This window comes from Staurois parvus, unplaced genomic scaffold (genome assembly GCF_062004578.1).
Source record: "Staurois parvus isolate SC_StPar_1 unplaced genomic scaffold, SC_StPar_1.0 ptg000018l, whole genome shotgun sequence".
NCBI lineage: Eukaryota > Metazoa > Chordata > Amphibia > Anura > Ranidae > Staurois > Staurois parvus.
The window spans coordinates 10,108,973-10,181,061 of NW_028317814.1; the positions used below are offsets into that span (position 1 = coordinate 10,108,973).

At 45.5% G+C, this 72,089-nt stretch overlaps 1 protein-coding gene and 1 pseudogene across 1 annotated transcript; both read right to left on the reverse strand.

Moving 5' to 3' along the window:
* Positions 1–27,007: 27,007 nt before the first annotated feature.
* Positions 27,008–27,904, reverse strand: LOC149473059 (uncharacterized; annotated as a pseudogene).
* Positions 27,905–27,966: 62 nt separating this feature from the next.
* Positions 27,967–32,301, reverse strand: LOC149473060 (uncharacterized). Its single transcript, XM_089683585.1, has 3 exons — positions 30,516–32,301; positions 28,982–30,400; positions 27,967–28,934 (listed from the first exon to the last, which is right to left on the reverse strand). The coding sequence occupies exons 1-3, from the start codon at positions 32,299–32,301 to the stop codon at positions 28,054–28,056; spliced, it is 4,086 nt and encodes a 1,361-aa protein (XP_089539711.1). The 3' UTR covers positions 27,967–28,053.
* Between the last annotated feature and the right edge of the window lie 39,788 nt (positions 32,302–72,089).

The following is a 72,089-nucleotide window of genomic DNA, read 5'->3' on the forward strand; positions in this document are numbered from 1 at the left end:
CCACCAGAACTTACTAAGGTATTAAAAAGTGATCCAATTAAGATTTATAAAATGATTTTGGCTAACCTAATGGCGAAGGGAGTATACTGTGGAGTATTTAGCCCCAAAGAAGCACAATCTATCATTCCAGAAAATCTTATTCTACCTACCTTTTACCATCTTCCTAAGCCTCGTAAAGGCTTGAACCCTCTTTTGGGTCGTCCCATAGTCACTGGCATAGGTTCATTGAATGAGAGGATCGGCCAGTGGCTAGGTGGACAATTACAGCCCTTAGTCAGCAGGTTGCCGGGTTTTCTAAGAGACACTAATCATCTATTACAGCTTATGCAGGATGTAACTTGGGAAGAGGAGTTCATGTCGCTTACAAGCGATGTGGCAAGCTTGTATTCCTCTATCCTACATGATTTGGCATGAACAGCAGTAATGTTCTATTTGAAGAATTATACTGATCTGTCCCATGAACATTGTAATTTAATTGTGGAAGTATTAGAATATTTATTACAGCATAATTATTTTGTTTTTGACAATGTATGCTATCTACAGAGGTGTGGGGCTGTGATGGGGGCAAAGTTTTTGCCCTTACTCACCAATCTGTTCATGGGTTGGTGGGAGCAGTTCCACAACTTTGGGGACAGCAATCTGTTTAGAGGCCAGATTAAAGCTTAATATATGTACATTAATGAGCTGCTACTGATTTGCAATGGCAAAGATCTGCAACAAGACACATTTCTGGAATATTTGAATAAGACCAGTTGTAATTTTTCCTTCACCGGAAAATCTCAGAAATATGCTATAGAATTTCTGGATGTATGCCCGGTTGAAGAGAAACAGAGAGTAGGTCCTAAACTTTATAGGAAGCTTCTTGCTGGCAATAGTCTCTTGCTTGCACAGTCGAGCCATCCTCGAAAAGGGATACCTGTGGGACAGTTCTTGCGGTTACGCCGTATATGTAGTAACACATTACATTTTAAACGTGAATCACAATTACTGTTCCAACAGTTTATGGAGTGGGGATACCCTAAGTGGGCCCTTCATAGAGCCTATTTAATTGTTAAATAAAAAGATAGATCAGATATGATTAAAGTGACCAGGAAGAAACAATTGGATAAATTTAGTCAGCCCTCTCTAGTTCTGTCTTTAGTTTAGAATTCAGGCAGGTGAGCAATATTATTAATAGATATACCTGTTCTGAAATTTTGAAAAAGGGTATCAATATTATTCCTAGAAGGGAACCCTCTTTAGGCAAAACTGTTTCTCCTAGTTTTTTTAATCCCATGCCAACTCAATCGTATACTTGGCTCCATTTCAAATGTAACTTTAGATGTGGAGCCTCAGATTGTTTTTCTTGTTCACACATAGTTATGGGGAATGGTTCTTCTTCCACTTGTAATGGAAAGACATTCCAAATTAAAAATGTCTTAAATTTTAATACCAAACGTGATCTATTTGATCACTTGTAACATTTGTAATACACAACATGTGGGACAGACAAGCAGGAGATTAAAAGACAGGTTCCGTGAACACCATGTGAGGAATAATTGGTCTACTAATGTGTCCAAACACTTTAATTCCTCACATGAAGGTGATTTCACAGTGACTGGTGTTCAACTAATAGAAAGAGTTAAAACCCCTTTTATGGGGGGTGATGCTTTCCGTCTTCTATGCAAAAGAGAAGTGTTCTGTATTTTTTATTTACAGACTCGCATCCCTCAGGGGTTAAACACTGAATGGGATGTTGCCCACTTCTATGAGTAGCTATTTTTGGCCAGTTCACTTCTTTATTTACACTAGATGTATTGAAAGTGATTTTTGTTTTATTTGTCATCTGACTATGCATATTTTCTGTTTAGAACAAAAGTGTGTATGCAGTATATTTCTGTCTTTTGGGTACGGTTTTGTCTGAAAGGTTTTCTTTTTTCCCCTTTTTTTCTTTGTATTCTTACTGATGTCTTTTTTCATTGTTTTAATCACTTTCATGTTATTTATTCTGGTTTTTGGAAAGGAGTTAAACTTTAATTGCAATCAGCTGTGATTCACTATTTAAAGTGGAGTTCCACTCACCCTGTTAAAAAATAAAAGTCAGCATCTACAAAAACTGTAGCTGCTGACTTTTAAAAAAACAGCCACTTACCTGTCCCTTGGTCCCACGATGTGTCCCCTAAACCCGTTTCACCGGCCGTCCTGTATTCCAGGAGGCAGGCATCTTTAGTATAGGCACCCAGCTGTGGTAGCTTGCGGTTTCACAGCTGGGTCCCCACAGTGCATGTGCGAGTAGTGCTGCGCTTCATGAATGGTCCTGTAGTCTTTTGGGACCTGTTACGTGTCCCTAAAGATTACAGGGAGGGAAGGAGGGAGGGAGGACACCTTCCGGAAGTGGGAGTGGGTACCTATCAAATTCAGGTACCAGCTCCCCTCCCGCCCCCCCCCAAAGGTACCAATCCTTAATGGGGAGTGGGGGAGCAGTCCTTAAAGCGGAACTTCCCCTTTTGGGTGAAGCTCCGCTTTAAGCTGTTCTTTGACAGGTGAAACCTAGTAATGACTAAGAACGCGTTTGTGTGAAACGCGTTTACTGTTCTCCTGTCCAGTCTTGGAGCTGTCATGGTTTTACCACATTGTTTGTAAAGATTCCAGTAAAGGATTTTACATCTGTTACACCGTCGACAATGTGGCCAACCTTCTACCTTTGGTACCACGGATCGGGCCGGCACCGATGTGTGTATGGAGGGGACATGTGATCCAGCATTCACCTGAAGCGGGCTGTTCTTTTTTCTGGAGATAAACTTTGTTCCGAGGATAACCTTTTCATTAAGGTGTTAGGTCACCTCAAAAAAAATACTGGGTAGTCAAGGGGCTAAAGTAGTGTAAAACATATTGTCCAGTAGAACAATGGAGCTCGTGTTATCTTTCACTCCCAATGTACCTAACCATCTGTGCATTGTGATGCGCTCCATTGTTAAGACCTTTATTTGTAAAGAAAACATAAACTTACTGTAGGTTACAGAGAGTTTGGTGGCTACATGACCATGTTGGTACATCCAGTTCTGTAAGAATACAATGTTGCAAAAATGTGTGTGTATCGCACCCCCTAAAGAGCCACTAATGAACTTAGTCCTATTCCCTCAGTTAATTCACACATAGCCAGGCATGCAGCATTTTCTTCACTCCAATACTAGTTTGAAGCAACAGTCTAGGGGTGTCTTTTTGGGGATTAATTGGGACAATTAACTTGGATGGGGTGAGGGGAGTATAGGATACCCCAAAACATGCAAATGTAACACTCCTTACATTCTGGTTGAACTGTACAAAAATGTCCCACAGAGTCTCTAATGCTAACAGTGACTATAGCTTCTCTCAGAGACCAAAATATACACACAGTCACTGACTTTCCAGCACTGGGGTCATCTACTCACACATAAATAGGCTGAAGATGCACCACACAGAACTGCATGTGAATTGCACAGGAATGCACAACTCGTTCCTGTGTGATTCATGTGGGGACATGGTGTGAGCCAGCCTATAGGGAGATGAAGGCTCCCACTACCATAGGGCAGCTGGAAACTTTTCCCCCAACTGTCTCCTGGTTCTCTCCATTGAGCTTCTCCGGACCTAACTTGATTACAGGACTTCAGCTTGCGAATAAGGCTTAGCTGAGACCTCAATGTCAGATCACCTGCACAGGGGTCTCTTCTAGCAGGACTGGACCCAGGAACACCACCCTGCTGCCTCAGGCCTTGGACTATTTATGGGCTCCCCAACCACTCACTGGGCACACCTCTCCAGGGATGGGCTGGAGCCCCATAAACATTCAGGCTGCTTACTCTGTTCTGTCCTCCACTATATTTCTAGTATACAGGGGGAAGCAATCAGAGCAGCAGCCTGTGAGTAGCCCTAAACAATCAACCCCTGCTCCACTGATTACAGAGGAGCTAACTAAATTTACCTAGCAACCTACACTATACTAGGAGGATGCTATAACAGTTACTCTAAGTATGTTATGAGAGAGAAGAGAGGGGCGCCAGACTAAGTGCCGTATTAATCGTGGCAAATTGCAAGATAAACAATTGGCAACTCACTAGAAGTATAAATATTATGAGCATGTCACCCATGACGTGGTCCAAAAAGAATCCTGGGAGCCGGTAGAGGACAAGGGGAGTCCTGGCGTCTGACAGTTAACTGGAACAGATCTCCTGGAGCGGCCCTGGGGAAACCAGCTTGGAACGCAAATGGCGCCGGGGCGGACATGATGTCAAACGTTGGAGTGTGGTGACGTAAATGGGTGGTAATGCGTTTCGAAGCAAAGCTTCTTCCTCAGACTCCTGGGGGTTTATTTACTAAAGCTGGAGAGTCCAAAATCAGACTCCCTTCTGCATAGAAACCAATCAGCTTCCAGGTTTCATTGCCAAAGCTTCATTGAACAAGCTGAGGTTAGAAGCTGATTGGTTTCTATGCAGAAGGGAGTCTGATTTTGGACTCTCCAGCTTTAGTAAATAAACCCCCTGGTGTCTGAGGTCTGAGGAAAAAGCTGTGCTTCAAAATGCGTTACCACCCATTTATATCACCACGCTCCAATGTCTGACGTCACATCTGCCCCAGTGCAATTTGCATTCCAAGCTGGTTTCCCCATGGTGGCAGGCAGCTCCAGGAGATCTGTTCCAGCTACCATTCAGAAGCCAGGACTCCCCTTGTCCTCCACCGACTCCCAGGATTCTTTTTGGACCACGTCATGGGTGACATGCTCATAATGTTCATACTTCTAGTGAGTTGCCAATTGTTTATCTTGCAATAAATTGCCACGATTAATGCTGCACTTAGTCTGGCGCCCCTCTCTTCTCCCTCCTTGCTTACAGAGTCCAGCTTTACTCTGAGGGTGCTGCCACTGAAGCTGCCTTTTGGGAACACTTACAGCCTGTTCCCCCCTTTCTCCCCTCCCTCTTTCCCTTACCAGTTGGACTTTAATGATGAACTTTTTAGATTGATAGACTTTCTAGTAAGATCCATTATACCCTTCCAGCACCAAATATTTGCTCATTGTCTAAGTATGTTCTGATGCAGAATAAAGAAGGCAAGTGGGATCTTACAATTTGTAAATTTGTATGATATACAGTGGGGCAAAAAAATATTTAGTCAGCCACCAATTGTGCAAGTTCTCCCACTTAAAAAGATGAGAGTTGGCCTGTAATTGGCATCATAGGTAGACCTCAACTATGAGAGACAAAATGAGAAAAAAAATCCAGACAATCACATTGGCTGATTTGGAAAGAATTTATTTGCAAATTATGGTGGAAATTAAGTATTTGGTCAATATCAAAAGTTCATCTCAATACTTTGTTATATATCCTTTGTTGGCAATGACAGAGGTCAGACGTTTCCTGTAAGTCTTCACAAGGTTGGCACACACTGTTGCTGGTATGTTGGCCCATTCCTCCATGCAGATCTCCTCTAGAGCAGTGATGTTTTGGGGCTGTAGCTGGGCAACACGGACTTTCAACTCCCTCCAAAGGTTTTCTATGGGGTTGAGATCTGGAGACTGGCTAGGCCACTCCAGGACCTTGAAATGCTTCTTACGAAGCCACTCCTTCGTTGCCCGGGCGGTATGTTTGGGATCATTGTCATGTTGGAAGACCCAGCCACGTTTCATCTTCAATGCCCTTGCTGATGGAAGGAGGTTTGCACTCAAAATCTCACGATACATGGCCCCATTCATTCTGTCCTGTACTTGGATCAGTCATCCTGGTCCCTTTGCGGAGAAACAGCCCCAAAGCATGATGTTGCCACCCCCATGCTTCACAGTAGGTATGGTGTTCTTTGGATGCAACTCAGCATTCTCTCTCCTCCAAACACGACGAGTTGTGTTTCTACCAAACAGTTCTATTTTGGTTTCATCTGACCATATGACATTCTCCCAATCCTCTTCTGGATCATCCAAATGCTCTCTAGCAAACTTCAGATGGGCCCGGACATGTACTGGCTTAAGCAGGGGGACACGTCTGGCACTGCAGGATCTGAGTCCCTGGTGGCGTAGTGTGTTACTGATGTTACTGATGGTAGCCTTTGTTACCTTGGTCCCAGCTCTCTGCAGGTCATTCACTAGGTCCCCCCCGTGTGGTCCTGGGATTTTTGCTCACCGTTCTTGTGATCATTTTGACCCCACGGGCTGAGATCTTGCGTGGAGCCCCAGATCGAGGGAGATTATCAGTGGTCTTGTATGTCTTCATTTTCTAATTATTGCTCCCACAGTTGATTTGTTCACACAAAGCTGTTTGCCTATTGAAAATTCAGTCTTCCCAGCCTGGTGCAGGTCTACAATTTTGTTTCTGGTGTCCTTCGACAGCTCTTTGGTCGTCACCATAGTGGAGTTTGGAGTGTGACTGTTTGAGGTTGTGGACAGGTGTCTTTTATACTGATAACAAGTTCAAACAGGTGCCATTGATACAGGTAATGAGTGCAGGACAGAGGAGCCTCTTAAAAAAGAAGGTACAGGTCTGTGAGAGCCAGAAATCTTGCTTGTTTGTAGGTGACCAAATACTTATTTTCCACCATAATTTGCAAATAAATTCTTTCCAAATCAGCCAATGTGATTGTCTGGATTTTTTTTCTCATTTTGTCTCTCATAGTTGAGGTCTACCTATGATGCCAATTACAGGCCTCTCTCATCTTTTTAAGTGGGAGAACTTGCACAATTGGTGGTTGACTAAATCATTTTTTGCCCCACTGTATGTTTCTGATGCAGGTTCTTAAAAAATTCTTTGTGGTTAATTGGCAAATAAATAAGCTGCAATAATATGATGCACATTATAAGACCACATATTAAGTGTGGGCTAAGCACTACAACACAAGGACAGTTCGGAATGGGCTTTCAATGACCTTGTTAAAAATATTCTTGTTGTTGAGGCTAATAAAAATGTTTTATTTGTAGCAAACCTAGAAAACATGAAACAACTTAAGTTTCTAAATGTGCTCCTGTGAAGGAAAGACCATTGAGAAGTCCATAGAAATGTTTAGCACTAATTAAGTGTAATTGATGTGCTTGGTTGAAAATCCCCTTTTAAAGGTGAACCACACTAATAAAGAAGAAAGTCACAGATTAGTCCCTCTTGAAGCCACTTAATGAATGCAGGCCTCTCATTATGAGCAGACCACGTGTGTGTTTTGTGAATGTCTTCGGCAAGGAAGAAGTTATTTCCACGTCTTACACACTGACAGTTTGTGCGGCCGATGGCTCACAATGAGAGTCTTTGGATATTCACGAAGGATGTCTCTCTTCATTGCAACTTGTGAGAAAATCCTTGCTGAATGGTCTGCAGTGTTTGTATGGCTGCCGGCTGCCCTAGCCTGGGCACTGAGCTGAGGAATTTATGGAAAACTACAGTAAGGTTCTCTGAGTCATAGCCATTGACGTTCCCTGTGTGTGTTTAACTGTTTTCTGCCATTTTCACACAAGATGAATAAAAAAGATGTAGAGCTGGGAAAGTTTTCCAAGTGACTGAACACCGACTGCCTCTGACACCAACTACCTGGCATGTTCTTAGCATACAAAGACAGGCCTGTGGAGCCACCCAAACCACTCCACACGTTTTTATGGATGTTAGGGCCATAAAATTAAAGCAGAGCTTGTCTGTAATTGAGCAATCACTGGATGTTCTGGGGGACATTCATCAATTTTGTTTCACAGCAAGACTGTGCTAAACAGAAATTATGTGACAGATTTAACATAGAGATTACAGCTTGATTCATAAATTCCTTCCTCTGCTGATCTAAAGTAGACAGGAAAATCTGCTGTTGATCATTTCTTAATGTACACGTATTGGGATTTTTTCTTAGCAGAATACATTTTGCCCTACATGTATGACGAAATTTGATTTAAATTTTTTTTTTTATTGGACCCGTTTAACCATTTGCCGCCCAGCCTATAGCCGTTTGGCGGCCGCAAAAATGCATTACCTTTCCGGGGTGTACGCCATTTGGCGTCTTCCCGCACATGCACAGTTCGCGCGGTTGCAGAGCCGCGCAGCGGCACGATCTGTCACCGGCTGTATATACCTCGGACACGGCTGATGACAGATCTGAGTACCGGCCCCTGTTGCCGGTACCATGTGACCTGCTGTGACTAATCACAGCAGGTCACATGACAGTTGTATACAATGGATGGCTTCATTCATGCCATCCATTGTATACTAGTGTCTAGCTGTGAATGGTCACAGCTAATCACATGCACATGTCATGTGGTAAGCTGTGGCCAAATCACAGCTAAGCACAAAAGAAAAAAAAAAACAAAAAAAAAAAACCTGAATGATTCGATTTCATTCAGGTAAATGCTTGCTTATAGCAAAGTAAAAATTGTGTAAAAAAATAAAATAAATACTGATCACTTCCCCAAAGTAGTACAATGTTACTATGGTAACATTGTACTACTTTGGTCATAGTAAAATATGAAAAACAAAATCTTAAAATTTTTTTTAAAAAAATGTAATAAAAATTAATAATAAAAAAAAAAAATATATATATTTTTTTTCATACTGTCACCAGTCAGTGTCCCTGTTCACCGCCATGCCAGTTATATGATGATGCTGCACTGCACTGGTGACAGTATGTAAAAAAAAAATAGTGAAAATAATTTTTTTAATTTTTTACTTTTCTGAAAAATGATGACAAAAAAAATACAACTTAAAAAAACTCGCTATGCCTCTTATGAAGTACATCAGACTGTCTACTTTACAAAAAGGGGTCATTTGGGGGATATCTGTACTGTTCTGACATTCTTGGACCTCAAGAAATTAGATTGGCTGTCAGTACTTCAGGATTGATCAATATTCAGATATATCCCATAGTTTGTGAACTCTATAACTTTCCTACAAACTAAAAAATACATCCTAATTTGGGTTATTTTCACCAAAGACATGTAGCAGAATACATCTTGGCCTAAATTTATGAAGAACAATTATTTATTTGTAAACTTTTATAACAGAAACAAAGAAAAACTTGTTTTTATTTCAAAATTTTTGATCTTTTTTTGTTAATTTAGCAAAAAATAAAAACCCCGGCGGTGATTAAATATCACCAAAAGAAAGCTCTAGTTGTGTGAAGAAAATGCTAAAATTTTAGTTTGGGTACAGTGTTGTATGACCGTGCAATTGTCATTCAAAGTGTGAGAGCGCTGAAACGTGAAAACTGGCCTGGGCGTAAAATTGCCCGGTATTGAATTGGTTAATAGCAAAAAGTCAAAAATATAGTTTTTTTTCTCAAAATTGTTGGTTTTTTTGTTTATAGCGCAAAAAATAAAAAACGCATAGGCGATCAAATACCACAGAAAGAAAGCTCTATTTGTGGGAAAAAATGGATGTAAATTTAATTTGGGTGCAGCGTTGCATAACTGCGCAATTGTCAAAGTAAAACAGCACCATAACAAAAAATGACCTGGTCAGGAAAGGGGAGTAAATCCTCTGGAGGGCAAGGGTATTCTCACCTTTGTGGTCAAGATTGAGAGACCCCCACTATATGTCTGTTATGTGTTCTTAGTTACACAAGATACCGAAGAAATAATTTAAAATATATTACTTACCTGTCTAGCTGTTTCTTTGGAGCAGAAATATGCATAGTACTCTATGGACAGTTTCTATTACTTAGAATAGATAATTAAATAACTGTGATGATAGGAAGGTACCACATCCTATAGTATCAATATATGCCAAAAAAAAGGGGAAGACAGATTTGAAAACACCATAAAAACAAACCCACAAATGTAATTAAATGACCATTTATTATATTTATACATTAAAAAGACCAATTAAAATGCTCTTCTGTAGAAAATATTCAAAGACAATATAGATACATAATCACAATATTACAGTATAGATCCTCCATTGCCGATCTTCCCATATATACAGCCTACAACCTTAGTGACATGCACAATATCTGTATCCCCATGGTAGTATAGACTGGCTACATGCAATGCTGGCACCTGTCAGCTTGACTGCAGAAAATGTGGCCCCTTTGCTGGGGTCTGGATACGATCCCCCAGACCTACCCTATGTGCTCCCTACCATACTGTCAGGAGGCCTAGGCTGTCTAAGGTGTGATTGATACCAATCCCTTATTGTGTTCATTCAGGAAAGAAAGGGGCTGGTATATGTGACATATTTACCAGACCCTTCTCCTACTCTCTGTCCCGTAGAATCCTATTGTGTGCTTGCAGCTGCAAGTGGAAAGGAGAGGAGGAAAGCCAGCAGCACTGCGGGGACACTCGGGGGGACCTGGGCAGCATGGGGAAATGTATGGCGCACAGGGAGGGTTATGGGTGCAGCAGGGGGGCAATTACTGGAACCAATCCCCTGTATGGCTCTCTCTGCAGCAGCTGAAAGCCAGATTTCAGCTGCTGCAGAGATAGCCATACAGGAGATCTGTTCCAGTAATTCCCCCCATCGTGGCAATAACCCGCCCTGCCCACACCTGATTCACCCAGCTGCCTGGGCTCCCCTGCTGGCCTGGGCCCCATACAGGACGACTGGTGGTACCCCCTTATCCATGGCCCTGCTGGTAAATCCGGGACAGCTAACATCTATGCCTTACTCTAATCTTTGGTGACAATGGTTAACCAGGGCAAACTTATCTCCTCAGCAAAGACACAGAAAGGAATAAAGGTTTGCATATATGGAAGGAGTGCCATATCAAAAGATATTCATTGATTTTATTGAATTAATTTATTGATATTGTGTTAAAAGACAGCCAACGTGTTTCAGGGGCAAAGGAACTACTTCTTCATCAGGGATTCACTTAAAAATGAGAACCTTGAGTGGACTCAGAGTAAAGGCTTTCCTGTTTGAATCTGTGCAGGAAAGCTGATTGTTGGATTAGGATTCCTGACCAGCAGTATTCTATTTAAAATGAAAATTTTGAAGATTTTCATAAATAACATCAATATCCCTACAAGGGCAAATGATAATGAAGAAGTTGGGGTCCAGGGTAATAATGGGAAGGGAGGAGTCAACAGGAGTCTTGCTTCTTGAGTATGGTCAATTGCTGAACTACAGTATGTTCAGGTGTACGCTAGGCTATGGACAGAATTTGAGTTTGGGCTGCTAGTAAACTTTAGACGTCATCAGACTTTTAAAATAAGGACCAACATGTCCACAGCAAGGGAAAAAAGTCCATTCTGTTATGATCTGCAGCTATTGGACTCTCTATGTAGATCAGATGGTTTATGAATGTAGCCCAGGATGTCAGAGATAGAAGTAAGACGATTTCTAGTACCTGAAGAAAGTAGGGCAGTCAGCCACTAAAGTTGGAAGGAGCCTGGGAGCATATTATGCTAAGATTTGTTTTTCTTTTAAGCTGAAAAATAGACAGAGTAGTGCTCCCTACACCTGCTGACTGTGGAGTGACCCATTCATACTGCCTGGCTCCAGCTTGTAAATGTCCATTTACAATAGCCACCAGTGTTAAGGGGTATAAATCGGGATGCATTATAGATGACCCATCTCTGATCATCAGTGTTAAGGGGTGTAAATAGGGATGCATTATAGATGACCCATCTCTGACCATCAGTGTTAAGGTGTACAAATAGGGATGCATTATAGATGACCCATCTCTGACCATCAGTGTTAAGGGGTGTAAATAGGGATGCATTATAGATGACCCATCTCTGACCATCAGTGTTAAGGGGTGTAAATAGGGATGTATTTTTATATCACCTGTCACTAATAAAAACCTTATGAAAACTTTGCTGTGCTGCCCTATGCATCTGGTCTGTACACCTGTTCAATTGCTTGGTAGCACAAATTGCTAATCAGCCAATCACATGGCAGCAACTCTAGATGTATTTAGGCATCTAGACGTGGTGAAGATGACTTGCTCAAGTTCAAACTGACCTTCAGAATGGGGAAGAAAGGGGATTTAATTGACTTTGAATGTGGCATGGTTGTTTGTGCCAGACAGGCTGGTCTGAGTATTTCAAAAACTGCTGATCTACTGGGATTTTCACACACAACCATCTCTAGGGTTTACAGAGAATGATCTGAAAAAGAGAAAATATCCAGTGAGTGACAGCTGTGTGGACAAGAATTGCCTTGTTAATGTCAGAGGTCAGAGGAGAATGGGCAGACTGGTTGCTGTAACATTCAGATGGTAAGGTCTGAATTTGGTATAAACAACATGAAAGCATGGATCCATCCTGCCTGGTATCAACGGTTCAGGCTGGTGGTATAATGATGTGGGGGATATTTTCTTGGCACTGGCAAGGTGTACCTAATAAAGTGGCCGGTGATGTAAAGCAGACAATGTACTGCCTCCAAAAGCACATCACAGCTCTAGATTTGGCACCATTTTCTGTTTAAATTAATCAGTCTGCAACACAAGTTAGAATCAAATCTTTTAATTGTGGACCATCATAAACCCCCAGCCTACAGACATCTTTAATTTCATATCCTAGATTGTAAGCTCGAAAGAGTAGGGTCCTCTTACCCCTCGTACGTTGTTTGTTATTGTTGTACTGTGCCATGTATTGTCCCCCCCCTATTGTACAGCGCTGAGCAAACCCTTTGGCGCTATATAAACTCGATGTAGTAATAATAATAATAATAATAATTACAACAACCTTTAAATTGAACAAACATTTCACTTCAAAAGAGCTTTAATTAAAGCTGAACTCCAGGTTAGGCAAATATTGTCTAAATACGAGAGTTGTGCATTCTTAGTTGAATCTTGGTGTAATTGTGTAGAAACTTTCTGTAATAAAGACCAGTCGCTGTTGCTCTAGCTCCTTGTGCAGGGTGACTGGTCTTGTACCATATACGTGATTAGAGGTTGAAGTAATGAGAAGGCTCCCTTACAGCTTTGGTTCAAACACCCATGGAACGATGACAGTAACTGAAAGGGCCCAAAGTAGCAAGGAGCTGAAACTCCAGTCTACACGCAATTACTTCTGGTAGAAGGTGCTCTTGTAGACCACTTAGGAGACCACTGGGGAACCAGATGAAGATACTTTAGAGGAGCAGACTGCTAAAGCAAATGACAAACACCAGGGTGGAGGCAGCACATGAGGTGACCAGTAACTGAGAACACAGGCTGGTAACAGTCAGGACAGAAGGCTGAAGAGTGGTAAGGAAGCAAGCCAAGGTCAGCCATTGATAATCAGCAGGATCATGGTTAGGAAGCAAGCCCTGGTCAGTAATTGATAGTCAGCAAAACCATGGTCAGGAAGCAAGCCAAGGTCAGCACTGGATAATCAGCAGGATCCTGATCAGGAAACAAGCCAAGGTCATCAATGGGTACTCAAAAGGATTGTGGTTAATAAGCAAGATGAGGTCAGTAATGAGTAGAGAGATGAGCCAACGTCAGAATCAAACCAAGTCACAACAGGAGGTCACAGAATAGATGAATCCAGATACAAGCCAGGTCAGCAATGGAAAATGAAGAACAAATATATAATCAGGTTACTGGGAATAGCTGAAGGTCATTCAGCAACCCTTTGCTTCAGTGTTCTTTTTTAAATAGGCTGACTGGCAGCAAGTTTGAAATCAGGCATGCATGTGCAGACATTTGCTCAACTTGCCATTGCTGCGAGAACATATCGCTGTTTGAGCAACTTGCCATTGTTTGTGTTCTGTAGTTTTCTGCAGGCAGCCTGTAATGGATGGGGTCTGCTAAATCCCTCCCGCAACTCTACTGTCTGCATGGGCTATGTACAGCAGAGTGATGATGTCACCAATATTTTCAGGGTAATATATTAATTCGCAAGGGCATTTGGTACTTACCACTTGGATTTATATCCTTTATGGTTATTAAAGAATATATTATAATTAAAGTTTTGTGCCTGGAGATCACCCGTTTAACAGGTTAAATAATAAATACATAACTTCTGTGGGTCTTTTTTTAACTCACCTAACCCTGCCATCCTTGTCCACTGCCAACATCGCTAATGGGTATGCTGATTGGTTATCCACCACTATAGTCTGTGCCAAGACTACCAATGATGCTTTGAAGAGCCATCTCTCTTCGCAGTCCTAGGAAGGGGGTTGGAGGGCAAAGGGTGGGTATGCATGAAGTTCATCTTTATTATCTCAAAAGCTTGACATTTTTGGAAATTATGTTAAAATGTGGCCTGATATGCCCTATACATATTATCCGTGAATACATTTTACACTTATTGGCCATGATATTCTATTTTAAACAACAGTGCGCATATTTATATTTGTTGGCTCATCCAGGGTATAGGAAAACACACATACAGTAACAATATAGACGCTGTAACAAACCACTTTACAAGATTTTATTTTTACAGTTGTGCTTGGGACAACAGCTGGGCCTCTCTGTACTAGTGAATTGACTACTGTATTAAAAAGGATTACAGAAAAGCAGCAATTTATATACATGTAACCCAACACTTTTTAAGCCCCTAATTTTAAATGTTACCATAAACAATGGAGTAAACATTTTGTGGTTTGGATACAAATTTTAAGCATTGCAGTCATAGTTCACTGAGAGTTGAGAGTACATTGGCCCACAAAATGGTGAAAAAAGAGATCCTGGGCCATTCTACCTACATTTTGTGGCTCCATGCATGCATGAAACCTAGCACAGACATCATCAGTGAGCCAGCACAGAGAACCAGGTAAGAAAAGCTTGCCACTGTTAACAACCAAAAAAAAAATGGTGACATGGGATTAGATGCACAGATGAGATAGAGTGATGGGTATCTAGCAAGGTATTGTGATTGATTTAGTTAATATACCTGTTTCCCTATTTACATTTAAATAGCATTAGCTGTCTGGTAGGAAGGGGGGGAGGCGGGGGTCTGCTTTAAAGCTAAACTCCAGGAAGATATAAAAGACGAAAATGAATGCAATATTAAAAGAGGAGTATGGCTAAAGGCTATTTGGCCATACTTATATTCTTGCCTGCTGTCAGCTAACATGGCAGAGATGCTCCAGTCTCTTGATGGATCCTGACCATATTGTCAGGTTCCACCCAGCTGCCCGATTGATAGCAGGCTCTGACTCTTAGCGTGTGGCTGAGATCCAAAGCCAGCTGTGCCTGCCTCCTCTCCAGCGTGATGCTCCAGTGAGTGCTGGAGGGGCAGAGGAGAGCAATGACTGATAGTCGCTGTTCTCTGCTCAGAGGAGACCAAGAACGGAGGAATCATTGGTGATGTGATCACTCATTTCTTGGTTTTAGAGCTGATGTTGTAGCGTATCGGTATTTATGTTTTTTTTTTATTCCTATACGTCTCCTTTATTACATCATTAAATGTACAGTATTTTTTCATACTTGCTGTGTAAGTTCCCTAATTTGACTTGTCTGCCTCTTGCAGCTCCCTATAAAGTAGCACTCAAGCCAATAAAGTGTGCCTTATGCAGGCAAGCATCATGCTAATAAAAGGAGAGAGTAGAGTGACAAGGAGGAGATCTCCACTTAACCTGCCACTTCTCTTTTCACTGTCTAATCACAAGCTGGAGGAGGGACAAGACCTGTAAGTGTTATTTACCTGCTGTATATAAAAATCATGTTTTCTGCACTGTCAGATAGGGCTGTATTGTGTGGCAGAGCCATATATATCTCAGAAATGGATGGAGAGAAATACAACTCATTTGGTTGGTAAAACAGCCCCCTTAGTAGGGCTCATTTACACTTGCTTCGACTTTAACAAACATTAAAGCGCCTACCACTTCAGCATGCTTTTTTTATGTTTCTGTGATGCTTCGGTGATGCTTTTATGAAGCTTTGGCAAATGCTCTGTGTGTGTGTTGATTTTTTATTTATTTTAAAAGGGCCAAGTAGAACCCCAGCTTAGTGGTACTCCCACTCAGCAGATCCCTAGCTCATTAGTACCCCTGTTCAACAGATCCCCAGCTCATTAATACCCTTGTTAGGCAGATTCCCAGCTTATTAATATGCTTGTTCAGCAGATCCCCTGCTCAGTAGTACCCACAGCTCTGCTATGAAAAGAAATCTCAGCTTACTAATGGCTTATATCCAGTGTAACAAGTCCATAAGTCCCAATAAAGTCTGTGACTAGTAAACGCTTTATGTGGCAGCCATCCTATATGCATGATATGATTTACTTACCCCCAGCTCTGCTGATTCCCCACTCATTAGTAACCCCCAGCTCTGCTGATCCCCCACTCAGTAGTAACCCTCAGCTCTGCTGATCTCCCACTCATTAGTTCCCCCCAGCGTTGCTTATCTCCCACTCAGTAGTAACCCCCAGCTCTGCTGATCCCCCACTCACTAGTAACCCTCAGCTCTGCTGATCCCCCGCTCAGTAGTAATCCCCATCTCTGCTGATCCCCCACTCACTAGTAACCCCCAGCTCTGCTGATCCCCCGCTCAGTAGTAGCCCCCATCTCTGCTGATCCCCCACTCATTAATAACCCCCTGCTCTGCTGATGCCCCACTCATTAGTAACCCCTAGCTCTGCTGATCCCCCACTCAGTAGTAACCCCCAGCTCCGCTGATCCTCTGGTTTGCTGATTCTCCTCTCTCTCTGGTCCCTGATCACTTACATTGCTCCCACACTGTGCACCATGTGTGACATTGCTAGTTTCTCCTGCTCCTGTCCCCCAGCTCTGCTGATCCTCTGCCACTCAGTCCCCTCTCTCTGGTCCTCACTCACTTTCCACTATAGTGTTCCCATGTTGCATACCACGTGTACCGTCTGCTCCAATCCAGACCCCCCTAACCTTCCTGCTGCTTCTCGCTGCACACCAGATGTGACGTCTGCACCAGACACTCCCACAATATACACACATAAACCGGAAGTGACTGCTGATGATGCCTTTCTGGTTCGCTTGTTGGTTTCCCAATGCATCCTGGGATATCTCATGCCTGCAATACCTCCAAAACAAAGTGAATTTATGGCTGAATAAAAGCCTCTTAAAAGCTGCAGGTGCTGTCAGTGCGCTTTGTCATAGACTTCGGTGGAGGCTTTAGAGACACTTTGAAACACCAAGGAATAATTTTTAAAGCAAAGCAAATGCAAAGTGTAAACAGGGCTGTAAGCTTACCATTTTATTTAATGATAGGTGCTTTGATTAGCATTTAGAGTTTGAAGTAAGTGTAAACAAGCCCTTATATGTATTTTATATGTATATTGGATTTAGTTGTTTCAGGTGATAAGAATCTTTGGATATGGTAAATTTGGTCCAATGGGGTCCTGTTGCAGCTGTAGCTTCTGCTGACACTTCTTCCTTCACCACCTAATCTAAGCTCGCTGTGGTCAGATGACAATACTAGCTGAAGTAAAGAAAACGTGCTGACATGGGTCTGATTTACTTAGGGCTCTTTTACATGGACATTTTTCAGATGGACCCGATCGAAACCTCCATTCACCTCTATGGAGACATCCGATACGCCAAAAAGGGACGGATAGGGATCCAATTCTCCTTCCGTCCATCAGATCGGGTTGGATCAAAACAGACAGGAGGCCCATTTTCATCCGGCCGCCCATGAGGATAGCGAGCAGCTCTGTGTCTGCTCTGCAGCAGCGGAGCAGACGCAGAACTGTCCTCTGCTTGCTCAGTGAGAATCAGCGAAGAGATCCCACGCTGAGCAAGCAGATCTACTAAACAAGTCCGCCCCGTGTGAAAGAACCCTTAAAGATGAAGGGAAGTGAGGCAAAGCAAAATTGTTTTCACTTCAAGCATCCAGTCCTATGAAGCTTAGGCTTTGTTTCTCCCCTGTGCCAGATGATCTGTTTAATTGCACATAGGTGCTTTAGTAAAATTGGAGACATATGTCCAATGGTCACGTGAGCCACCGATAACAAGAAACAGACGGCATAGTCAGTATAAGCAACCAATATAAAAGAAAGATTCTTTGGAGGGATGATTCACATTTATACATTTTGTATATGATCTAATACTGCAAAATTGGATTTTGTATAAAAAAGAAACTTGACATCAAAGCATCACGCAAGCTATAATTTAAAACAAATCCCCGTGAATTCTCCAGATGATGACACAGAACTGATGGAATCAGCCAGGAGTGCTGTATAAGTAAACCTACACTTAAATCTAACTGATTCAGCGACTGCCAGTTTTGCTATTGCTAGTTCCCTGGCTGGCTCTGACCTTGGTGTTTTCCAAGTCTCTGACCAGTGAACAAATCTGCAACAAGTGAAATCAGAAGTCAAAAAAGAATTGAGATCAATGGGCCAATGTGACAACAAGCAATTGCAGAAGGCAAGGTTAATGGCAACCACCATATTGCAGTTAAAGAAGAACAATGGAAACAAAGTGCAAAGCTTTAAAAGTCCAACTGCATAGGATCCAGTGTGGATGGATGCAATAGTCAATAGGTGGATGACACTTCGGGCAAGCTGATCCAGGAGCTGTAGCGGACTCTATGGTGTGAATGAGACAGAAAAGAAAAGTGCCTCTAAGTGCAGTATCCAAAGAAAATTCATTAATACCCAAAGTCAGCCCACTCACAGTTAAAAGAAGTTCATAGGCTCATCTGTAATTGGGAAATCCGTGGGAGTCCATCCAAATGCCATTAACGCTGAGTGTGCCTCTGAATGGGAGGACAGAGCCGGACAATCAAGACCTTGGGTAGGTGGAGCGCACCGTGGAGCGTGGCGACATCACTTGGATCCACAATGCAAAACGCATTGCATTGTGGGTCCGAGTAACGTCACCACGCCTACGCCACGCTCCACCTACATTGAGGGATTGATTGGCCAGCTCTTTCTTCCTGTCCTGATGTCACAATAACAAGTCTAGGTTCATAGAGGAGCATTGTGGGAAACTGTGCCCATTCGTTTTGTATGGGCTCAAATTGCATTGCAAAGGTATTGGTTTCAGGTATCGGCGAGTACTTGACCGGAAGTATCGGTACTCATACTCGTTGGTAACAAAACGGTATCAGTGCAACCCTACTATGCACACATCACACACTTGACCTCTTACAGTCTGGCTTTCGCTTACAGCACTCCACAGAAACTGCCCTACTAAAACTCACTAACAATTTACTAACTGCTGAAACAATGGCCACTACTCCATGCTCATACTACTAGACCTCTATGTGGCCTTTGATACTGTTGACCACCTGCTTCTTCTCAATAAACTTCACTCCTTTGGCCTTCAAGATTCAGTTCTTTCCTAGTTCTCCTCATATGTAACACAGTACTCCTTCAGTGTTACCAATAACTCTGTCTCCTCTTTCTGTAGGGGTCCCCCAAGGCTCTGTTCTTGGACCCCTTCTCTTCTCTATCTACACCTCTCTTGGTTACTTGATAACATCCCACAGCTTCCAGTACCATCTTTATGCCGATGATACCCACATCTATCTCTCTACTCCTCAGCTCACTCCTTCAGTCTCCTTTCACATTACCAACTCAATAACTGACATATCAGTATGGATGTCGCACCACTTGCTTAAACTAAATCAGTGGCTAAGTGGTTAGCACTTCTGCCTGGCAGCACTACGGTCATCAGTTTGAATCCAAACCATAACACCACCTACATGGAGTTTGCATGTTCTCCCTGTGCCTGTGTGGGTTTCCTCCGGGTACTCCAGTTTCCTCCTAAACTCCAAAGACATGCTGGTAGGTTAATTAGCTCCTTTCTAAATTGCCCTTGTATGTGTATGTATGAATGTGAGTTAGGAACCCTAAATTGTATGTTTCTGGAGGGTTAGGGACCAGGGGCGGACTGACCATTTGGAAACTTGGGCACTGCCCGAGGGCCCGGGGTTAGTAGGGGGCCCCATGAGATGCCCCTGGTACCTTTTTCATAGGCTTTTTTGAGTTTGGGCAAGGACACAGGGGTCCCATGATCCCCTATTGCCCGGGGGCCCCATGAGTTGTCAGTCCGCCCCTGTTAGGGACTGATGTGAATGTACAATGTATGTAAAGCGCTGTGTAAATTGACGGCACTATATAAGTATCTGCAATAAATAATAAATCTTTCTAAAACCGAGCTGGCAATATTCCCCCCACTCATGCCTTCCTTCGTGACTTTTCCATCAAGATCAATAATGCAACTATCAGTCCCTTCCCTCATGCCATGGTACTAGGTATAATCCTAGACTCTGACCTCTCCTTTCCACCCCAAATCCAATCACTGTCAAAAGCTTGTAGACCTCACCTCCGTAACATTTCTAAAATTGGCCCCATTTTTAATAATACCTCCAAGCTACAGTTCACTCCCTTGTTATTTCTTGCCTTGACTATTGCAACTCCCTCCTCGTTGTTCTACCGCTCCATAGGCTATCCCTTCTTCAGTCTATAAAGCAGAGGTGGACTGACCATTTGGAAACTCGGGCACTGCCTGAGGGCCCAGGGTCAGTAGGGGGCCCCATGAGATGCCCCTGGTATCTTTTTCATAGGCTTTATTGAGTTTGGGCACGGACACAGGGGCCCCATGATCCCCTATTGCCCGGGGGCCCCATGAGTTGTCAGTCCGCCCCTGCTATTAAGTATACTGCTGCCAGATTCATCTACCTTACCAACTGCTCAGTGTGTTCCACCCATCTCTGCCAATTCCGTCACTGACTTCCAAATGTCCAATTAATTAAATTCAAAATACAACACCATACAAAGCCATCCACAGCTTTGACCCCAGCTATATCACCAATCTTGTCTCCAAATATCACCCAAATCGCCCTCTCCGTTCTTCCCAAGACCTCCTGCTCTCAAGCTCTCTTGTCTCCTCTTCCCTTGTTCATCTCCAGGACTTCGCCAGAGCCACTCCCATCCTGTGGAACTTTCTACCTCAATCTGTCCAGCTGTCTCCTACTCTGGCTGCCTGCATGCAATCCCTGAAAACTCATCTCTTCAGGGAAGCCTATCACACCTCTAATTAACTGAAATTATATCACTTCCATCCAGGGGCGGACTGACAACTCATGGGGCCCCTGGGCAATAGGGGATTATGGGGCCCCTGTGTCCTTGCCCAAACTCAAAAAAGCCTATGAAAAAGGTACCATGGGCATCTCATGGGGCTCCCTACTGACCCCGGGCCCTAGTATACGAATGGTCAGTCCGCCCCTGCTTCCATCAGCTCCAAATTACATTGGATTCTACTTCTGTGTATTGAAGAGTTAAGCTGCCTGTGGATGTTACCAAGTCAGCAGGTGATCATACTGTCTGGACAGACTGGGTTTAAGTAGGTATGTCAATGCATACAGAACAGAATTCCGTATTAGTCATTTCTGCTCTATGCTTTCTCTTTTCAGAGCAGCCAGTGCAGGCACTACCACTGACATTACCACTGTCAGCCTAATTTGAAGGTTCATCGAGTGTGCAGGTGATGGTAGCACACTTTAAAGACAGGCTTAGTAATTTGTAAAAGTGCATATGGATGGGCTGAATTTTAATATCTTGGAGTTCTTTAAAGTAAATGTGTTTTCCAAAATGAATATTTGCAAAAAAAAAAAAGAGGAAATGAAACACAAAATAAAAAGGCTTGGAATTAAATTATTATAAAATGGGAAAGTCCATCAATGAGGACGACTTGGCTTGCTGTCCATTCTCCACCTTGTCACATGTGCATGGAAGTCTTGTGTTATGGAAAGACCGAAATCTGTTATTTCCTGAGCTTTAAGTGTCAGAGCGTCTTCTTTTTATTTCAGAGTGTAATTCATACCAAACTCGTTCCAGCACTGGGCGGAGGCCCAAACTTTGCATTTTCTCTGCAGGCACTTTTTTTTTAAAAGGAATAAAAATAACTTGAATCTGTAAAACACATTCGGAAAATATTTAAAACATACCTATCACATGTAATACAAGATCACGCTATAAGAGAAAGTCAGAAAAAATACAGAACTTGCTTTTACGTTTTACATCCACGCCACCAGTACTGAGTAATCAGCAGTGGAAAATGAATAGTATTGCAGGCCTCTATTTAAAGAGCATCATCATAATGGGAATATGGAGGTTGCCATTGTTTATTTGGACATATAGAATATGCAAAATCATTCTACCAAAATGCAAGTGTGTGGCTATCAGGGAATACTCTGATCCTGTTCATGGATTGGTATTGTGCTGTCCCCCCACTATTAACCCTCTCACCCTAGGTTCACACCTAAGCTTTTTCCGCAGTGTTTTGCAGAAATGCAGTACAGTCCATTTAACATGATTTCCTATGGGACTTGTTCACATCTCTGCTTTTATTTATTATTATTTATTTATTTCAGGTACTTATATAGCGCCGTCTATTTACGCAGCACTTTACATATATATTGTACATTCACATCAGTCCCTAACCCTCAAGGGGAGTACAATCTAAGGTCCCTAACTTACATTCATACATACACATATTAGGGCCAATTTAGACAGGAGGCAATTCACCTACCGGCATGTGTTTGGAGTGTGGGAGGAAACCGGAGTACCCGGAGGAATCCCACGCAAGCACAGGGAGACCATGCAAACTCCAGGCAGGTGGTGCCATGGTTGGAATTTGAACCGAGTCGTTGGCAGACTGACCATTTGGAAACTCGGCACTGCCCTAGGGCCCGGGGTCAGTAGGGGGCCCCATGAGATGCCCCTGGTACCTCTTTCATAGGCTTTTTTGAGTTTGGGCAAGGACACAGGGGCCCCATGATCCCCTATTGCCCGGGGGCCCCATGAGTTGTCAGTCCGTCCCTGCCAACAACTCTAGTACTGTGGTGGGATTGCTAACCATTTAGCCACTGTGCTACCCAGTGCGTTTTTTGGAAAGGGTCAGGGAGTTTATTGAACGCAAAAAGTTGAGTATTTGGTTCTTTAGACTTCAATGGAAACACTGCAGAAAAGCATGTATTGTGTTTTTGATGCGTTTTTGCCGCATTTTTGATGCGTTTTGCATTTTAAATCTGCCTAGCAACAAGAAAAAAGCTGCAAAATGCGTAAAAAAAATGTGTCAAAATCACAGGTGCAAAAATGCAAAACGCAATGCAGAAACAGGTCAAATGCAAACTCCATAGGTGTGAACTTAGCCTAAGGGTCGGTTCATACTACAGAAGTGCAGTCCAGATGCCTTCTGGATGCGTTTCTTCATATGCATTTTTTATGTGTTTTTGGTACATTCCGGTGCGTTTTTGACACGTTCTGTGCATTTTTGATGTGTTCCAGTTAATTTTTTCCCCTCTCTTTTTCTTCAATTTAAATAGGGGCGTGTGTGTTCCATTTAGTGCATTCCAGGGTGCTTTTTTATGCTTTTTACTGTGTTACAGTACAGTTCTGTGCAGGAAAAATGCAGCCTGTTCTACTTTTTTTTGCTGCATCCTGGAATTGCAAGCACTGATGTGAACTATGACATTCACGACCAGGGGAGGACTGACAACTCATGGGGCCCCCGGGCAATAGGGGTTCATTGGGCCCCTGTGTCCTTGCCCAAACTCAAAAAAATCCTATTAAAAAGGTACCAGGGGCATCTCATGGGGCCCCCTACTGCCCCCGCCTACTGCCAAAACTTTATTTTGGATGAGGATAATTCAGAGGATTCGTTATTATTATTATACAGTGTTTATATAGCGCCAAAAAGTTTGCTCAGCGCTGTACATTATAGTGGGGGACAGTACATGAGACAATACAGTAACAAAACAATATACTAGTTTCGAGGGCCCTGTTCTTTTGAGCTTACAATCTAGGAGGGAGAGGATAGTGGTACAGGAGGAAGTGGCTGTGGGGGATGGAATGGTAGGAGGAGTAGAGTTATTATTGTGATTCGGAATTTAGATACATCCGAATTTCCGAATAACGAAAAATTCATCAAAATTTCGATGCGGGACAAAATGGATCGCACATGTCTACACCTGAGTCTTATCTTGATTCAGTGCTGCATGTCTGCCCCATAGTAAGCAGTTTGGTATGGGGGGAGACACAGAAGAAGAGGAGCTGAGGGACTCCAAAAGAGGAGGAAACGGGCTGCTCTGTGCAATACTATTGCACAGAGCAGGTAAGTAACATGTTTGTTATTTTAGAGAAAAAGAATCAAGTCTTTATATCCACTTGAAGTTAAATGACACATGCTAATCCTGCACTTTTTTTAAATTCTTTTACTTGTTGTCATGATTGTTTCCAGCAGTTGAGCGTATATATTCATGTGTGAGATTTCAGTGACATTTTCAGAATTATACTAATATAATCTTAACACATAAACAAAATAAAGTCTTTCAAGCCAATAAATCACATCCACAACCATAATTAGGAACTCAAGTCATAACTTTGTGACCATGGTCAGGGGCGGACTGACCATTTGGAAACTCGGGCACTGCCCGAGGGCCCGGGGTCAGTAGGGGGCCCCAATGAGATGCCCCTGGTACCTTTTTCATAGGCTTTTTTGAGTTTGGGCAAGGATACAGGGGCCCCATGATCCCCTATTGCCCGGAGGCCCCATGAGTTGTCAGTCCGCCCCTGTCAGGAACCAGAATTTGACAGGGTGCAAACATCTGTAAAGCCAGCCTGTTACAATTTGCATAGTTTAGTTATCATGGTGTGTGAAGTCTGGGACAGGTGATATTTCGTAAAAGTGGTTGTAAACTTCATACATTAAATATGCACAAAGCATATCCCTCTATAGTGTGTACTCAATCCAGAAAGTGTCATTTCTCTCTGCTTCCTCTTTCCTCTGCTATCAGCATGAGTCACTTTTGACAAGGTTTTCCTGACACCAAGAGAAAAAAGGTCACTTTTTCCTGCATGAACAAGACAACAGCATCTCTTTAATGACCCAATAATAAAAAAGAAGTAATAAGCTCACAGCTTTTTCAAAAACAAGCCGGCGGTGGCAAGTACGATCTGATTGTACAATCTCTTGTACCAAAACTTTGTACCATTCAGACAGGCCTTTACATTACATAGTTCTTGGTAGAAGTAAAGGAATTTATACAATCATTAAATTTCAGAAAACTGTGTGGTGGTCCATTGGCAGTCTATATAAAGTGTTGCTAAACCGAGGACCCTGCATTCACTATATCTGGTCTCCCACAGTACACAGAACATTGGAGTGGAATTATTTTAAAAAATATAAACTGCTAAATACCTTTTCTCATCAGTGGTTAGAGCAGTCTTGTGACTTCTATCAGTGTCCAGTCAAGCACTGGTTAAAGCTTGTATGAGGAGTTTTCTCTAGGAGGATGTAGAACCCCTGACCTCTGTCTGGACAGTGCTGATTAGCCCTGTGCTGATCACATGCACTATTCCAAGAAAAAAAAAAACCTCTCTAGCAATACACACCAAATTGAGCATGTGCAGTGTCTTATCAGGAGATAAGAGATAGACAATGGAAAAAGGGGAGGAATCAGAGAAGACAGGGTCAAACAGCATTTTTACATAATGCAGAGGATTAACCCTTAGGTTCCACAGTGAGTATAACAAGCATGTTTTACTGCATATACAGACTGATTTCACTGTCGTGGATTTAGAAACACTTTAAATTAAGTGACATTTAGGCATTTTACATAACTGCCCACCAGTCATTGATATCAACTCAGTTACATTTTTGACCACCCCTCTATGCAAGATGTTTGTAGGTTTGCATGCATAAACTGCCCATTTCTTATTATGCCTTCTGTGGAATTTCAATGAGCCTAATGTCCTTGAGATCATAATCATGTTGAAGAATTTATTTCTAGCTCAACTTTCAGATGGCCTTATATTTTTATTAAGCACACTTTGATATGATGCAGAATTCATAGTTACTTCATGACTGCAAGCTGCTTATGCCATCAGTTAGGACAGGAACCCTAAATCATATAATTTCCACCACAATGTTTCACAGTTGGTATGAGGTTCTTCTGCTCTCTTTGGTTTGTGCCAAACATGTCCATTGTTATTGTGGTAAAAAAACTCTGTCTTTGATACATCAGTCCTCAGCACATTTTATCAGAAGACCTCGTCTTTGCCAATATGTTTACTGACAAACTGTGGTCTTAAACCATAGGGCCAACTGTTGGGCTGAATTTGCAGGGTCAGCCAGTACTAAAGAAATTGGGAGTCATTTGATATGTTTCCCACTTCTACAGAGTGTCCCTAAAGTCTGGACACATAGGAAAAATGCATGACTGTTGGACTTGCAGAATCCCGAGGCTAATACTTACCTACCCCCTTTAAACACCACCACCCCTTCAAAAACCTTCCCTCTCCCCAAATAAACACGCAACTCACTTTTGGTGTAAAACCGGCCATAGCAGCCATTTATTTAACATAACTCAACATAATATTTTATTACATTACCACCCGGGTCCGAGGTCTCTGAAGGCACCATTACTCCCATCACCAACTCGGCTGTATCTATTACTCAATGAAAGGCCCCCAGCCGCTACTACACCGCCTCGGGGACAATAATACTGTTACTTAACCCAGATACAGCCAAATTAACTCCCACATTACCAATATGACCTTTTATTGGGAAGGGACACCCATACCTACGATGGGCCCAACCCATAATTCCTCAACTTGTCACTCCACCACCGCCTTCAAAGACCCATCGACCCCTGCCAGCTGCCATGACAAACGAACAAACACTTCAGGACACAACAGCTATCCTGAACCGTGAACAAACGCCATGAACCCACATAAAACAAACACCACGAACAACCACCAAACAACAAAAACAACACCAGAACAAACACAATGACAAAACTATAACCAACACAACAAACAGAAGACAAACCAACTTCAGGGCGGGAGGGCGGGAGAAACCACCTCCGTGATGGCACAAGCTCCGACTGACTCCGACAAGACACAACCCCCCAATTCAAAACCTGCAAGACCACCCACAATGCTGCCTACACCAATCAAGTAAGTAACCACCCCCCATCCCCATTTCCTTGCCAATACTCCACCCAAATTACACTCTCTGCCTCGTCTGCACGCCCCAGTCATGCTGGCCCTCCCTTATACTTCGCTCAGTCCAGGCCCTGACTTGACTGTTGGACTTGCAGAATCCCGAGGCTAATACTTACCTACCCCCTTTAAACACCACCACCCCTTCAAAAACCTTCCCTCTCCCCAAATAAACACGCAACTCACTTTTGGTGTAAAACCGGCCATAGCAGCCATTTATTTAACATAACTCAACATAATATTTTATTACATTACCACCCGGGTCCGAGGTCTCTGAAGGCACCATTACTCCCATCACCAACTCGGCTGTATCTATTACTCAATGAAAGGCCCCCAGCCGCTACTACACCGCCTCGGGGACAATAATACTGTTACTTAACCCAGATACAGCCAAATTAACTCCCACATTACCAATATGACCTTTTATTGGGAAGGGACACCCATACCTACGATGGGCCCAACCCATAATTCCTCAACTTGTCACTCCACCACCGCCTTCAAAGACCCATCGACCCCTGCCACAGCACACGAGTGTGAACCCTTACACTCGTGTAGCCCGCCACACACGTAATCCACGCTGGATACCATCCTGCAGGCCCAAGGACCACAGATCAATCCCAACTGCATTAAGATGCACCCCATCCGAGCGCAAATATCGCCAGGACTCCTCCTCCAACTCCCTATGACGGACTGCTAGGCCACCATTCCTCACCACAAAACGCGCCACCTCCTTATTCACCTTAACTCGAGCCCTATTAATTTTTTCAACGGAGCGGGCCATCCGCCAATAAGCACGGGCCACTATATCCGACCATACCAGCACTGTGCCCGGGAAAAAGGACCGAATCCGCAAAAAATCAAACTTAATGTCCCGGATAACCTCCCGCATGGAGCGCAACCCGAGATCATTACCCCCCACATGCAATACCAAAACATCGGGAGGCCGGTCCAAACGGGAATAGTGATGAATTTCCGGGACCACCCTGGACCACAACATTCCCGGCACTCCAAGCCAACGAAGCCTAGCCTCCCCCTCTCAAATCCCAGTTGCCGACCCTCTGGACGAACATCCGCCCTCTTAGCCCCCCAAAAAACATATGAATGGCCCAAGATCCATACCAAGCAGCCTTCGGAACCTGCAAAGAAACACACAAAAGAAGGGAGGAGGTAGAACCTTCACCACAAAGGCCCCCACAAAACAAACAAAAAAAACACAGAGGTAACAAAATACAAGTACCACAGAGACCAACACAACAACACCAAAAACTTTTTTTTTTTTTTTTTTTTTTAACTCACAAGAACTGAGGACGCACATACAACTTGAACCTATCCGAATCCCACCGCCCAATCCGACGAACCACTTGATCACCTAAACCCCAGCGGGCGGCCTCCGTAGCTGCCCCAATGCGAAACGAATGAGACGAGTAATGTTCCACACCCAACCCGGCAGACTGCAAACACCGTTTAAACACTGCCCCAAATTGGAATCGAGACAGAGCCATCCCATTCGTATGCAAAAAGAAAACCCCAGGAAGGTCAGGTCTCACCTCGAGAAATTCCCTAACCGCCCGTACCGGACAAATCCGAGAACTCGGAATCTCAGCCAATTCCACCCAGGTACCCCGACCCAAACGGTCCGTTTTTGACTTGCGCAGAAAAATTCGCACCCCACTACCCAACAAGACCACCTCATCTACGGCCAAACCACCCTCGCCCCACTTAGTCCGACTCACCAACTCCCCAACCCGAAATGCCCCAAAAAATGCCAGCACAAAAGCCGCACGGAACAAAATCGCCTCATACAACGAGGAACAAATACAATCCAACTGGCCAACCACCACTTGAAGAACCTCAAAAGACACCGGCCGTCTAGAATCAGGGATGGAACGGCCCTTCCTGTACCCCCGCATAGCCTGCCGAACAAGGAAATCCTTTGTCACGTCACGACCCCCCGCCAGTTTGAAATGAAAAGCCAACCCCGCCAGCTTGCGAGACATCAAAGTCGCGGAAACACCCCTTTCAAAATTCCTGCCGATGAAATAAAGCAGGAGGCATAGGGCATCATCCACCCCTAAACCACCCCCCACCTCACTCACCAGCTCCAGCCATTCCCGCCACACCTTCTCATAGAAAACCCAAGTGGACGCGCAAACCGACGTCTGAATCAAGGCCGCTGAAGAGGCAAGGCAATGCTCCACAAGTGATCTGGACAATCGATACCGCGTTGCTCCGCTTCTGGTGCCAACCGACGGAATCGATCCCACTGAAAACGAGATAGAGCATCAGCAATGGAGTTATCCACGCCCGGAACATGTACAGCCGAAATAAAACAATTGAGACCCAAACAGTCCAAAACCAACCGCTGCAACATACGAACCACCGGCCGAGACGTGGCCGAAACACGGTTAATGGCATGAACCACGCTCAAATTATCACAATGAAAACGAATTCGTTTATTCCGGAAAACAGCACTCCACAAAGAAACAGCTAAAACGATGGGGAAAAGCTCCAGTAATGTCAGATTACGCAACAGACCTTCCTCCCGCCATTGCAAAGGCCACGAACCCGCACACCACTGACCCTGAAAATAGGCCCCAAAACCGGCCGAGCCCGCCGCATCCGTAAAGAGTTCCAAATCAAAATTGGACACGACCCCATCCAACCAAAGTGATCTTCCATTATAGGAATCGAGAAACGACCTCCATACCCCCAAATCATCCCGTAGCTCACCTCGCAGCCGAACCCTGTGATGCGGGGCCGCCACACCAGCCGTGGCCGCCGCCAAACGCCTGGAAAATATACGCCCCATGGGCATGATGCGACAAGCAAAATTTAACTTGCCTAGTAACGACTGCAAGTCCCGAAGCCGAATCTTCCTGCACTGACCCACCGAACTCACCAACCCCCGGAGCTCCCTCAATTTATCCTGCGGCAAACGACATTCCATGGCTTCAGTATCAACAATAATTCCCAAGAAACACAATTCCGTTGTCGGACCCACCGTCTTATCCGAAGCCAAAGGAACGCCAAAATGCTCAAACACATGTTCCACCGTGCTCAGTAGCGACGCACAAATGGAACTACCCGGAGGGCCAATACACAAAAAATCATCCAAATAATGGATGACAGATGCGAGCCCAGAAACATCCCTAACCGCCCATTCAAGAAAAGAACTAAAAGTCTCAAATAGAGAACAAGAAATGGCGCAGCCCATAGGCAAGCAACGATCAACAAATATGCACCCCTCCCATTTGCAACCCAGCAATCGGAGACAACTAGGATGCACCGGCAAAAGGCGAAACGCCGCCTCAATATCAGTTTTTGCCAACAGGGCACCCCGACCAAACCGCCGCACCCATGAAATCGCCGCGTCAAAAGAAGTGTAGGAAACAGAACACAAACCTGGGTCAATAGCATCATTGACCGAACCCCCCCGCGGATGAGACAGGTGATGAATGAGTCTATATTTATTAGGCTCTTTTTTGGGAACAACACCCAGCGGCGAAATTACCAAATTAGGCATAGGGGGGTCCACAAACGGGCCAGCCATGCGGCCCAAGGACACCTCCTTGTCAATTTTTGCCCTAATAACCTCCGGATGCAACCGCGCCGACTTCAAATTATCCGCCGCTGGAGGAACTACCGCCAGTAGACAGGGGATCAAAAAACCTTCCGAAAAACCCCGCCGCAACAGGGTCGCCGCCGCCTGATCAGGGTACCGCTTTAAAAACGGCAACATCCTTCCTACCCTCACCGGCGACTTCCCTTTTTCCAGTGTCACCACCTCTCCCCCGCCCTTGCTTGAAACACCGGGACAATGTATGGGCCCCCCCACAACCCGAGCACTCATGACGGAATCGGCAGCCGGATCCAAACCTGCACGATCCCTCATTAAACTGCCAGCAATAGCCCTTTCTAAGCACGGCCGGCTGCGCAACCGTGGCTGCACTTCCGGCCCCCCCCTGAAAGGGATGAGCCGTGGTCCTCACGGGAGTCATGAGTTTCATCCACAGCCCGATATCTTTATGGTCCCACCGCAAAGATGGCCTAACCGCCATACGCTGACGAAACTGCTCGTCATAACGTAACCACGCGATGCCCCCATAAACCCTCTGAGCTTCCCCTATGGCATCCAAGTAACAAAAAAGTGGGGAACAATGCTCAGGCGACTTCTCTCCAATAACGCTTGCCAAAATGGCAAATGCCTGAAGCCAATTAGAGAACGAGCGGGGAATCAACCGATATCGCCGCTTTTCTTCCTCCTCCCTCTTACCCTCATCTGGCCGAACTTTATCTAAGTTGAATTTCTCCAACGGTAATAAAGAAAATATTTCCACATACTCGCCCCCCCAAATGCGCTCCTTCACCTCCGGCTTCAGATGAGCCCCCAAGGGCCCCTCGAAGCACACATAAACCTCGCATTTTGCAGCGTCTGCCAAACGCACACCAACACACCCCGTAACCCCTTTATCTCCGCCGTCAACCCCAGCGTGATCCGCCGCCGCTTCACCCCTCAGAGCCTCAGAACCAGAGCTAACAGAACCCACCACCGCCGAACGCACTGCGGCCGCGACTCCAGAGACCTGCGGCCCAGCCACCGTAAACACCTGCGGGGGAACCCCAGCAGCTTCGTATCTACCACCCCCGGGGCCGACACCGCTCCCTGATGCCGCACCTAGCATTCCCGACCAAGCAGCCAAAGGTGGCGCCGAAGTCCTAGCGACCAACCCCGCCTCACAACGTGCCAACACTTCCCTGAAGCCGGACAACATCATACCGACAACACCATCAGCCCCCGGGGAACCCTCCAAAGACCCCACGTTAAGCCCTGCAGCCCCAAACCCCCTCTCCGCCAAAACAGAAACGCCACTCCCCTGGTCCCGAAACCCCTCAAACAGAGAGACTAAAGAAGACAAAGAAACAGCCCCTGAATTTAACTCACCAGGCTGCAGTCGTTCGCCGGGACCCACAGCCGCCAATCCAGAGCCAGGCAGAGATGAATGGACCGCATCTTCCTCAGAACCGCTGAGCTCCCCTTCGGATCTTCGCTCCGCATCCACCGGATCCCAGGCCGCACCAGGCCTCGCTCCGGGCTCTTCACCGGCTCCTGGGTCCGGTCGGCACACTGAACGGCTGGCAGCATCCACCGCACCAGAGCCCAGAGCCGCCCGATCATTCCTCCCACGCTGGGCTCGCTGGGAAGCAGCCGAAGCCCCAACCGACAGGGGGCCTTCTCCTGCTCCTGAAGCATTGCGGCGCAGAGGGGTGACCTCAGCACCCCCCGCCCCCCCTCGAGAGGCTCGCTGGGCCACCAAGACACGCCCAGCAGCCGCAGGCTGAGCTCCAGCAGAAGGTCTCCTCCCAGCTCCCGAGCCCAGCTGGCGCCCGGGAGTGACGTCATCAGGCCCCGCCCACCTCTCGCTCCGCACCGCCGACTTCAGGGAGGCCCGCTGGGCGGCAGAGGGGAGCCCAGCAGCCGCAGGCCGGTGAGGGAGACGTGGATCCCCGGCTCCAAAGCCCGGGCCTAAAACAGGGGCCATGTCATCACCGGCTGCCGGCCCAGAGCTCCGAGCCGCTAAGCCCCGCCCACTGCGTGCTCGAACCGCACGCAAAGATGGCCCCGACCTCGTGGTCCCGGCCTGTGACGAGGCGGCACCCTCCTGGGCCCGCCGTGAATCCGGAGAGCCCGATCCTCTGCTCCTAGGGGACGCTGACCCAGTCCCCGCTGAAGGCCGCCCGCCACTCCTCCCACGCCGGGCTGCCACCGCTGTAGGCCCGGAGCCTGCAGGGCCAGCCGCATGGTCCAGATTAAGAGGTGAGTTGGCTGGGGAGCGGGTGGTGGTAGATGTGCTCCTGCCAGGGGTCCGCCAGCGACGAGGATTCCTCCCAGCCCTCCCCGGAGAAGCAGGCCGACGCTTCACCGGCGGAGCTGGAGGGTCCCCTAAGGGGCTCCCAGAACGGCGCAGAACCCTAGCTGTCACCTCTGGGCTAAAGCGCACCGGAGGCACAGACCGCCGAGCACGTGTGCGCCCAGTAGAAGGGCCTGGTGACGCGGGCCTGGGGCCTTGCAGCATGTCTGACAGCCTCTCCCTTAACCACCCTGAGCCATTGGCTTCAGCTGCCGCCCGCAATTGGGATAGCATCCCGTCCAAGTCACTCATGGCCTAGTATTTGTTTCCCGCCGCAGGTACCAGCAAAAGAAGAAACCACCTCCGTGATGGCACAAGCTCCGACTGACTCCGACAAGACACAACCCCCCAATTCAAAACCTGCAAGACCACCCACAATGCTGCCTACACCAATCAAGTAAGTAACCACCCCCCATCCCCATTTCCTTGCCAATACTCCACCCAAATTACACTCTCTGCCTCGTCTGCACGCCCCAGTCATGCTGGCCCTCCCTTATACTTCGCTCAGTCCAGGCCCTGACTTATTGTTAACGCATTTCAATACATTTTTCAACATTTTATTTAATTCGAATATTAATCAATAATATCTTCAATGTGATTTCCACCATTTGTGATGCAAAGTTCAATGCACTTTGCAAGATTCAGATAAATCCTATGCAGTAGCTCCATATTTTCATCAATTTGAGTACATCCATTCATAATGCGTTCCTTCAGGTGATTCATATCTCTGATTTTCATTGAGTACACCTTCTCCTTTAGTATACCCAAAAAAAAGAAATCAAGGGGGTTAAGGTCTGGTGAGCTTATATAGTGATATATTATACATATACTCTATACATATATTGATATACACATATATTCATTGTCATCCACCACTTTCTTTTTAACCACTTGAGCACCTGAGGATTTACCCCCCTTACTGACCAGGCCTCTTTTTGCTACTCGGCGCTGCACTAATTCAACTGATAATTGCGCGGTCATGCAATGCTGCACCCAAACAAAATTTATGTCCTTTTTTTCACACAAATAGAGCTTTCTTTCGGTGTAATTTGATCACCTGTGCGCTTTTTATTTTTCACGCTATAAACAAAAAAAGGCCAAAAATTTTGAAGAAAAACAATATTTTTTACTTTCAGCTATAAAAAATATATAGTAAACTCAAAGTTGGTTATAAATTTAGGCCAAAATGTATTCTGCTCCATGTTTTTGGTAAAAAAAATTCCAATAAGTGTATATTGATTGCTTTGTGTGAAAGTTATAGCGTCTACAAACTATGGTATAAATACTGCAATTTACGCCATTTTTCTGCTATACAGCGCTGCGCTAGTTTAAAGGACAATTGCGCGGTCATGCAATACGGTACATAAATGAAATTTACATCCTTTTTTTCCCCACAAATTGAGCTTTCTTTCGGTGGTATTTGATCGCCTGTGCGGTTTTTATTTTTTGCGCTATAAAAAAAAGGCTGACAATTTTGAGGAAAAAAAAACAATATTTTGGACTTTTTGCTTTAAAACATGTCCAGTAAAAAAAAATGCAAAAATCAAATTTAGTCATAAATTTCTGCCAAAATGCATTCTGCGACATGTCTTTGCTAAAAAAAAATCCCAATACGTGTAAATTAATTGGTTTACGTGAAAGTTATAGCGCTTACAAATGGCGGGAAAGATACTGGAATTTTAAATTTTTATTTATACTAATAATGGCGCCGATCAGCGACATTTGGCGTCAATCAGCGACATATGGCGGCGACCAGCGACTTATGGCAGGACTGCGGGACAGTGGCGGACATTTTGACACTGGGGGGGGAACTGACTTGGGGTCACTGACATCCCCAGTGACACCAATACAGTGATCAGTGAAAAAAACCACTGAAACTGTACTAATATCACTGGGGAGGAAGGGGTTAACATTTTTAGAATTTGCTGTGTAAGGGGAGTGTTTTACTAGGGGGCGGGGGTGTGTACTGGATGGGGGGGAGGGAGGGGGGAGCTGATCAAGGGAGAGAAACTCTGCAGCTTCTCACAAGCTGTCAGAGAACTGACACAGAACAGGGCTGTGTGTAAACAATGCAGCCCTGCTCTGTGTTAGCAATTAGAGATGAGCGAATCGAAGTATCCGAAGTGGAATTCGAGTCGAATATCGGAAAAATTTCGATTCGTGCCGAATCCGAAAAACAGCCTAATTCGGACGCGCGAATCGAAATTTTTCCGAAAATGGCGGCTGACATGTGCGGCGACGGAGCGGGGATGTCGGGGAAGGCGCGCAGACAAGGCGCGCTGCCCCATAATGCATTCCTCAACGACATGTGATCGCATCAGCCAATCAGCAGCCAGCCAGCCAGCACTGTGTAATGGTCGAGGTATATATAGCGGCCATTTTGGAAATCTTCATTTGCCTGCAGTCATTGAACAGAGGCAGACCGCTCTGTACTAGGGACAGGGACAGAGTTAGGGCCACAGAAACGAGAATTGGGGACAGAGAGAAGTTACTTAGGGACAGAGAACCATTACTCAGGGACACAGACTTGTTAATGAGGGCCACAGAATCGTTATTTAGGGACAAAGAAACGCTAGTTAGGGCCACAGAATTCATACTCAGGGACAGACAGAATTTTCACTCAGTGCCAGAGAATTGTTACTTAGGGCCACAGAAACGTTATTAGGGCCACAGAATTTTTACTCAGGGACAGACAGAATTGTTACTGAGTGCCAGAGAATTGTTACTCAGGGACAGACAGAATTGTTACTGAGTGCCAGAGAATTCTTACTCAGGGCCACAGAATTCATTCTCAGGGACAGACAGAATTGTTACTCAGGGACAGACAGAATTGTTACTGAGTGCCAGAGAATTGTTACTCAGGGACAGACAGAATTGTTACTGAGTGCCAGAGAATTGTTACTCAGGGACAGACAGAATTGTTACTGAGTGCCAGAGAATTGTTACTCAGGGACAGACAGAATTGTTACTGAGTGCCAGAGAATTGTTACTCGCACAGACACAAAATTGTTACTTGCACAGACACAGAATTGTTACTCGCACAGACACAGAATTGTTACTCAGGGCCACAGAATTCATACTCAGGGACAGACAGAATTGTTACTGAGTGCCAGAGAATTGTTACTCAGGGACAGACAGAATTGTTACTGAGTGCCAGAGAATTGTTACTCAGGGACAGACAGAATTGTTACTGAGTGCCAGAGAATTGTTACTCGCACAGACACAAAATTGTTACTTGCACAGACACAGAATTGTTACTCGCACAGACACAGAATTGTTACTCAGGGCCACAGAATTCATACTCAGGGACAGACAGAATTGTTACTGAGTGCCAGAGAATTGTTACTCAGGGACAGACAGAATTGTTACTGAGTGCCAGAGAATTGTTACTCAGGGACAGACAGAATTGTTACTGAGTGCCAGAGAATTGTTACTCGCACAGACACAAAATTGTTACTTGCACAGACACAGAATTGTTACTCGCACAGACACAGAATTGTTACTCAGGGCCACAGAATTCATACTCAGGGACAGACAGAATTGTTACTGAGTGCCAGAGAATTGTTACTCAGGGACAGACAGAATTGTTACTGAGTGCCAGAGAATTGTTACTCAGGGACAGACAGAATTGTTACTGAGTGCCAGAGAATTGTTACTCGCACAGACACAAAATTGTTACTTGCACAGACACAGAATTGTTACTCGCACAGACACAGAATTGTTACTGAGTGCCAGAGAATTGTTACTCAGGGACAGACAGAATTGTTACTGAGTGCCAGAGAATTGTTACTCAGGGACAGACAGAATTGTTACTGAGTGCCAGAGAATTGTTACTCAGGGACAGACAGAATTGTTACTGAGTGCCAGAGAATTGTTACTCGCACAGACACAAAATTGTTACTTGCACAGACACAGAATTGTTACTCGCACAGACACAGAATTGTTACTCAGGGCCACAGAATTCATACTCAGGGACAGACAGAATTGTTACTGAGTGCCAGAGAATTGTTACTCAGGGACAGACAGAATTGTTACTGAGTGCCAGAGAATTGTTACTCAGGGACAGACAGAATTGTTACTGAGTGCCAGAGAATTGTTACTCGCACAGACACAAAATTGTTACTTGCACAGACACAGAATTGTTACTCGCACAGACACAGAATTGTTACTCAGGGCCACAGAATTCATACTCAGGGACAGACAGAATTGTTACTGAGTGCCAGAGAATTGTTACTCAGGGACAGACAGAATTGTTACTGAGTGCCAGAGAATTGTTACTCAGGGACAGACAGAATTGTTACTGAGTGCCAGAGAATTGTTACTCGCACAGACACAAAATTGTTACTTGCACAGACACAGAATTGTTACTCGCACAGACACAGAATTGTTACTCAGGGCCACAGAATTCATACTCAGGGACAGACAGAATTGTTACTGAGTGCCAGAGAATTGTTACTCAGGGACAGACAGAATTGTTACTGAGTGCCAGAGAATTGTTACTCAGGGACAGACAGAATTGTTACTGAGTGCCAGAGAATTGTTACTCGCACAGACACAAAATTGTTACTTGCACAGACACAGAATTGTTACTCGCACAGACACAGAATTGTTACTGAGTGCCAGAGAATTGTTACTCAGGGACAGACAGAATTGTTACTGAGTGCCAGAGAATTGTTACTCAGGGACAGACAGAATTGTTACTGAGTGCCAGAGAATTGTTACTCAGGGACAGACAGAATTGTTACTGAGTGCCAGAGAATTGTTACTCAGGGACAGACAGAATTGTTACTGAGTGCCAGAGAATTGTTACTCAGGGACAGACAGAATTGTTACTGAGTGCCAGAGAATTGTTACTCGCACAGACACAAAATTGTTACTTGCACAGACACAGAATTGTTACTCGCACAGACACAGAATTGTTACTCAGGGCCACAGAATTCATACTCAGGGACAGACAGAATTGTTACTGAGTGCCAGAGAATTGTTACTCAGGGACAGACAGAATTGTTACTGAGTGCCAGAGAATTGTTACTCAGGGACAGACAGAATTGTTACTGAGTGCCAGAGAATTGTTACTCGCACAGACACAAAATTGTTACTTGCACAGACACAGAATTGTTACTCGCACAGACACAGAATTGTTACTGAGTGCCAGAGAATTGTTACTCAGGGACAGACAGAATTGTTACTGAGTGCCAGAGAATTGTTACTCAGGGACAGACAGAATTGTTACTGAGTGCCAGAGAATTGTTACTCAGGGACAGACAGAATTGTTACTGAGTGCCAGAGAATTGTTACTCGCACAGACACAAAATTGTTACTTGCACAGACACAGAATTGTTACTCGCACAGACACAGAATTGTTACTCAGGGCCACAGAATTCATACTCAGGGACAGACAGAATTGTTACTGAGTGCCAGAGAATTGTTACTCAGGGACAGACAGAATTGTTACTGAGTGCCAGAGAATTGTTACTCGCACAGACACAAAATTGTTACTTGCACAGACACAGAATTGTTACTCGCACAGACACAGAATTGTTACTCAGGGCCACAGAATTCATACTCAGGGACAGACAGAATTGTTACTGAGTGCCAGAGAATTGTTACTCAGGGACAGACAGAATTGTTACTGAGTGCCAGAGAATTGTTACTCAGGGACAGACAGAATTGTTACTGAGTGCCAGAGAATTGTTACTCGCACAGACACAAAATTGTTACTTGCACAGACACAGAATTGTTACTCGCACAGACACAGAATTGTTACTCAGGGCCACAGAATTCATACTCAGGGACAGACAGAATTGTTACTGAGTGCCAGAGAATTGTTACTCAGGGACACCTAATCGTTGAATTAAATAGTATGTCAGACAACATGCAGAGGAGTGGCAGAGGAGGCAATGTTTTAGGAGCGAGCAGACGTGGCAGCAGAGGAAGGGGTCGAGGCAGCAGTATTCGCAGCCAGAGGCCAGTGCTCCCGGTGTCATCCAGCGGTCGTGTCTCCACCGACAACCCTGCCGTCATTGATTGGTTGGCTCGGTCGTCTTCCTCTTCCCAGGTCACCTCTGACACCTACAGCCAACGGTCGGTGGGTACGTCAGACACAACCGTTAGTTGGCATGGCCCGGGAGCAAGCCCACTGAAATCACGTGTCCTCTACCTGCCCCTGTCCTTTGCTGTTCCCTCACCAAGCGAAGTATCGCATGCTGTGGGCTCAGCCCCACTGTACAGTGAGGAAGAGCTAACAGAGGGCGGTCAGGAACGGGGGGAGACATCGGCCTTTTCAGCAGCCAAGCGAACAAGTACTGGCGAGGAGAGTGGCTCGGTAGCCGGTCTAGAGACAGGTCTGTCTCCTGACCCAGACGCAGCCGAGGGGGCTAGTAGTGAGGCGGAGACCCTACTTGATGATGAGAAGGTTGATCGCACTTGGCAGCCTCGTCGTCATCAGGCAATTTCTTCCGCATCATCAGGAGAAGAGGGTGGCAGCTTGGCAGCGAGCAAAACAGTCGGTGGGTTGCCCAGGAGACAGCAGCAGGGTCGCATCAGTGTCAGTGGAGCCAAACGTCCACGGAGTAGAGCACCAGCTCCACTGCAGCCTACCACCACGGCCAGTAGTGGTGCCGGTGCGCACGGAGGAAGTAGCAGTCAGCCAGTGAAGAGTAGCGGGGGCAAAGTTTCCTACTCGGTGGTGTGGCAATTTTTCCTCAAGCCGCCCGAGGAAGTAAACGTAGCCGTATGTCGACTATGTGGCCAGAAATGCAAGCGTGGCCAGGGGGCCCATGTTGGGACTACAGCGTTGCGTCAGCATATGCAGCGTCACCATTCGGTGGCCTGGGAAAACCGTGATAAACATACGGCGGTTCTGCCTGCCCCAGCCCCCGCTCCATCACCCGCTCCGTTACTTGCTCCGTCACCCGACGTCGTCAATCGCCCTCTATCAGCCAGTCAAGGCTCCAACACCTCTGCTGAGGGGAGTTGTCGCTCGTTGGCATCTTCCGCTCGTTCAGATGCTCCTTCTCCTGCTACTCCTCTTCTCGGATTCCGTCAACAGTCTTTCTTGGAATCCGTATCCAAGAGACAACAGTTTGCGAGCACGCACCCGACGGTGCAAAAGCTGAACGTCCTCCTGTCCAAGTTGCTGGTGCTGCAGTCCCTCCCTTTCCAACTGGTGGACTCAGCACCTTTCCGAGAAATGATGGCTTGTGCCGCGCCGCGGTGGAGAGTGCCAAGCCGTCATTTCTTTGCCCAAAAGGCAGTGCCAGCCCTGCATTCACATGTAGAAGACATGGTGGGCCAGTCTTTGAGCATGTCGGTCTCTGCCAAAGTGCACGGCAGCGCCGACGTGTGGAGCTGTAACTACGGTCAGGGACAGTACATGTCATTTACGGCCCACTGGGTGAACGTGGTGCCGGCACAGCCGCACCAGCAACTTGGACAGGTCACGACGCTTTTGCCTCCACGTTTGCACGTCCTTGGTCCAGCAAGCATGTCCGCCTCTACCACCTCTTTTTCCGCCGTGTCCTCAGCCGCCACCCCCGTGCCAAGTCCCATTACCCGACCGGCATATCACATGTGCAGGGCGCAACGGTGTCACGCTGTGCTGCACCTGGTATGCCTTGGCGAACGTAGTCACACAGGGGAGGAACTGCTGAGTGTAATGAACAGAGAAATCGACAGATGGCTGTCTCCGCGCAAACTAAAAATCGGAACCATGTTGACTGACAACGGAAAGAACATGGTGTCTGCTCTGCGTCAAGGAAGGTTGTGCCATGCGCCATGCATGGCTCACGTGTTCAATCTGGTTGTCAAGCGGTTCCTAAAATCCACCATCCCACTGCAAGACATCCTTAAAATGTCACGTAAACTGTGCATGCATTTCAGCCATTCCTACACCGCAAAGAACACCCTCATTGAGCTGCAGCGGCAGAACGGAATTCCACAGCATCGCCTGATCTGCGACGTTGCAACAAGGTGGAATTCAACCCTACACATGTTAGACCGCCTTTACGAGCAGCGAAAGGCCATCACCGATTTCCTGATGTTACAAGCGGATAAAGGTACTCCCCTGTGTAACTTAGATGTCAGCCATTGGCAGCTCATGCGTGACACCTGCCGCTTGCTCAGGCCCTTTGAGGAGGCCACGCTATTCGTGAGTCGGCAGGACTATGGGATGAACGACGTCATTCCTCTGTTGCACGTCCTGGAACAAATGCTGTTAACAATGGCTGGTCAGGGTGCGGTAGACGTGGCGCACAGATGTCAACGCCACATGACCCCTGTGGGGGCAGGACAGGAAGAAGAGGAGGAGGTAGAGGAGGACATTTGTGCTCAGGAATTATTGAGTGAAATGGGTGGTTTTTCCACTCAGCGGACAGGAGTGGAGGAGCAGGAGCATCTGGTAGAGGAGGAGGAGGAGGAGACAGAGGACCCAGACGCACCGTGGCAGTATGCTGTGGAGATGGAGGCAGGGAGTCCCTCGCATTCCTTGGCACAAATGGCCCATAGCATGCTCGGTTGCTTGCGTAGCGACAGCCGAATAATAACCATCAGACAGAGGGATGACTTTTGGCTGTCCACCTTGTTGGACCCTCGCTACCGGTCCAAAATGGTGGCCTTTTTCACACCTGCTGAGAGGGAGGCCAAAATTACGTACTATAAAAACCACCTATGTAGTCAGTTGGTCTCTGCCTTTGTGCGCCAACGTCCATCCTCAGACACTGTGGGCCCTGTGCGCTTGCGTTCCGCTGGCATGGCAGCAGGGGAGGGGTGGGGTGGTAGGAGCAGTGGCAGCTCCACCAGCAGTGGCTGCCTCAGTCTGCAGTCGATGATGAGTAGCTTTCTTCACCAGCGCAGTGAGGAAACTACTAACCAGCCGCAGCAGCAGCAGCAGCATCAGGTGGACCTGGAGCAGGAGCTCAAACAACAGGCTTGGGCCTACTTGGACAGCACCCTGCCAACCGAGGTAGACAATCCCCTTGACTACTGGGCAACGAAACTTGACCTTTGGCCCCAACTAGCTGAATTTGCCCTTGAAAGGCTGTCATGCCCGGCCAGTAGCGTGGCATCGGAGCGCGTGTTTAGTGCGGCAGGAGGTATTGTAACTCCGCGGAGGACACGACTGTCCACCCAAAGTGTGGAGAGACTCACGTTTGTGAAAATGAATCAGGCGTGGATTAGTCTGGATTTCAAACCACCAGTTCCTGACACAACTGACTAAATCCGCCATGAATCATGCCTCAAACATGTGCCACTTTCAGGTCTCCTCACATTGCTGGTGGGTTCCATTTTGTCATAGGGTGCTGGCAGATTACGGGCCTCCTATAGCTGCTGCCAGGCCCCTAATCTGCCATAGGCCCCTATATACCGCCTCCTCATGCTGCTGCTAGGTCCAGAGTCTCTCATGGGTCCCTGTACGGCCTCCCATTGCTGCTGTCTCCATCGCCACACTCTGCTGCCATGTGCCACTTTCAGGTCTCTTCACACTGCTGGTGTGTTTAATTTTTTGACATAGGGTGCAGGCAGATTACGGGCCTCACATAGCTGCTGCCAGGCCCCTAATCTGCCATGGGCCCCTATATACCGCCTCCTCATGCTGCTGCCAAGTCCAGAGTCTCTCATGGGTCCCTGTACGGCCTCCCATTGCTGCTGTCTCCATCGCCACACTCTGCTGCCATGTGCCACTTTCAGGTCTCTTCACACTGCTGGTGTGTTAAATTTTTTGACATAGGGTGCAGGCAGATTACGGGCCTCACATAGCTGCTGCCAGGCCCCTAATCTGCCATGGGCCCCTATAAACCGCCTCCTCATGCTGCTGCCAAGTCTAGAGTCTCTCATGGGTCCCTGTACGGCCTCCCATTGCTGCTGTCTCCATCGCCACACTCTGCTGCCATGTGCCACTTTCAGGTCTCCTCACACTGCTGGTGTGTTAAATTTTTTGACATAGGGTGCAGGCAGATTACGGGCCTCACATAGCTGCTGCCAGGCCCCTAATCTGCCATGGGCCCCTATATACCGCCTCCTCATGCTGCTGCCAAGTCTAGAGTCTCTCATGGGTCCCTGTACGGCCTCCCATTGCTGCTGTCTCCATCGCCACACTCTGCTGCCATGTGCCACTTTCAGGTCTCTTCACACTGCTGGTGTGTTTAATTTTTTGACATAGGGTGCAGGCAGATTACGGGCCTCACATAGCTGCTGCCAGGCCCCTAATCTGCCATGGGCCCCTATATACCGCCTCCTCATGCTGCTGCCAAGTCCAGAGTCTCTCATGGGTCCCTGTACGGCCTCCCATTGCTGCTGTCTCCATCGCCACACTCTGCTGCCATGTGCCACTTTCAGGTCTCTTCACACTGCTGGTGTGTTTAATTTTTTGACATAGGGTGCAGGCAGATTACGGGCCTCACATAGCTGCTGCCAGGCCCCTAATCTGCCATGGGCCCCTATATACCGCCTCCTCATGCTGCTGCCAAGTCTAGAGTCTCTCATGGGTCCCTGTACGGCCTCCCATTGCTGCTGTCTCCATCGCCACACTCTGCTGCCATGTGCCACTTTCAGGTCTCTTCATACTGCTGGTGTGTTTAATTTTTTGACATAGGGTGCTGCAAGATAACGGGCCTCACATAGCTGCTGCCAGGCCCCTAATCTGCCATGGGCCCCTATATACCGCCTCCTCATGCTGCTGCCAAGTCCAGAGTCTCTCATGGGTCCCTGTACGGCCTCCCATTGCTGCTGTCTCCATCGCCACACTCTGCTGCCATGTGCCACTTTCAGGTCTCTTCACACTGCTGGTGTGTTTAATTTTTTGACATAGGGTGCAGGCAGATTACGGGCCTCACATAGCTGCTGCCAGGCCCCTAATCTGCCATGGGCCCCTATATACCGCCTCCTCATGCTGCTGCCAAGTCTAGAGTCTCTCATGGGTCCCTGTACGGCCTCCCATTGCTGCTGTCTCCATCGCCACACTCTGCTGCCATGTGCCACTTTCAGGTCTCTTCACACTGCTGGTGTGTTTAATTTTTTGACATAGGGTGCAGGCAGATTACGGGCCTCACATAGCTGCTGCCAGGCCCCTAATCTGCCATGGGCCCCTATATACCGCCTCCTCATGCTGCTGCCAAGTCTAGAGTCTCTCATGGGTCCCTGTACGGCCTCCCATTGCTGCTGTCTCCATCGCCACACTCTGCTGCCATGTGCCACTTTCAGGTCTCTTCACACTGCTGGTGTGTTTAATTTTTTGACATAGGGTGCTGCAAGATAACGGGCCTCACATAGCTGCTGCCAGGCCCCTAATCTGCCATGGGCCCCTATATACCGCCTCCTCATGCTGCTGCCAAGTCCAGAGTCTCTCATGGGTCCCTGTACGGCCTCCCATTGCTGCTGTCTCCATCGCCACACTCTGCTGCCATGTGCCACTTTCAGGTCTCTTCACACTGCTGGTGTGTTAAATTTTTTGACATAGGGTGCAGGCAGATTACGGGCCTCACATAGCTGCTGCCAGGCCCCTAATCTGCCATGGGCCCCTATATACCGCCTCCTCATGCTGCTGCCAAGTCCAGAGTCTCTCATGGGTCCCTGTACGGCCTCCCATTGCTGCTGTCTCCATCGCCACACTCTGCCATGTGCCACTTTCAGGTCTCTTCACACTGCTGGTGTGTTTAATTTTTTGACATAGGGTGCAGGCAGATTACGGGCCTCACATAGCTGCTGCCAGGCCCCTAATCTGCCATGGGCCCCTATATACCGCCTCCTCATGCTGCTGCCAAGTCCAGAGTCTCTCATGGGTCCCTGTACGGCCTCCCATTGCTGCTGTCTCCATCGCCACACTCTGCTGCCATGTGCCACTTTCAGGTCTCTTCACACTGCTGGTGTGTTTAATTTTTTGACATAGGGTGCTGCAAGATAACGGGCCTCACATAGCTGCTGCCAGGCCCCTAATCTGCCATGGGCCCCTATATACCGCCTCCTCATGCTGCTGCCAAGTCCAGAGTCTCTCATGGGTCCCTGTACGGCCTCCCATTGCTGCTGTCTCCATCGCCACACTCTGCTGCCATGTGCCACTTTCAGGTCTCTTCACACTGCTGGTGTGTTAAATTTTTTGACATAGGGTGCAGGCAGATTACGGGCCTCACATAGCTGCTGCCAGGCCCCTAATCTGCCATGGGCCCCTATATACCGCCTCCTCATGCTGCTGCCAAGTCCAGAGTCTCTCATGGGTCCCTGTACGGCCTCCCATTGCTGCTGTCTCCATCGCCACACTCTGCCATGTGCCACTTTCAGGTCTCTTCACACTGCTGGTGTGTTTAATTTTTTGACATAGGGTGCAGGCAGATTACGGGCCTCACATAGCTGCTGCCAGGCCCCTAATCTGCCATGGGCCCCTATATACCGCCTCCTCATGCTGCTGCCAAGTCCAGAGTCTCTCATGGGTCCCTGTACGGCCTCCCATTGCTGCTGTCTCCATCGCCACACTCTGCTGCCATGTGCCACTTTCAGGTCTCTTCACACTGCTGGTGTGTTTAATTTTTTGACATAGGGTGCAGGCAGATTACGGGCCTCACATAGCTGCTGCCAGGCCCCTAATCTGCCATGGGCCCCTATATACCGCCTCCTCATGCTGCTGCCAAGTCCAGAGTCTCTCATGGGTCCCTGTACGGCCTCCCATTGCTGCTGTCTCCATCGCCACACTCTGCTGCCATGTGCCACTTTCAGGTCTCTTCACACTGCTGGTGTGTTTAATTTTTTGACATAGGGTGCAGGCAGATTACGGGCCTCACATAGCTGCTGCCAGGCCCCTAATCTACCATGGGCCCCTATATACCGCCTCCTCATGCTGCTGCCAAGTCTAGAGTCTCTCATGGGTCCCTGTACGGCCTCCCATTGCTGCTGTCTCCATCGCCACACTCTGCTGCCATGTGCCACTTTCAGGTCTCTTCACACTGCTGGTGTGTTTAATTTTTTGACATAGGGTGCTGCAAGATAACGGGCCTCACATAGCTGCTGCCAGGCCCCTAATCTGCCATGGGCCCCTATATACCGCCTCCTCATGCTGCTGCCAAGTCCAGAGTCTCTCATGGGTCCCTGTACGGCCTCCCATTGCTGCTGTCTCCATCGCCACACTCTGCTGCCATGTGCCACTTTCAGGTCTCTTCACACTGCTGGTGTGTTAAATTTTTTGACATAGGGTGCAGGCAGATTACGGGCCTCACATAGCTGCTGCCAGGCCCCTAATCTGCCATGGGCCCCTATATACCGCCTCCTCATGCTGCTGCCAAGTCTAGAGTCTGTCATGGGTCCCTGTACGGCCTCCCATTGCTGCTGTCTCCATCGCCACACTCTGCCATGTGCCACTTTCAGGTCTCTTCACACTGCTGGTGTGTTTAATTTTTTGACATAGGGTGCAGGCAGATTACGGGCCTCACATAGCTGCTGCCAGGCCCCTAATCTGCCATGGGCCCCTATATACCGCCTCCTCATGCTGCTGCCAAGTCCAGAGTCTCTCATGGGTCCCTGTACGGCCTCCCATTGTTGCTGTCTCCATCGCCACACTCTGCTGCCATGTGCCACTTTCAGGTCTCTTCACACTGCTGGTGTGTTAAATTTTTTGACATAGGGTGCAGGCAGATTACGGGCCTCACATAGCTGCTGCCAGGCCCCTAATCTGCCATGGGCCCCTATATACCGCCTCCTCATGCTGCTGCCAAGTCCAGAGTCTCTCATGGGTCCCTGTACGGCCTCCCATTGCTGCTGTCTCCATCGCCACACTCTGCTGCCATGTGCCACTTTCAGGTCTCTTCACACTGCTGGTGTGTTTAATTTTTTGACATAGGGTGCAGGCAGATTACGGGCCTCACATAGCTGCTGCCAGGCCCCTAATCTGCCATGGGCCCCTATATACCGCCTCCTCATGCTGCTGCCAAGTCTAGAGTCTCTCATGGGTCCCTGTACGGCCTCCCATTGCTGCTGTCTCCATCGCCACACTCTGCTGCCATGTGCCACTTTCAGGTCTCTTCACACTGCTGGTGTGTTTAATTTTTTGACATAGGGTGCAGGCAGATTACGGGCCTCACATAGCTGCTGCCAGGCCCCTAATCTGCCATGGGCCCCTATATACCGCCTCCTCATGCTGCTGCCAAGTCTAGAGTCTCTCATGGGTCCCTGTACGGCCTCCCATTGCTGCTGTCTCCATCGCCACACTCTGCTGCCATGTGCCACTTTCAGGTCTCTTCACACTGCTGGTGTGTTTAATTTTTTGACATAGGGTGCAGGCAGATTACGGGCCTCACATAGCTGCTGCCAGGCCCCTAATCTGCCATGGGCCCCTATATACCGCCTCCTCATGCTGCTGCCAAGTCCAGAGTCTCTCATGGGTCCCTGTACGGCCTCCCATTGCTGCTGTCTCCATCGCCACACTCTGCTGCCATGTGCCACTTTCAGGTCTCTTCACACTGCTGGTGTGTTAAATTTTTTGACATAGGGTGCTGGCAGATTACGGGCCTCCCATTGCTGCTGCCAGACATGTAATCTGCCATGGGCCCCCGTACCGACTCCTCATGCTGTGACGTTGCAACAAGGTGTAATTCAACCCTACATATGTTAGACCGCCTTTACGAACAGCTAAAGGCCATCACAGATTTCCTGATGTTAAAAGCGGATAAAGGTACTCCCTGTGTAACTTAGATGTCAGCCATTGTCAGCTCATGTGTGACACCTGCGCTTGCTCAGGCCCTTTGAGGAGGCCACGCTATTCGTGAGTCGGCAGGACTATGGGATGAATGAGGTCAAATCGGCCATGGGCCCCCGTACCGCCTGTTCACGCTGATGCTGGTCCCACAGTGTGACCTGGGTCCCTGTACGGCCTCCCATTGCTTCCACTCTGCCATGTACCTCTTTGAAATCTCCTCACACTCCTGCGGTTGTCCATTTTGTCATAGGTTGCTGGCAGATTAGCGGCCTTCCATAGGTGCCGCCAGGCCCCATATCGACCATGGGCCCCCGTACCTCCTGGTCACGCTGCTGCTGAGCCCACAGTGTGACCTGGGTCCCTGTACGGCCTCCCATTGCTTCCACTCTGCCATGTGCCACTTTGAAATCTCCTCACACTCCTGCGGTTGTCCATTTTGTCATAGGTTGCTGGCAGATTACAGGCCTTCCATAGGTGCCACCAAGCCCCATATCGGCCATGGGCCCCCGTACCGCCTGGTCACGCTGCTGCTGGGCCCACAGTGTGACCTGGGTCCCTGTACCGCCTCCCATTGCTCCCACTCTGCCATGTGCCACTTTCAGGTCTCCTCACGCTCCTGCTGGTTTCCATTTTGTCATAGGTTGCTGTATGGCCTCCCATTGCTGCTGCCTCCACCGCCACACTGTGGCTCCAAACACTGGTTTTGGCCCCGTGACTGGCCAAAGGAGTGAAGTGTGCAGTGATTCTAAGATCGACGGCACTCATCTGCATGTCATACTGACAGACAGTATTATTTCTCTTCCCCAGCAGACTCCAAGGGCATTTAAATTAAAGGTACAGTGTTCTGCACTAATATTAAGTCTCTCTGAAGCCTAGAAACACCCTTTTTTAAGTTAAATTCACAGCGAATTTATTCGACTCGAATCGAATATTGTCCACGAATTCGCCGAATCAGTCGAATCGAATTTTTCATTTCTTCGCTCATCTCTATTAGCAATCACCGGCAATCGCGGGAAAACGGCCGGTAAAAACCGACCGTGACCCGTCGGCTGACACCTGCTGCTGACACCCGTGGGACAGGTAGGGTGGGCGCGCGCGCCAGCTGCCTGTTTTGAAGGCAGCTGTTTTAAAACGTGCTTTTGCCTACGAGCGCCGCCCTGCCACCGTTTATATGCGGTGGCTGGGCGGCAAGTGGTTAAGGGCCTAAAAGTGCTCCTTTGATCCTGGTATGATGACAACACACGCCAATAACAAAGAGAACTCTAGATACAGTATCTTAGGTTTAAATAAGAAGTTCCATCTGAATACTTCCTAAAGAAGTTCTAATTATTGGCACATAATCTGGAAAACCTGATGCTAATTTTATTTATTTGAAGTGGTGGTAAATGTTGGTGTGCATTTACCTTTTCCATGTGACTAACCAGTAATGTCGTTAATTTGGATTATGTAAATGAATACATGTCACATGACACTTTATGTGTCACTTGTCCAAGTATATTTATTTATTTCAGATACTTGTATAGTGCCGTCAATTTACGCAGCACTTTACATATATATGATAGGGATAGCCTATGGAGCGGTAGAATAGCGAGGAGGGAGTTGCAATAGTCAAGGCAAGAAATAACAAGGGAGTGAACTAGTAGCTTGGTGGTATTATTAAAAATGGGGCCAATTTTAGAAATGTCGAGGTGACATCTACAAGCTTTTGACAATGATTGGATTTGGGGTGGAAAGGAGAGGTCAGAGTCTAGGATTATACCTAGTACCATGGCGTGAGGTAAGGGACTGATAGTTGCATTATTGATCTTGATGGAAAAGTCACGAAGGAAGGCATGAGTGGGGGGAATATTGCCAGCTCAGTTTTAGAAAGATTTATCATTTATTGCAGATACTTATATAACGCTGTCAATTTACACAGTCCTTTACATATGTTGTACATTCACATCAATCCCTAATCCTCTAACAATCTAAGGTCCCTAACTCACATCCATACACACGCATACTAGGGCCAATTGAAACAGGAGCCAATTAACCTACCAGCATGTCTTTGGAGTGTGGGAGGAAACTGGAGAACCCAGAAGAAACCCACACAGGCACAGGGAGAACATGCAAACCCCAGGCAGGTGGTGCATTGGCTGGTATTCGAATCAACAACCGTGGTTTTGCTAGGCGGAAGTGCTAACCATTTAGCCACTGTGCTGCCTTGTAAGCACTGTTTGAGTGAAGCTCTAATATCTGCCTGTTATAAATTGTTGGAAAAGCCAACAATTTCTGTAGGGTTTACTTAATTTTTCACATCACTGTAAGCTTTATATACACATGATCACAATATATAATTCCAGGTTAGGACCAGGAAAACAATGCAATGTTCTTTGTAGCAGTAGCAAAGGGGATTTTCTTAAAACATCAAAACTTGTCTACCTACAGGCTCCAGTAAAGGAAATCAAGCACTACCCGACAATAAAGAATTTACTGGACATGTTTTATAGCAAAAAGTCCAAAATATTGTTTTTTTTCCCTCAAAATTGTCAGCCTTTTTTTTTATAGCGCAAAAAATAAAAACCGCACAGGCGATCAAATACCACCGAAAGAAAGCTCAATTTGTGGGGAAAAAAAAGATGTAAATTTCATTTATGTACCGTATTGCATGACCGCGCAATTGTCCGTTAAACTAGCACAGCGCTGTATAGCAGAAAAATGGCGTAAATTGCAGTATTTATACCATAGATTGTAGACGCTATAACTTTCACACAAAGCAATCAATATACACTTATTGGGATTTTTTTTACCAAAAACATGGAGCAGAATACATTTTGGCCAAAATTTATAACCAACTTTGAGTTTACTATATATTTTTTATAGCAGAAAGTAAAAAATATTGTTTTTCTTCAAAATTTTTGGACTTTTTTTGTTTATAGCGTGAAAAATAAAAAGCGCACAGGTGATCAAATTACACCAAAAGAAAGCTCTATTTGTGTGAAAAAAAGGACGTAAATTTCGTTTGGGTGCAGCATTGCATGACCGCGCAATTATCAGTTGAATTAGTGCAGCGCCGAGTAGCAAAAAGAGGCCTGGTCATTAAGGGGGGTAAATCCTCAGGAGCTCAAGTGGTTAAAATACTTTTTTTTTTGTTTGAGTCAAAATATTAGTTCTTATCAACAAATGGATCTAGCTTTTTGCCAATTATTTCATGAAATGGCTTAGTTACAGCCACTGAAGTGTACGGACTTTAAAAACAAAAAATTGATTCTTTTGGCGTTCCGTAATCTTATGGTCCTCAAAGGGCTAAAGGCCAAGGTCTTTAAACTCTTATTTTGCAGAAAAGGAAGCATTGAAATACAACCAGTACAGCAATCCAGAAAGCACTTGAGCTAGGCTGCTTCATTTAGTTTTAATACTCATGGGTTTGAAAACACTTTCAGAGTAAGTGCACTTACGCTTTAAACACAACGGGTGATCTTTTCACAATGATTTATTCAATCCTAGTATTCAAAAATAAATACCATTATTTAGGGGTTGCACATACCATCTGTGATACATTTATTTATATGGACCTCGCCATCAGACCTTTAAAAGGGACAATTGTGGAGGAAATGAGCTCTGCCATACCTCTATGACATATTATACTGTGCTTTATGGGACACATAAACCATTCACATCACTGCCACTGAAGATCATTTATTCCCAACTGCATGTTATGGGCTTAAAGGAGAAGTACAAGCAAAGCTCATGTGGCTGTACTTCTGTGAATCACAGAAGTGCATTTTGTTCTGCACTCCTGTGACCCGTTTTCAGCTGACAGTGGGTTAAAGTCAGCTGTTGACCAGGGGCGGACTGACCATTTGGAAACTCGGGTACTGCCCGAGGGCCCGGGGTCAGTAGGGGGCCCCATGAGATGCCCCTGGTACCTTTTTCATAGGCTTTTTTGAGTTTGGACAAGGACACAGGGGCCCCATGATCCCCTATTACCCGGGGGCCCCATGAGTTGTCAGTCCGCCCATGCTGTTGGCTGACTACACCCGTCTGGTACAGGCTGGGGAAAACTCCTGACTTTGAAGTTGGGATCCACGCAGGTCCCTGGACCGGCAGTTGGCTCAACCTCTCAACAATACGCCCCTCTACAGCCCAGCATTCCAGTGAGCACTGGGGGGGGGGGGGGGAGAGCAGAAGATGGTGATGATGGTGCTCAGAGTAGCAGAGAGAACTAACCGATCAGCAGTGTCTGATCACTAGGGTTGCCACCTCATTTCTTTAAAACCGAAGACATATTAATTACACAGGTTCTGTGGCTGATTAACCGCCTCCCGCCCACCATATAAGGTAATGATGGGTGCAAGGTGGTTCTCTCATTCTGGGAGGACGTCATATGACGTCCTCCATCTCTAACCGCGCATCCGCGCCCCTGGGGGCGCGCAGTGTGCTGATCAGTGGTGTGCTGTGTCCCTGGGACACAGAGGATCACCAATCAACGGAAAGAGCCGATGACGTCGGCTCTGTCATGTGATCAGCTGTGTCCAATCACAGCTGATCATATGTAAATAAGGAAATGCCGGTTATTGGCATTCCTCTCCTCACGAGCTGTCACGCTGACATCACGTTAGGAGAGGAGAGCCAGTAATCGGCATTACTCAGAGGGGACATGTACACTGATCATCAGGGCACTGATGATCAGTGTGCCCTGATGATCTGTGTAGCCCCATCAGTGCCACCTGTCAGTGTCCATCAATGCCACCTATCAGTGCCCATCAATGCCACCTGCCAGTGCCCATCAGTGCCACATCAGTGCCACATATCAGTGCCTACCAGTGTACATCAATGCCACATATCAGTGCCCATCTGAGCTGCCTTTCAGTGCCACCTATCAGTGCCAGTCAGTGCCACCTATCAGTGCCAGTCAGTGCCACCTATCAGTGCCACCTAACAGTGCCACCTAACAGTGCCTCCTCATCAGTGCCGCTTATCAGTGCCCATCAGTGCAGCCTATCAGTGCCCATCACTGCAGCCTCATTATCGCACATCAGTGAAGGAGAAAAATAACTTATTTACAAAATTTTATAACAGAAACTAAGATAATACTTTTTTTTTTTCAAAATTTTCAGTTGTTTTTTGTTTGTTTAGTAAAAAATAAAAAACCCAGAGGTGATTAAATACCACCAAAAGAAAGCTCTATCTGTCTAAAAAAAATGATAAAAATTTCATATGAGTACAATGATGCATGACTGCGCAATTGTCATTCAAACTGCGACAGCTCTGAAAGCTGAAAATTGGCCTGGGCAGGAACAAGGTATAAGTGCCCCGTAGGTAAGTTGATGTTGTAAGTAAACTCACTTGATGCCTTATCTGCATTAAATTAGCCTCAGAAGCTGTGTAACTCATATGTTTTCGGTTTAAAGGGATGAGATGGCAACCCTACTGATCGCTCAGTTCTCAGCCTTAGAGTCGGCGGGGGAAAGATCTGATGGTGCATCCACTGCATCCACCTCGGTAAGTTTAATTTACAAAAAAATTCCCAAACTTCTCTTTTAAGTTCAACATCAGTGAACCCACTTCCTGTGAGCTCAGGCTGTCATGGACATGCCCACTGGGGGTGCACCATCACACTGACCGTGGCTCACAGGAGAATGTTCCAGAGACTGTTGTTCACATCTCGCTTTGTCGGCCCCATTTTCTGCAGCACCGAGGACTGCCCACTATCAATGATAGAGAAGAAGAGGAAGGACTTGCCGCTAATCACGTGATTTGCCAGAAGACAATTGGAATTTAAGTATGCATTTTAAAAATGTTGTATTGACAATTTACACTTCTAAATTCTGATGTGTTACATGCATTAGTGCGTTATAGTGCCACACATTTTTAAGGGCACCCTAAGCACTAATTCCAAGGATCTCTGGTGCACATGTATTGCAGAACATTGTAATGTACTTTAAGGCATTGTGTTGTAATGTGTAATGGATATAAAAGCCGCAAGCCCATTTTGGTGCAGTGACAACTCGTTTATTTGAATAGACTGCCCTAATGCAACACAGTTTTGTGTCTGACCATGCCGGCTTTTCGCGCATGCGCAGTAGCGTGTGTGCGTGACTCCACCCTACACGTTTCGTCACAGGAAATGTCATCAGGGATGTAAAGTAGTTAAAGCAAAAGTCTGGGCAAAACATTTTTTGGACCATGCTGTGGGGCTGTGCCTGCACTGCATAGGCCAGCTACTCGTTTTTGTCTAAGGGCCATAAGAGTGAAGATATACTTACCAAATTCACTGATCTTCGGAGCGCAAGATCAGTCTCTACCACTTCTTCCCCCCTGAATGCTAGCGGTCTTGTGAATGGACTGTTCCTGACATCATCATGCTCATAGACCAGCTCTGGGCCTGAGGACGGCAGGAACAGTCTACCGCTGGGGGAGCGTGGTTTTCTGGAGGATCAGAGGACAGGGTAAGTATAGCTCTTCCCTAAACCCCTGGACAAAACGAGCAGTTTTTACATGCAGTGCAGGCACAGCCTCACTGCATGGGAAAATAAAAGTTTTACATGGAGGTCTGCTTTAAGCTGTTGGGCCAGTATGAAAGCAAGTTAACCTCTTGTCACTCATGCAATGCATATGTACAGAAGCGAAAAGGGTGAGCTTTAAAAGAGAAATATTGTTTTTTTTAAAAAAACACTGATGCTCTGCGGGATTCAAAATCGCATCACAATTGCACTCCGGTCATTCTACTACTGCAGGTGTCAATGATAAGTTAATGACACCCCAAACAGCTGCAAAATGTAGTGTGATTGACTTAATTCCAGTGCGGTAAAAAAAGGTGCATGCATCTTTTTCATGTAGGTGTGGTGCGATTTGAGCCATACAAAATGAATTGCCTCAAAGGGCACTGCAAAGAATCGCATGTGATTTGAACAGGAATGTGGTGCGATTCCTGTCCGAATCACATGTGGTTCCCAACACCGCATCAGTGTAAACCTAGACTTCAGTCAGTGCTAGTCAGGTGCTAGTCAGGATTCCCACTAAAATGCCCTCTCCTCTTATCTGGCCCAGGGGGTGTGGGATTACTCACTCAGTCTTCTCCTGCAAACTTGTGGGTTGGTAGCTGCATTCAGGCCTTATGCCTGGCTGGCTTCTTCCCAGGCTGTCCTCTCTCAGGGGACAATGAGGCTGAGTGATCCTCCCTTCCAGCTCCTCTGCCTGTAGGTAGGCCCCTCAACTGGACCCACTCCCAGGCTTCACACTCCATCCTGCTCACTCCATCTTCCACCCGAACTCTCCTGCTACTGAGCAGGCTCAGTCACTTTTAAGGGCTGTCCTGACCCCATTCCAAGCTTCCTGCTTGAGGATTGGCCAGGATCCTTTAAGAGTGCAGACCAGCTCCTCCTCATCGTTGAGTTCAAGAGACTTCTCCAAGTCTCTAGATCAGAGGGAGGTATCAGGGAACTGTCTGCAGAGCCACTCAGCCCTGACCCAAATCTGAACACTCTGACTATCTTTCCTGGCTACTACTCCTCTTGCTAAAAAAAATAATTGGCTAGCTCCCCCTGGCTAACTAGGAGGGCACTATTTGTATATAATGTTCCTAGGAGAATATGGTTTAAAGAAACATTCAGATTGTTGGGCTGCTTGGGAAATCATGGCATCTGAAAATTCAATTAAAATAGAATAACGTGTAAATTACATAAGCAACATTCAAATTATAAACATATGTTGTTTTAAGCAAAAGTGAAGTTTTCTTTTAAATCTTTTTCTCTCTCTATAAGAGATTTGTCCAGTGCCTATAACAATTTTGTGGTATAAAAAAATATCCATGTAGAAACCATGCAAGATGATCCAGTGTAGTTAAACAATGCCACTTTTAACTTGTAATTCAAGACATATTATGAATAAAATATTTTGGACGCTTGCTGACCCGTAACAAACTGCTTGCAGTTTGGAAAACTACCACTAGAGGACAGCATGTCATAAGGAAAAAAAAGAGATTCATGGTCCGTTAAATGCGGAGTTCATGGCTATGGCTTTATTTCACAGGGTGACTGTGACATGACAACTTTCATTTCATCATAATATGCGCTTCACACAGAATTTCATGTGATTCCTTTAATTGCTATAATTACTAATAGCTATTTAACATCATTAAAGAGGTCATTTGTAAGAAATTAGAATGCTATTTAGTTGTTGCTTCTGCATTTCCTAAAGGAAACCTTGGCTGACAAAATATTGTTGTTACTGACCTTTCCTTCTTCAAATGGCAGTTGTCCGGTTGTCTTTCTTAACCACTTGCCCTCCTGACGATTTAACCCCCTTCCTGACCAGGCCATTTTTTGCATTACGGAGCTGCGTTACTTTAACTGACAATTGCGCGGTCATGCAACGCTGCACCCAAATGAAATTTATGTCCTTTTTCCCTACGAATTGAGCTTTCTTTCAGTGGTATTTGATCGCCTGTGCGTTTTTTAATTTTTTGTGCTATAAGCAAAAAAAGACCGACAATTTTGAGAAAAAACTATATTTTGGACTTTTTGCAATTAAACATGTCCAGTAAAAAAATTTAAAAAAATCTAATTTAGTCATAAATCTAGGCCAAAATGTATTCTGCGACATGTCTTTGCTAAAAAAAAAGTCCCAATATGTGTAAAATAATTGGTTTACGTGAAAGTTATAGCGTTTACAAATGGCGGTATAGGTAATGGGATTTTTTTTTCTACTAGTAATGGCCGCAATCAGCAACTTATAGCAGAACTGTGGGACTGCGGCAGGCATTCTGACACTGGGGGGAACAAACGTGGTGTCACTGACACCCCAGTGATATCAATACAGTGATCAGTGCTAAAAAAAAGCACTGACACTGTACTAATGGCACTGGGCAGGAAGGGGTTAATGTGAGGGGCGATCAAAGGGTTAACTATGTGCTGTGTGTGGTTTACTAGGGGGCGGGGGTGTGTTCTTCACTGTAAGCACACTGATCGAGATGGCTGTATTGTGCACAGCCATCCCGAGCAGTGTGCTCAAACTGACAGGGAGGAAGATTGTTTATAAACAGAACAATCTTGCTCCCCGTCGGTGATTGTCGGTAATCACCAGGCGCCAGCGGGTAATTACCGGCTGGAACCCGGTGATTGAAATCTGCAGCCGCGAATGGCAGTGCGGGTAGGGCGTACACGCGGCTCGTGCACGCCTACTACTCGGAAATGCAAAATGATGTATATATACACGATTCTGTGCACAGGTGCCATCCGGTAGTGGTATATCTGCTATAGGGCGTTCCATAAGAGGTTAAACAGTGTCCAACAGCTGCGATATTTTATGAATAGCTGACACACAACTATGCATCTGGTGTTTCTGACTTCACTGGGTGCATACTTGTTCTTGGTTGATGACCAAATCTGGAGATAGTAAGACAACAAGCATGTTTAGAGCATAACTACAACAATAGCGACAGTATTGCTCTGATGACATGATTTCAGATTGCTTCAAAATAAGCAGTGTGGCAAGGCAGTGGCGAAAGCAAATTTAAGTCTGGAGTGCCTCACTAGAAGGATCACCGGTAGGAGGAAGGAGGTCCTGATTCCCCTATGTAGATCATTAGTTATAACTAGAGGGATCATCGGTAAGAGGAAGGAGGTCCTGATTCCCCTATGTAGATCATTAGTTATAACTAGAGGGATCATCGGTAGGTGGAAGGAGGTCCTGATTCCCCTATGTAGATCTTTAGTTATAACTAGAAGGATCACCGGTAGGAAGAAGGAGATCCTGATTCTCCTATGTAGATATTTGGTTATAACTAGAGGGATCACCGGTAGGAGGAAGGAGATCCTGATTGCCTTATATAGATCTTTAAATATAACTAGAAGGATCACCGGTAGGAGGAAAGGGGTCCTGAATCCCCTATGTAGATCTTTAGTTATAACTAGAAGGATCACCGGTAGGAAGAAGGAGGTCCTGATTCCCCTATGTAGATCTTTAGTTATAACTAGAAGGATCACCGGTAGGAAGAAGGAGGTCCTGATTCTCCTATGTAGATATTTGGTTATAACTAGAGGGATCACCGGTAGGAGGAAGGAGATCCTGATTGCCTTATATAGATCTTTAAATATAACTAGAAGGATCACCGGTAGGAGGAAGGAGGTCCTGATTCCCCTATGTAGATCTTTAGTTATAACTAGAAGGATCACCGGTAGGAAGAAGGAGGTCCTGATTCTCCTATGTAGATATTTGGTTATAACTAGAGGGATCACCGGTAGGAGGAAGGAGATCCTGATTGCCTTATATAGATCTTTAAATATAACTAGAAGGATCACCGGTAGGAGGAAGGAGGTCCTGATTCCCCTATGTAGATCTTTAGTTATAACTAGAAGGATCACCGGTATTAGGAAGGAGGTCCTGATTCCCCTATGTAGATCTTTGGTTATAACTAGAAGGATCACCAGTAGGAGGAAGGAGGTCCTGATTCCCCTATGTAGATCTTTAATCATAACTAGAATGATCACCGTTAGGACCGTGGGAAGAAGGAGGTCCTGATTGCCTTATATAGATCTTTAAATATAACTAGAAGGATCACCGGTAGGAGGAAGGAGGTCCTGATTGCCTTATATAGATCTTTAAATATAACTAGAAGGATCACCGGTATTAGGAAGGAGGTCCTGATTCCCCTATGTAGATCTTTGGTTATAACTAGAAGGATCACCGGTAGGAGAAAGGAGGTCCTGATTCTCCTATGTAGATCTTTAATCATAACTAGAATGATCACCGGTAGGACCGTAGGAGGAAGGTGGTCCTGATTCCCCTATGTAGATCTTTAGTTATAACTAGAAGGATCACCGGTAGGAAGAAGGAGGTCCTGATTCTCCTATGTAGATATTTGGTTATAACTAGAGGGATCACCGGTAGGAGGAAGGAGATCCTGATTGCCTTATATAGATCTTTAAATATAACTAGAAGGATCACCGGTAGGAGGAAGGAGGTCCTGATTCCCCTATGTAGATCTTTGGTTATAACTAGAAGGATCACCAGTAGGAGGAAGGAGGTCCTGATTCCCCTATGTAGATCTTTAATTATAACTAGAATGATCACTGGTAGGAGGAAGGAGGTCCTGATTCCCCTATGTAGATCTTTAATTATAACTAGAAGGATCACCAGTAGGTGGAAGGAGGTCCTGATTCCCCTATGTAGATCTTTAGTTATAACTAGAAGGATCACCGGTAGGAAGAAGGAGATCCTGATTCTCCTATGTAGATATTTGGTTATAACTAGAGGGATCACCGGTAGGAGGAAGGAGATCCTGATTGCCTTATATAGATCTTTAAATATAACTAGAAGGATCACCGGTAGGAGGAAAGGGGTCCTGAATCCCCTATGTAGATCTTTAGTTATAACTAGAAGGATCACCGGTAGGAAGAAGGAGGTCCTGATTCCCCTATGTAGATCTTTAGTTATAACTAGAAGGATCACCGGTAGGAAGAAGGAGGTCCTGATTCTCCTATGTAGATATTTGGTTATAACTAGAGGGATCACTGGTAGGAAGAAGGAGGTCCTGATTCTCCTATGTAGATATTTGGTTATAACTAGAGGGATCACCGGTAGGAGGAAGGAGATCCTGATTGCCTTATATAGATCTTTAAATATAACTAGAAGGATCACCGGTAGGAGGAAGGAGGTCCTGATTCCCCTATGTAGATCTTTAGTTATAACTAGAAGGATCACCGGTAGGAAGAAGGAGGTCCTGATTCTCCTATGTAGATATTTGGTTATAACTAGAGGGATCACCGGTAGGAGGAAGGAGATCCTGATTGCCTTATATAGATCTTTAAATATAACTAGAAGGATCACCGGTAGGAGGAAGGAGGTCCTGATTCCCCTATGTAGATCTTTAGTTATAACTAGAAGGATCACCGGTATTAGGAAGGAGGTCCTGATTCCCCTATGTAGATCTTTGGTTATAACTAGAAGGATCACCAGTAGGAGGAAGGAGGTCCTGATTCCCCTATGTAGATCATTAGTTATAACTAGAGGGATCATCGGTAAGAGGAAGGAGGTCCTGATTCCCCTATGTAGATCATTAGTTATAACTAGAGGGATCATCGGTAGGTGGAAGGAGGTCCTGATTCCCCTATGTAGATCTTTAGTTATAACTAGAAGGATCACCGGTAGGAAGAAGGAGATCCTGATTCTCCTATGTAGATATTTGGTTATAACTAGAGGGATCACCGGTAGGAGGAAGGAGATCCTGATTGCCTTATATAGATCTTTAAATATAACTAGAAGGATCACCGGTAGGAGGAAAGGGGTCCTGAATCCCCTATGTAGATCTTTAGTTATAACTAGAAGGATCACCGGTAGGAAGAAGGAGGTCCTGATTCCCCTATGTAGATCTTTAGTTATAACTAGAAGGATCACCGGTAGGAAGAAGGAGGTCCTGATTCTCCTATGTAGATATTTGGTTATAACTAGAGGGATCACTGGTAGGAAGAAGGAGGTCCTGATTCTCCTATGTAGATATTTGGTTATAACTAGAGGGATCACCGGTAGGAGGAAGGAGATCCTGATTGCCTTATATAGATCTTTAAATATAACTAGAAGGATCACCGGTAGGAGGAAGGAGGTCCTGATTCCCCTATGTAGATCTTTAGTTATAACTAGAAGGATCACCGGTAGGAAGAAGGAGGTCCTGATTCTCCTATGTAGATATTTGGTTATAACTAGAGGGATCACCGGTAGGAGGAAGGAGATCCTGATTGCCTTATATAGATCTTTAAATATAACTAGAAGGATCACCGGTAGGAGGAAGGAGGTCCTGATTCCCCTATGTAGATCTTTAGTTATAACTAGAAGGATCACCGGTATTAGGAAGGAGGTCCTGATTCCCCTATGTAGATCTTTGGTTATAACTAGAAGGATCACCAGTAGGAGGAAGGAGGTCCTGATTCCCCTATGTAGATCTTTAATCATAACTAGAATGATCACCGTTAGGACCGTGGGAAGAAGGAGGTCCTGATTGCCTTATATAGATCTTTAAATATAACTAGAAGGATCACCGGTAGGAGGAAGGAGGTCCTGATTGCCTTATATAGATCTTTAAATATAACTAGAAGGATCACCGGTATTAGGAAGGAGGTCCTGATTCCCCTATGTAGATCTTTGGTTATAACTAGAAGGATCACCGGTAGGAGGAAGGAGGTCCTGATTCTCCTATGTAGATCTTTAATCATAACTAGAATGATCACCGGTAGGACCGTAGGAGGAAGGTGGTCCTGATTCCCCTATGTAGATCTTTAGTTATAACTAGAAGGATCACCGGTAGGAAGAAGGAGGTCCTGATTCTCCTATGTAGATATTTGGTTATAACTAGAGGGATCACCGGTAGGAGGAAGGAGATCCTGATTGCCTTATATAGATCTTTAAATATAACTAGAAGGATCACCGGTAGGAGGAAGGAGGTCCTGATTCCCCTATGTAGATCTTTGGTTATAACTAGAAGGATCACCAGTAGGAGGAAGGAGGTCCTGATTCCCCTATGTAGATCTTTAATTATAACTAGAATGATCACTGGTAGGAGGAAGGAGGTCCTGATTCCCCTATGTAGATCTTTAATTATAACTAGAAGGATCACCAGTAGGAGGAAGGAGGTCCTGATTGCCTTATATAGATCTTTAAATATAACTAGAAGGATCACCGGTATTAGGAAGGAGGTCCTGATTAGATCTTTAGTTATAGCTGGAGGGATCATCAGCAGGAGGAAAAGGTCCTGATTCCTTTATATAGATCTTTAATTATCACTGGAGGGATTACCAACAGGATCCACAGGATTACCAAAAGTGGTCCTGATTCCTATATATAGAACTTATAACTAGAAGGATCACCAACAGTTGGGAGGGGATCCTGATTCCCCTATGTACAGTGCATTCCACATCAATAGTTATGCTACCAAAGTCAGTGTGTACTGTGAACTGCTTCCAGCATTGTTCCTGTTTCTTCTGGCTGGAGGCTGCAATTTTACTGAAGCCCAGAGCCCCTGAGCAGCAGTAAATCTTTAGGATGTCAGCAGATCGATTTCTAAATTTTTAGCACAGTGCCAAAAAATAGAGAGCAACTGAGCATGTGCAGAGCAGGGTGAGACTGTATTACTGTCTTTTAAACAGCATATGCACTTATTTTTAATGTTTTACATAGCTATACCTGAAAAGGGGCCAGCCTGAAGTAATTTACCAGGATGAACATTTCTGACTAAAGTTCTACTTTAACCCTGGAACTAAAATTAACTTGTTAAAAACTGCAAGCAGGCAGCTCTTTTTTGCAGAGGAGACATTCTGGGGGAGATTTACTAAAACTGGAGCACTCAGAATCCGGTGCAGCTGTGATTGGTAGCCAATCAGCTTCTACCTTCAGCTTGTTCAATTAAAGAGGAGTTCCAGGCTCCCCCAAAAAATTTTAAATCAGCAGCTGCAGCAAATGCTGTAGCTGCTGACTTTTAATATAAAGACACTTACCTGTCCAGGGTCAGCACTGTCATCACCCGGACAAGTTCTTCTCTAGGCTCCAGGTTCCCGGTGCCGGTATTCCACCTAAGGGAAAGCGGAAGTGAAGCCTTGCAGCTGCACAGCCAGTTTCCTACTACACATGCACGAGTTGCGCTGCACCTTGTGATTGGTCCCGTAGTCTTCTGAGACCTGTGCAGAGTCCCAGAAGACTGTGGGGGGAAGAAGGGGTGCCATGGCAAACTGAGCCAGAAGTGAGAGTGAGTACCTGTCAAAACCAGGTACCCGCTCCTCCCCCAAAAAGTGCCAAATGTGGCAGTGGAGGGGGGGGGAGGGTGCAAACAAGTAGAGATTCCCTATTTGGGTAGAGCTCCGCTTTAAGCTTTGACAATAAAACCTGGAAGCTGATTGGTTCCTATGCAGAGATGCATCTGATTTTGCACTTTCCAATTTTAGTAAATAACCCCCAAGATGTCTCTTCTACAGTAATACACACTTACCGGACTACTAAAGTTTTTTTTTAGTTTTGTATATAGTGGAGAGTTATTAGAACATCTGTAAGATTTGTTTTTGCTGTTTGTGTATACTTAGGAAGATTCACCAGAATTGGAAAAGGGGGACATCTTCCAATGGAGATGGTAGTTCTGGAGACCCTGGCAATAACCAGGAATTTCCTCACTTTAGAGGGATTTCCTCTCACTTTCTCTTGTGGTTATGGCACAGAAAGTCAATGGGACACAGATGGCAGAATTACAACTAAAATAACAGTCCCTTATTCTATCCAAAATTAAAAAGGTTTGTCTTTAGTACTTTAAAATGTTCAAAATACCTTCAAGAAGGCAGGTTGGGGGTGCTTGACAGATGTCAAAAAAGTGTGCCAAGTGCTCTTCAATCTCTGGTCCAGAAGGCTGCACCTAGTTGAGCAGCTCAGTACATACTTTTGCTTTTATTAGGTATTACATCACACTGGTTAATCCAGGGTTACCCAACCAGGATTCTATGGAACACTAAGGTTCCTCCAGAGGTTTTTAGGGGTTCCTTTAGCAATGGGCAATTTCTGCTTCTCCTATAACACCATTGATCTTTTTAACTATCTGTAAGGGGGTAATTCTTCCCAATGACCACAAATGTGAGGAACATTCTTCCCACTGACCATCACACTAATGTATCATGAGTTGTAGATATAGTCATTTTTAGCAGGGGTTCCCAGAGACCAGAAAGTTATTTCAAGGGTTCCTCTGTGTTGAAAAGGTGGAAAAAGACTGGGCTAATCAATGTTCAGACTACACCATCCTATTAATTTTAGTTGCATTCCCTGATGAGGGAGCATTGACTGTACTGGGCAGGTAGAGCCAGTAAAACATGAACACTGGATGCTCTTCTCGTGTGAACAAAGACTAAGAAGAAACTCAACTTTTACCTGAAACATCACCTTAGGGGGACTACTTCTTTAAAAAAAAAGAACCATGCCTGTTTTGGCATTTATTTATCTTATCGTTGTGTTGGGGTGCCCCATCATTAATAAAAAAATACAAATTGTTATTTTTAGCTTGTGGAGCATGGCTTATCCTTGTATCGCTGCCAGCTTTGTTTTCCCCAGAGAGTCCGTCTTTGCATGTCTTTAGCTTTTATATTAGAGTTTCATCTCTATCTGAGCTGTTCCTGCTCCGCTGCTAACGTCTTAACCTTTCTTGGGAGATAATGTGATTCTGATGAATGAGAAGATGTATCTGCTGATGCACGTAGTGACAAATGTTATAGAGGAATTCCAGGTTAAATTGTGTTGTTTTCAAATAATAAAACATGCCAGCACTCACAATGCAGATATTTTTAAACAAATAGGAAGATGTATTAAGAGTGAATTAAGACTGAACTCCGGGCTGGAAAACAAAAATATCCACCTTTTATACCTGGGGCTATAGGTTCCTTAGGAGCCTACTTGTAGTTGCCGATTGATTCTCCCTTTTTGCACATTGGTATTATAACTACTTTGAAACTAAACTTTTATATTCAGTAATAATTGCATGAACAACATTTTGCCTTTATCTGTTGACTTGAAACTGCTAGTAAATATTCAATTGCCTCATTACAAATTTGGTGTTGTTGCAAGTGTGATGCAGTGTGAACCATGTCTGAATCCAGAGTGTCAGAGGTGTTGGAGGGTTTACAGGGTCAGGGCAATCTTTGGGGACCTTCATCTTTTCAGCAGCCCCTACGGGGGTGGCACTACAGCTGCATCAATTGACAGTGCTATATATGTACCTTTAATAATATCCAAGTATAAAGCCCTCTAGTGTAAAATTTCTTGTGTGTGCATAGTTAGTGGCTTGCTAGAAGCTTGGGTATGAGTTAGCCTGGGGGTGAGTCATCGAGGTTACTTAAAGTTAAGGCTGGAGGGCTCTACAGCTCAGTTCTTTGAAACCTCCCCCTGCTCTAGAAACTTAGAGAAGTTTCTAGAAGCCGGTGGGTGGGGGTGAGGAGGGGCTGATCTGCATAGTTAGGGGAGTCTAGCCAGTCCTCAGGTAGGAGGCCTGGCTTGGTGACTAGGACAGACCTTAAATATGACAGTGCCTGGTCAGCAGGGGAGTCAGGTGGAAGATGGAGCAAGGAAATGCTGCTGCTGTGGAGCCTGGGAAGGGGCCCCAGAGGAGGAGGTATGCCTACAGGCTGGAAATTGTAAAGAAGGACCTCCACTGTACCACAGTCTACTTAGGAGAGACAACCTGTTAGCAGGGACACAGCCCAGTGTAAGGCCTGAAAGCAGCTTCAAACTTTAAAGCTACACGAACAGTACAGTGTGAGTATCTCTACACCCTCTGGGCCAAAGAAGAGAAAGAGCGGTCAGGTGCAATACCCAACTAGTTCTCCCTGGGACTACATTATTTGTGTGTCTCAGAATCCCTTGCCCTGGGATACTCTCAAGACAGCCAGGTGAATGAGGAGATTTTCATCTGAGGTCTGAGGAGGTTGATTTAAGGGGATCAAGTGTTCCTTACAAAGACTGTGTGTTGATTGTTCGGAAGATGAGAGCCACTCCTGAAGGAGTAGATAGCCTAGGATCGGGTCTTTTGTATTTTATGCTGGATTTTTTACTTTTGTGCCTATGAAGTTTTCCTCCAAGTCATTTCAGTTCCATTGGGCATCCCATATACCCCTAGACCCCATCCAAGTTGTTAACCCCTTATAAAACAACAACAAAAAACAAGCTCATGGACTGTTTACTGACTGTGGATGCAAGTGTGAAAATGCATGTTGCCTGGTTGTGCAGAGCTTAGGAGAACGCAAAAACTTAGCGGCCCTCACAAGTATCTGGGATGGGGACAAGAAGAGGATTGTTGGGGACCAGCACAGGATACGTAACTCTATTGCTTCCCTGTGCTGCTCTGCAATGAAGGGTGGAGCACCAAAGACGCATGGTCGGCATAGCAGGAATGTGATCTACCCATCACCTGCCTGTATAGTCCTCTAATCTACAATAATCAGGTTTCTCTGGCTGAGATAAAATCTTGCAGTGGGTCTGATGTGGCTCACAAGCTTGAAGACCCCAGGGGTTGAAAAACAGGCAGTATTACTTACCCTGTACCCCATTCCAGCAGCCTCCAGTGTTGTCCTCTTCTCCCTGAAGCTCCAGCTTGTGGGTGGTCCTTTAGCACCAACATTTGTGAAAGCAAAAAGTTTTATTTTTAGCTGTTTGCGTCCCATTGTATCCCACTGGAAACACATCAGGAAATGAAAGGAAATCCCCCAAGTAAGGAAATTTCTCTCTTGGACTGTCACCAGAATAAGTGTTTTCATTAGAAGATTTCCCCACTACTCTATTAGATTGTAAGCTCTCAGTAGCAGGACCTTCTAACCCGGTTGTATTGAATTATATTGTAACTGCACTGTCTCCCTTCATATTGTAAAGTGCTGTGAAAACTGTTGGCACAGAATATTATTATTATTAATAATAATAATAATAATAATAATAATAATAATTCTCTTCTGGTGAAATCTCAGATTACTAATCTTTCCCTTATAGGGGCAGAGGTAATCAGGACAGATAGCGAACATGAATCTGCAAAGTGGGACATGGACAACAATAAAACCTGGCAGGGGTCCTAACCCCTTTACTAGTTTATTTGAAACTAGAGAAAAAACATTGGCTTTAGTTATGCTTCGACTCTGAATTTCATTTGCGGTCTGTTTTATTTCTCCAGCATCTCTAAAAAAAAAATCTATATAAGTTTTGACTGGACTGATTGTAAAAATATAAATGATTTTTTTCTCTATCCTATCAGTGTGTGTGTGGGGAAAGTGATCGATTACCAAATCTCATATTTTTAGGCAGTGGGTTGAATTCCACCCAGGACTTTTTTGTTCTTTTCTTTTCATTTTGCCTCTGATTTAGATGTTCACGGGGAGTAATGTGGGTACCCCCTGATGGATATCTAGTCCACTGCTGTTTTCTTTAATTTATTCAGGTTATACTTTGTTTTTTATTCAAATTCAATTAAATGTATGTAGACATTTGTGTTCCTACATTCGTTTATTAATTTTATCACAATTTTTTAAATATACACCTTTATTTTTGAACATAATCTTTATACAGATATAGTTACATTTAAATATATTTTTTAATCTTTTCTAGTTTTCACTTACAATCATATTAAATGCTGTTTATATCTTTGTTATCTTTTCTTATTTTTTATCTGTTCATATGCATTATGACCTACCAGTGTCAGTGTTTACATTATGCATTTAGGTATTTTGTTATAGCCCTGATGACGGGAGATTTTTTTGCCGAAACACGTTGGCTATTGTATTCCTGCTGTTCCTACACTGTCAAGAATAAAAATATTTGGACTTTTTGCTTTTTTGGTGCTCTATTCCTTCCACTGTATTTCTCCAACATGCCGGGAAAACTGATATATAAGTTTTGAGTGGACTTACCATAAAAACTGACTTTTGGGAATGTGAACTCCACCTGGAGCAGAGAGACCATGACCAGATGAAAGAAATTCGCACAGAAGACTTTGTTAAGGTCCAACTCATGTCAAATTTTTTTGTTAATTGAATAACATAAGTAGTTTTCTATATAGTGGGAAAGGGTTAGAACCTCTGCCAGGTTTGTTTGTACCACTGCCTGTATCCCTGTTGGAGTGATTTCCCCTTACTTGTCTCAAAGGCAGTGTTTTAAAGTGGTTGTAAATCCATAGGTATACCTCTTGAAGTGACTGGCTTCAGGTGATACACAGGGATGAAAATAAACCCTCCCACATAAGATGTACCTTTTTATCTGCTACCTCTCTTTTCAGGAGCTATTCAAAGTGCACAATTTACACAGAATTTCTGAGCTTCTAGAAGGCACGATGTGGGGAACTGTGGTCACACATTGTGAAGTGAATAAATGTAATAAATCTGGCAGCATAAGGATTAAAAATAGTCATTGACTGAGAGAGTGAAGTTCTGCTTTAAGAAAACTATAGCAAGCAGAAAAGCTTTTTTGACCTTACCATGTCTCATAAAAGCAACAGAACATCATTAAATGTAAATATGTTTCTGTAACTGCAGATATCTCTTTTTTATTAGGTGGTAATGTAAGTGGATAAATAAAACGCATACATCCTTAGTTAATTAAATTCCTTTTTCAGAAACATTTTAGAACCCTATTTGCTCCCGACATACTGTATATTACAAGATAAAAGGATACACCATTTTATTTTCTCATTGAAATGCCCTGACGGTAGAGTTTAATTAATGTGATTAGTAGCGCCAACACAACTGCCTCTGTTTAAATAAGTTCCACCAAGCACCATTAAATAGCCTATAAATTTCAGTAGATATACTGAGCACGCACGAGGTCAGACAAATGATTTCTACATTGTGTCATTAAGCTGAATATTGCTGAACACTTTCAGGCACGTTTAACTAGCTTGTGCCCTGGCCTTGTGTATTTGTGGAGTATTTTAAACAGTTTACATCACGAGGATGGAGAGAATTCATTATGTCTTAATTTGCCCACAGCGCTCAGCTAGGACAACATGACCATTCAAGAGATATATTCAGGATAGACATTTAAAAAAAAAATTTCTGTGTAATCTGATTATATTAAAACTGACCTTTAGGCTTTGTAATATACACTGCTTAAAAAAATTAAAGGAACACTTTTTAGTCATGTATGGCATCAAGTCAATGAAATTCCTGGGATATTGATCTGGTCAGTTACGTAGCAGAGGGGGTTGTTAATCAGTTTCAGCTGCTTTGGTGTTAATGAAATTAACAACAGGTGCACTACATGGGCAACAATAAGATGACCCCCAAAACTGGAATGGTTTTACAGGTGGAGGCCACTGACATTTTTTACCTACTCATCTTTTCTGACAGTTTTTTCCACTAGTTTTTCATTTGGCCAGGGTCAGTGTCACTACTGGTAGCATGAGGCCATACCTGGACCCTACAGAGGTTGCACAGGCAGTCCAACTCACATCAATACATGCCATTGGCAGAAGGTTTGCTGTGTCTCCCAGCACAGTCTCAAGAGCATGGAGGAGATTCCAGGAGACAGGAAGTTACTCTAGGAGAGCTGGACAGGGCTGCTCCTTTGTGCAAGGAGGAACAGGATGAACACTGCCAGAGCCCTACAAAATGACCTCCAGCAGGTCACTGGTGTGAATGTCTCTGACCAAACAATCAGAAACAGACTTCATGTGGGTGGCCTGAGGGCCCGACATCCTCTAGTGGACCTTTTCTCACTGCCCGGCACCATGCAGCTCAATTTGCATTTGCCATTGAACACCAGAGTTGGCAGGTCCACCACTGGCGTCCTGTGCTTTTCACAGATGAGAGCAGGTTCACCCTGAGCACATATGACAGACATGAAAGGATCTGGAGAAACAATGGAGAATGTTATGCTGCCTGTAACATCATTCAGCATGACCGTTTTGGTGGTGGGTTAGTGATGGTCTGGGGAGGCATATCCATGGAGGGATGCACAGACCTCTGCAATGGCACCCTGACTGCCATTAGGTATCTCGATGAAATCCTTGGACCCATTGGTGTAGTGGGTCCTAGGTTCCTCCTGGTGCACGCCAATGCCGGCCTTATGTGATGAGAGTATGCAGTCAGTTCCCGGAGGATAGAGGAATTGATACCATTGAATGGCCCCCACGCTCCCCTGACCTAAATCCAATAAAACACCTCTGGGATATCATGTTTCAGTCCATCCGCCAGGTTGCACCTCAGACTGTCCAGGAGCTCAGTGATGCCCTGGTCCAGATCTGGGAGGAATTATGACAGGACACCATCCGTCATCTCATTAGGAGCATGCCCAGACGTCAGGCATGCATACAAGCACGTGGGGGCCATAAAAACGACTGCATAGCATTTTGAGTTGCTGCAATGAAATTTCAGCAAAATTGACCAGCCTGCTACATAATTTTTTCACTTTGATTTTCAGGGTGTTTTTGAATTCAGCCCTCTGTAGGTTGATAATTTTCATTTCCATCAAACGATGGGGCATCCTTATGTTTCTAACACATTACCCAGTCCATATCAGTATAGATATCCAGCATGATATGTTTCCCCATTGAGATCTGATGTGTTTTCAAAGTGTTCCTTTAATTTTTTTTGAGCAGTGTAGTTGTGTAGGACTACCCTCGTAAGGGCCACTGGATTTGTTTTGGGTCCCCCTATGCTCTGCACAGCCAGGTAACACACACTTTCCACACTTGTACCTTGAGAGTCAGTAAACACTCCTTGAGCTGGTTTTTAGTTGTTTTTATTACAGGATTAAAAGCTTGAGTGGGGTTTAGGGGTATATGGGATGCCCAAGGAATTGTGAAACTCGAGGACAAAATTCTTAGCAACTTTGTACAAGAATGTGGACTATCAAGCGAAAACAAAACAGCAACAGTCTCTGTTAAGGAATGTTACAGTCCTTTTTGGTGTACCTCCTTAGACCCCTGATGAATCTTCCTCTGCAACCAGCTGTGCTGTGGGTATCCCTGAGCAAGTGGTCCCAAGAGCTTGCAGTTAAACAGATGAAGACTAGTTGGGTATTGCACATGAACACCCTCTCCCCTTATCTGGCCCAGGGGGTGTAGAAGTACTCACTCTGTCCTCGCCTGCTAGCGTGGTGGGTTGGTGGCTGCCTGCAGGCCTTATGCTCAGCTGGCTCCTTCCCTGCTAAACGGTTGTCCTCCCAAGGATCTATTGAGGCAGTAGAGATCAGCATCCTGCCTGTAGGTAGGCTCCCCTCCCTGGGGTCCCCTCCCAGGCTCCACACTTCAGCCTTCCTCTCAGTCCATCTTCCACCCGACATTCTCCCTACTGCAAGCCACACTTTTCAGATATTTATTTGTACAAAAATTTTAAAATAATTTATCATTTTCCTCCCACTTCACAATTATGTGCCACAATTATATGTCTATCACATAAAATCCCAATAAAATACATTTAGGTTTTGGTTGTAACATGACAAAATGTGGAAAATTCCAAGGGGTATGAATACATTTTCAAGGCACTGCATTTGAGTGTACTGCCATTACAGCAAGTAAAGTGTTGAAAAGCAAGTGAGACTCATTTCTTATTTCTCTTGGTGGTCTTTTCCAATTCTGGTTCCTGGCTTAGCTAGGGAAAGTGGGTGATGTCTCATGTCATGCATGTTACTGTGAAGCTGATTATTTTTGCCACACGAAGTGAGGCCCACACCAATGGGAATTTACTCCAGAGGCCTGCAAAATGCAGGATGCCGTCAACTGCAGCACAACTGTTTGGCTTCTTGTGCTGCTAATCCCTCTTCTAGTCTGAGCTCTGCTATACAGAAAATATTGCAAGAGGCTGATACCACGTAAAGTTAGAGTACTTACACTGTTTGCATTTATTAATGGATTAATTACAAAACTGCATTAGTACGTGTCCTTTATATCTGTGTAGAGTTCAGCTTTAAAATAAATGTAAAGAATTCCTAACTGAATACACAGTGCTTTATAGTCAGCTTTATCAAGCATCAGCAATCATTTATGTAGCTCCCTGCCCTAGTTAGGCTAAATTCAGTTTTTGTCTCAGTTTTTGTACTCAGTGGAGCACCAATCAATTTTCTAAGTCTGGTCAGTTTTCCCTAAGCTTGATGGTTATTGGCTCCTGCCTGTCTCTGGAAGAAGTTTACAGAAATAGATTAGGAGGGTCAGCCACTGATTTATGAATATTTATCTTACCTCTGCTAATCCCTGTAAGGGGGTGCCCAGAAGGTGACTGAGGAAAAGATAAATATTTTGGAGGCCTCAGTAGCATCATTCTCCTGGGGCTTCTGCCCCTGGGAAGCAACCTGTGTACTGAAGAGCTGTTGCTAGGCTTGAGCATGTGTCTGGCTGAGGACCTGGAAGAATTTGAACTGAAAGAGATTTGCTGGAGGGCACTGCCTTTGAAGTTGGGCTTGAGAAGGATCCTTTTATCACTGAAGACTATTGCATGGAGGCTGGTGGACAGCAGATGTCCTTAGACATTGTGAGTAGGACCATTGCCTCAGACTTCATGTACACCTGTGCTTTAAGGCTGGAATGACAGAGGTTGCTACAAGGACTTGGACTGCTCATACAGGGCCTCTAGTTAGTAGACTATACCCACTACCATCAACAAAGGCTGCAGCTAAAGGATTTTTTTTTTGGTCAAGAATCTGTCCTCTTGTATCTCTTTTGTGTTTGAGATATTCAGCACCCTCATCCCTCTGTTTAAAGTGCTGCAATAAATCTACAAAAAGGCCTCTGCTATACTGTGCCGGTGTTTGTTGGTGTCCTTGGACCTGGTTTCTGGGCCTGGCAGACTCTGAGACTGGTAACCGCTGCCAGGGATGGGTGCATTTTCAACTGGTCACTGAAGAGTTAGCCTGTGCTGCAGGAGGAGCCTGGCCTTATGGGAGAAGTTTTGGCGTCAGAGCGGCTGAGGAAGAAGGGTGGAGCTAACAACGACAAGCTGAGGGGGCAAAGCTTTGCATAAAACTGCATGTGCATGGGGTGAAGCAACATGGTGCACTACAGATTTTTTGGCATCAGGGAGTGCTACTTCCTTGAGACATTCTGACCAACTGGCTGAATTCCAGGGACAACTGCTGGCTGACATGGGTGAATGCTTGGTACACAGCAGACGTCTTGTCCTGTGCACTGTGAGAGGATCAGAGCACTTGGGGCTTGTATGTGGGAGAGGCTGGAGGATGACTGCTATAATCAGAGCTTGGAGCCATTGTGAGCGCGGAGGGATCATCTGGATCTATTACCCAGTGATCTGCCGACAGGTGACTTCGGGGTGGA

Coding starts and splice junctions, on each gene's coding strand:
- LOC149473060 (XM_089683585.1), bottom strand. CDS start 32,301: ATGGCCCCTGTTTTAGGCCCGGGCTTTGGAGCCGGGGATCCACGTCTC. Junction 30,401..30,515: donor TGGAAAAAGGGAAGTCGCCG/GTGAGGGTAGGA, acceptor TACTGGCGGTAG/TTCCTCCAGCGGCGGATAAT. Junction 28,935..28,981: donor ACCAGAAGCGGAGCAACGCG/GTATCGATTGTC, acceptor TTGCCTCTTCAG/CGGCCTTGATTCAGACGTCG.